The following is a 58,215-nucleotide window of genomic DNA, read 5'->3' as shown; positions in this document are numbered from 1 at the left end:
TGGCACCGGCTGGTCCTGTCTGTGGCCACACAGACCCTGTTAAAAAGAGAGGATGCAAGGTGGGGCTTGAGCCCCAGAACGAGATGCACTGGCCCTTCTCCTGGCGTAGCTGCTTCCCCCTTGCCCTCCAGGCCCTGTCCTGCCCCGCCAGGGTCAGCTCAGGTTCCCCTGGCCAGCGGATCCGTGTCCAGTAGCAGCCGTGGCGCCAGCGCAGGTTGCATTCCCTCCCTGCAGAGCACATACGAAGCTCATTAGGCCCACGCAGCACCCGCTCGGATCGCTGCAGGAGATGGAAGGCCCAAAGCACAGAACCGTTCCTGGGGCTCCCCGCCTTGCACGGCCCCTTCGTGGGTCTCTTGCTGACCATTTATTCTTCCTGGCCTCATCAGCCCTCTACTAACCCCTGACCTGGCAGCCTGGGTCTCCAGGGCGCTAACCCCCCGACTGGGAAAGGCATGGGACAGGCTCACGGCCTCTCCCTCCTCCACCCCTGGCTGCTGGTGCTGATCAGGGACCCGGGAGGGATCAGCCATGCAGAAAGCTCCTGCCTCCGCTCGGCAGCCAACCAGCCTCCTGCTCTGGGCATAGGGCGGGAGGGCAAAGCAGCTGCTGCCCTGGGGCCCATTAACCTCAGAGCCCAGCCCTAGGTGGCTTCATTTGCCAAGGCAGGTGAAGGATCAAGAGAGGCGGAGACTCTCCCCATGCTGGGGCTGGAGGGTGGGAAATTCATCCCCCAGCTGTGTGTGTGTGTCGTGCTGGGATCAGCACAAGCTCAGGGCCTGGCCAGGGGAAGTGACTCGGCCCACGGCGGCGCTTTCTGGCTATGCCCAGGTGCTCCGCTTCTCTCCTCTGCCCCGGCACAGCTGGACTCTCAGCAGTGGTAGCACTCAGGCCACACCCTGGCATCCTTCCCTGGCAGCCGCTGCCAGCCTCTGGTCCCATCCTTTCCCCCCTGGACCGGCCTCCGCTCAGCTCATCGCTCCCAGCAGGCTCTGGCGGTGCCGGCGCCGTGCAGGGTCAAGCCCTCGCAACTGAGCAAGTTCCCACCACGGGGCCACTCCACCGTCCCCAGCCCACTCCCGAGTCACACTGGGGCATGAACGTTTCATCGCCGCTTTTCCCGCGCTTTCAGAGTCTCCATTCATTTCCGTGTCAGGCTGAGTACAAGTCACTCACTGGAACTGGACAGTGCTGGGCCTGCACGTGCTGGCTCTGTGTGTCAGGACCAGTTTGCAGCACTGGCTGAGTGGCTGAGGAAGCTGCCACTGGGAAGGTAACGACTGGAAATCAACTCGCTTGTTGCTCAGTCAGACCTCATAGCTCCATCCTCCCCTCAGCCCTGGTCCCACGGACTGGAGACCTGGCTCAGGCTGGGAGACGGCAGAGGAAGGCAGCCGTGCAATGAGTCCAAGGGAAGCTGGTGCCCTTGGCAGCCGAGAGCTGCACCTGCTGACCTGAGGTGGGAGACCCCTGGATCCGAGAGGCCGAGCTCCCTCACCCCCTGCCTTCCCCCGCAGTGTGGGGGGTGAGCTTCGGTGCTGCCCAGCGGCAGAGGGGGCGGTCGTGTCACCGCTGGGGTGTTGTGCTGGTGGAGAGCGATGCTAACATCACAGCGCCAGGCCTGTACCTGGGAACACGCTGGGAGATCCTCTCCACCAAAGAGCCCAGGAAAGGCACCGCCCGTCCCCCAAACCCTCCCATCACACGTCAGCTCACGAGCGGCCCCTGGGCCCTCTTGGAAGACGACTGCCCCATAGGGGAGCATCTTTGCTAAGCAGGAGACGCCAAGACGTGAGATGGGCCGGTGGCTCTGACGTCCTTTCTGCCCTTCCACTCCAAGCAGGGAAACGCGGTAGCCCCATGGGGGCTGGGATGGGGTGTGTGTGTGTGTGTGTGTAGGGCTCTTGGGTACCATGGGGCCCATTGCCTTGGGGCCCAGGGCAAGATTTGTCCTGACAGTCTAGTGCACAAGGTTTACCCTTGCCCAGTTCTGACTGCCCCAAGTGACAGGAGCACCCAGCACTTCCTGGGGGAGGCTGTCCGTCTGTCTGCCTGTCCGTCCGTCCGTCCGTCCGTCTGCCTGTCCGTGTTTCCGTATAGCAGCTGCTGTACTCGCCGGGGCAGCCCGTTCTCTGCCTTTCCCTCGGTCTCTCCAGCACAGCCCCCCTTCGGTTTTCTTTTGCCCCATTCCAGCCCGGGGCTGCCCCGACCCTTTCCTCCCCCCGCCCGCCAGCGGAGGTGAGAGTTCGGGTCCCCTCGGGGCTGCACCATCCCCCCCGGGGAGGAAACGCTGGGGTGCAGGGCTCACCCCCCCCCGCGGCGATGCGATGGGCTGCTGCCCACACCCCCCCCTTCCTCCCTCCCTCCTCCTCCTCCTCCTCGCCCGTCTCTCTCCCAGGCTCCCTTGCTCGGTGCAACCGAGGCACGTCACGGGGCTGCCGCCACCGCTCGGCTCCGCTCCGCTCTCCCGGTGCCGGGCTGCCCGCGGCGCACCATGGCCGGCGGCTCCCCCCTGCCGCTGCCGCTGCTCCCGCTGCTCCCGCTCTGCCTGGCGCTGGCCGCCGCCGCGCGCCCCGACCCGCCGCCGCTGGGGGACATCGGCGCCTGCCGCCTGCGCTGCGGGCCGGGCGCCGCCGGGGTAAGCGCGGCTCGGCTCGGCTCGGCTCGGCTCGGCGGGGGGCGGGCTCTGGGGCCGGGGGGGGGGCTGTGTGCAAGAGCCATGCACCGGGGGGGGGGGGCTGATCCGCTTGCAATCCGCTGCCCCCGGCCCCGGAGCTTGCACCGGGGGGGCGCGGAGCCCCGTAATCGGGCGTTGATCCGCTGCGCCCGGCGGGTGCATGTCTGCGGCAGGGCCCAGGTTTGTCGTGGGGAAACGCGCCCCCCCCCCGCCTCTTTCTGCTCGTGCAGGTGTCGGGCCTTCCCGCCCCCCCCCCCTTAAACGGGGTCCGGGCCGGGCCGGGGGAGCCTGTTACTAGAAATAACAGCCGGTGAATCAAGGGAGGCGCTTCTCAGAGCGGGAGGGGGCAGGGCAGGGCAGAGGCGCTGTCCGGGGGCGGGGGCCGGGGCCGGCGGGCGAGGAAGGATGCTGCAGCTCGGCCCCGGGGCTGAGAAATTTGCTGTTCATCTATTTTATTGGGCGAGGCGCCAGGGGTCCAGTTAAAGAGCGAAAAGCCCGAGGCGGGGTCTGGCTGTGCGGTGCGGCCAGCACACCTGCGGGCTTTCCCACGGCTCCCCCTCCTCTCGCCTGGCCTGGCCTGGCTAAGCTGAAAGCTGCCTCTGCACCCCTCCCCCAGCCCCAGAGGTGCACCCCGAGCCAGAGAAAAGCCCTGCAGCCCTAGGGCACCTTCTTCTCCTTCCAGCAGGCAGCTTCCCCGGGGCGGTGGGGATGAGATGCGGACAGGGCCTTTTGGCTGAGAACTGTCAAACTTGTCTCGCTGGTGTAAGGGCAGCATTGGATGAAGCTGTCAATAGTGCTGCAGCCCATGGTGCTCTCAGGAAATGGCTTGAGTGTCAATAATCCGAGCTGCAATTATAAGAAGAACCACACAAAGCGTAAGAAAAACAACAAGGCCTGCAAATAGTAATAACAACTGAAAAAACCCCAGTTCTGGCTTCTAAGCCAATAGCTTCCAGATAAGCCCTTGGATCAGAGTCTGCCTAGCCTTTCTGTGATAAATGTCCCGTGGCCATATATTGGCATGTAGAAAAGGCCATTAAAGATCCATTGACCTATCCAAACACAGCAGGGGAAAAGCCCAAGTGATTGTTTTAAACCCAGTCACATTTTCTGCTTGTAAAAGCAGTTCAAAGGAGGGGGGGAAATGCCTGGGGTGACCAGACACTTACCATCCATAATACACCGATAATAATCCTCTAGTTAAAATATAATTGAAATAACCCCCACAAGTCATGGCATCCACTCCATCATTCATCAGGAAAGAAGAATCCGGTATTTTTCTTCCCAGAGTCGGTAACCTCTCCTTTGAAAATATATTGAACGGGATTATTTGCAGTCGGTGTCGTCCCCTTTCATCCAGAAATTGGAGCAACTTTGTTTGTGCAGCAACAAAAACTCCAAGCCCCAAGATTTTTCCATGTGCGGGTCGTGTCCATTTTAGCTTTTGTTTTCTGGTTCGTTGATTTGAATTCTCAAGAAGCAGTAAATAATGCTTCGGGGGAAGGATTTGCTCAAATGAACAGTTGCTTGGGGCGGGGGGGGGAGGATGGTGGCTGTTCTGGGTCGGTTTTTGTGCGTGCATGCGCATGTGTGAGAACACATGTTATTCTGAAATGGGAAGGTTGATTTCCAGCCGTGTAGGCTGCTTTCTGGTTAGCAGTGGTGCTCCGGAGGTGAGTGTGAGCAGCCCCTGTGAGATTCCGTCAATGAATGGGATCTGGGTGCAAACTGAAGACATTTTGCTAGGCTCCAGAACAACCTGATGTCTCGCAAAGACATGTTTAAAATGTAAAACCTGCTCGAAGTACATCTACTGCCAAAGGGAGAAGCCTAAAGCTGGACTTAGCAACTGGCCACACCCAGTTTGCACGGCGGCAGCTGCTTGCAGTCACCTTGCTGGGTTAATTCAGAGGTGCGGCTTGTAGAGACTACAGGTCCCAACATGCACAGTTCTGCGGAGATCTGAGTGTCTGTGCTGGAGCACTGCAGGCTGGGAGGGATCTGTCACCTCTGCCCACTGCACCTCCACCTTTAAAACAACCAAGGCAGCCTTGGGCTGTGCTACAAAATTCCCTGCGTTGCTTTTGCACCAGGCCTTGGCTGCCAGCGGTGTAGAGGAGAATGGAGGGGACAGGATGCTGGTGCAGTCCAGATGGATGCCAGCATCTGCTTCCTGTTGGAATAACCCCCCTGAGAGAGGACGTGCAAATAGCAGTGATTTCAGGGGGACAGCTAACGCCGTCAGCTGTAAACTGGGCCATTTGGGCTCTTCTGTTGTATCCCCTTGCGAGTGGCCGTGTGTTTGCCCAGACAAGCAGCGATAGACATTGTGTTTGCTTTAGTGACCCTGGAGAGCGCAGGGTTAAGATGCGTATCCCTCTCTTAGCAAGGATGGTCCTTCCCACCCCCACCCCCCTTCCTTCCCTAGGGCTTCCTTCAGGGTCAAGGCCAGGTGCATGGAGCCTCAAAGAGGAAGTGTAAAATGGATCTGTCTAAAGGCAGCTCACCAGCGATTTACCCAGCACCAGGTGACTGGCTGTGTCACGGCCTGCACACAGAGCTCAGCAGGGCCGGCTTTGTGCTGCCGAGCGAGGCTGGTGTCCCTCGCTGGCAGCACCTTGCAGGCAGACCTGTTAGAGGCGAATTGTGGGCTCTGCTCAGTGCCCTCCTGGCCCTGCAGCCCGTTCCACAGGCACAGGAACAGCGTTTGCAGCCTGACAAACGCCGGGCTGCTCTCCCATTGCCAGACATGGAGAAGCTCATGATTCATTCCTGGTGTTCTGTGCAATCCAGAGGTTATGAAGCTGCAGACCAAGGTAAATTGTGGGTCTTTGTCTGTCTGTCTTCAAATGCTGCCGTAGAAAAATACACACGGGGGAGAAATACACTCCCAGGCTGAGGGGTTGTTGAGCGTTTAGCGCCAAAAGACAGGCTGCTTAGAGATGGAACCTTTTGGAATAAAATCTCCCGCGGACTCTGAAAACGAAATACGCAGTTTCGTGGCTCCGTTTGCCAGCCAGCGCTCAGTTATTCCCAGGCATTTTCCTTTCTTGCCCTTGTTTTTGTTTTAGGTTTATTGTGGTTTAGTCTCATGCCGTGAGATCGTCGCACACATCGAGGAAAGTCATGGCAGCACTACTTACAGTCACTGATCCAGGGCCACCCTGACTTCCTCTAATCTTGCCTTAAACCTCACCTCTTCCACGGTGCCAACAGAATGCTCCATGGTGACCTGCAGCAGCTGCTTATCAGACTGACGGGAATCGCTCCCTCTCCCTGTGGGCTCCTGCCTGCTCTTTGTTGTGTCTAGTGTCTGTCTCTTGGCTGGAGCACTGGATAGGGACTCAGGTGACCTGGGTTCTATTCCTGGATCTGCCACGGGCCTATTAGATGACCCTGGGCAAGTCACTTCCTTGCTCTGTGCCCCGTTTTCCCCATCTGTAAAATGGGGGTAATGATACTGACTCCTTGGCAAATCTACTCATGAAAAGAGCTTGGTAGTCGTAACAGTACATGCTTTACTTTGGGGCAGAGACCTTCTTTGTGTTGTGCGTGTCCAGCCTCTACCACAATAGGCCTTGATCCCAGCCTGATCCCAGCACACATCAATAACGGTAACGCTCATAACGAGGGTGACTCAGTAATTCGCACGTGTGTAACGAGACCCGTGCCAAAGGCAGGACCTGAGCCGTGCTGCCGTGGACAGATGGGAATCCAGGTGAAATGCTATTACCTGGGAGGGCTCAGGGTCGGCCTGGCCCGGCCTTACATGGCTGCTGCTGGGTGAGGGTCTGGTCTGGAGGGGTGACTGCCGTGGGAGAATCAGGCCCTGGCAAAGGCAGCTGGCAGGGCGGAGGGAGCTCCGAGCTGCCCCGTTGTTGTGAAATGAAGAGGGTGCAGATTGCTGGGCGCAGACACAGGAGAAGGGTGCAGCAAACGGCACCTCGATTCTCTCGCTGAAGCTGCTGTGGGCTGTGTCTGTGGCCGCGCTCGCTGGCTCTGCTCCGTGGTAGGAGCCGTTGCTCTAGGGCTCTTCAGGATTCGGGGCGGGGTGTGAAGGTGGCTTCACAACTGTGCTCCCCCTGCAAAGACGTGCGTGCACAAATGCAGACCCCCGTGCTCGTGCACACCGAGTCTGTGAGTGTGAGTAACATCCTACCAAGAGCTGTCCTCGCCACGCTCCCGGTCCATAGCCCTCGTGCAGCCGGCTGTTTCCAACGTCGCTCGGAGTTTTCCAAGAGAAACGTCTGTGCTGTTGTAGGCTGCCTGCACAATGAGGGTCACACCAGTGAGAGCTGCAGGAGGCCTGCTCAGTCTCGTCTAGTTCATTCCTCTGGAGCCCTCTGCATGTTCCTTCCCTCCAGGATATGCTGCAGGGCCTCGTCCAGCTGGCTTTAAATCCTCAAGCACGGGGGTTCCACCACCTCTCCTGGGAGGCGATGGCACCACGACACGGCGCTAGGTCTTGCTGCTCATGTTCCATTGCTAGGGAGGAAGGACCCGGAGGTGGCGTCAATGATCCAACCGGCGGGGTCCTGGCCCCCTGCAGCGGATTGTTCCCCCCGCCCCTTCCCTGCGGCCCCAGTCCCAGAGCACAGCTGGGTCCCCAGGGGTCATCGGGGTATTGCCAACTGCCAGTTATTTACCGGGGGGCTGGGGTGCAGCCACTGCACTGTGTGTTGTGCCTCTTTCTCTCTCCAGGACGCTGTGCTCAACGCCTGTTACCGAGGATGCCGGCTGTTCTCCATCTGTCACTTTGTGGATGCGAGCGCTGAGCTGAACACAACCAGAGCCGAGTGTGAATCAGGTACAGCACGGCGCAGCCGATCAGCTTTCCCTCCCCTTCCCCCTGCGGCCCCCTCAATTACATTATCCAGAAGTGGCTTCTCCACTTATTCCTGTCAGGACTCAGGTTGTTTCTGCTCCTTCTGAGCTTCCAGACAAACTTCCCCGGACGTGATGCACCGGCCGTGCCCCTCGGGGCCGGCTCCGCTCGCTCCCGGGTGCGAATCGAGACGGGGCTGGTGGGAGCTGGAGCGTCACGTGGGCACAAGGCCCCAAATGAACTCATTAGGGCTGCGAGCACAGCAAATACCGAGGGGATTAATAATGGTCAGACCGTGATTTCAACCTCTTGACGGGAGGATCCTCTGCTGAGGCCAACACCCGCCCACTCCTCACTCCCGTAGCCAGGCAGCCGTGAAGCTGAATCTCTCCAACAGAAGCAGTCGCATTCCCCTGGCCAGGCTGATTGCTGTCCAGCGAGCTTCCGGTGCCATGTGAGCAAACCGGGCTTCCTCCCGGGCCCAGTGACGACTCACCAGCCCCACCCCCGGTGCCTTTTGTCACAAGGGATCCCGAAGCACTTTGCAGCTGCGCTGAGCTCTGGGGCGGGGCGGGGCAGACCGTGTTTGGCACAAGGGAGGGTGGACTTCGAGCCGAGGCTGTTTGGGCAAAGCCCCTGCGCCTGTGGAAAGCGCTCTGGGGTCTTTAATGTTAGACAAAGCCTCAGGGTCTAAGGTATCGCACGAACCTCCCCCCAACTCCACCCCACCCCATGCGGCTGGGATCTCAGTGTAGCTGCATTAGAAGAGGGCTGAGCCCCTCCTGTGGGTTTCTGGCTCTGGGGGTTTCCCAGCTGAAGTTGAGACCCCCCCCGGGAACATTGGACCAATTGCCATGATTGGCCGTTCTTCGGGTGGAAATAAACGAGGCCACGCAGCCCATCAGGACCTCTCCTGTGCGTGCCCCGCTGCTCAGCCCAGGGGCCTGGCTCTGACGGGGATGGCGCCGACGTGCTGTTGAAAGGGGCTTGGCTGACGGACTAGCCCAGGCACTGGCTGTTCGAGGCGGAGCCGAAATGGGTTTGGTGGGTCTCATGGTAGAGCACCATGTGCAGCGGCTCTCTGTGCCGGAGAGGCCCAGCCCTGGAATAGCACTGAGAGCTGCCCCTGGGAGCCCGGGGCTAGGACAGCGGGGGGGGCTGTGCGTCAGGACTGACGCTGCGCTCCGCCTGGTTCTGGGCCGTGCCGTCAGCCCCTGCTTGTCTTGAGCTCCGAAGTCGCTCGTGTCCGAGGGCTGCAGGGGGCCGGGGCCCTGACCGTTCCCTTCCCCTGCTCTCTTGCAGCTTGTATCGAAGCCTACGGCAACGCCGAGGAGCAGTTTGGCTGCACGACTGGATGCAGGAAGCAGCTGCCCGAGACGCAGAGCCGGCCAGACAAGGTGTCCGCCTCCTCTTTCACTAGTGCGAAGGGGCTCAGATGCCAGGGTGAGGGGCCTGAAAAGAACAGATGGTGGTGGGAGATCAGCACCAGCAGAAGGCCCCTCCCGTCTCCTGCTCAGGGAAGCCAAGGAGCTGAAGGAGCGTCAGTCTCCTGCCCAGGGAGCTCCCACGGCTAGGATGGCCCACGGCTCCTGGGCAGAGGATGAGAGCCAGGGTCCAATCCAGGCGGGGGCTGGAAGCCAGCTGTGGCTCATCTCCTCTCTGCCTGGGGAGCTGATTGTCTGGCCACAGATTGGGAGAGCTCGCCCCTCGGCTGGGACAGCTGGGGGGGATCTGGAATGGGGTCGGGGGTTGATTGCACCTGGACTGGAGCGGCCCCCCCTGCAGACAGAGCCCTGCCCATTCCGGGGTCATTGAGGCAGCGAGTGACAGCCAGGTTGCAGGGCAGTAACAAAACGGCTGTGTCCTACGGAGACCTGGGTCATGACTCTTGCCGGGCAGTGGCTCTCCTCCGCCCAGCTCGGGAGGATCCCCGTGGAATGGGGTGGGCAGCGAGTCACGCCGAGGCAAGGGGTGGGCGAGTTGGGTAGAGGGCTGTGACCTTCCTTGCCATGTCGGGAGGCGGGCCAAAGCCAAGAGAGCTTTGCCACTGGCACCGGGTGGCCCAGGGTGCCGTAGACGTACAGAGCTGACAGTCTGTCCTGGAGAAAGACGATCCACTGGGCAGCCAAGGGAACCAGTGCTGGGGTGGGGGGGGTCTATGGATGGAGTTACAGGAAGAGTTTGCCCTGCCCCCTCTGTCTGGACTCTGCATCCCGGAGGTGCGTGGGGCAGAGCGGAGGAAGGGCACATGGACGATGCACTGATTCCGCCTGGCAGGAATGCATGGAAGCCCCCGTCCGGCAGTACGTTCTCCTGTCTTCCTTTCCCTTCTTCCCTTGGGATTGTTAGTGCGTTTAATGCTGGTAAAAGGTGCACCAGGAAAGAACGACCGGACCCCACTGAGTTCAAAGGGCTGCGGCCTGCCCGGGTCCCCTCTAGAAATGCAGCGGGTGGATCTGGATGCAGTCCCAGGGCGCGTGATGAGAGCACTTGACCTTGTTTCCCCTTCTTTCTGGTCGTGGTTCAGGGTTGGCGCCAGTGCCCCTGTGTGCCCGTGCAGAGGTGGGGGTGTAATCAGATTAGCCGTGTCCAGAGCCGCGGAATGGGAAGTAGCACAAGTACACATTTTCTGGAAACCGGATCAGAGAGAAAACCAGCTAATCGGATTAGAGCTCCGTGTTCGGTTAGTCCCCGGAGGCGGACGCTCGTGCATGTGGGCAGAAGGCGGGGAAGGAAAGGGCTGGGAACATCCCCATGCAAGTGAGTCATGGTGCACCTGTTCCAGAGGCAGCCAGACACAGAGGTGCTGTGTCCTCAGAGCCACGGTCAGGGAGCATCATCTGGCCATTAGAGCAGAGAACAGGGAGACAGGACACCTGGGTTCTCGGCCTGTCCTTGGAGGGGATTGGTATCTAGTGGGCCGAGCAAGGGACTGGGAGATAGGACTCCTGGCTCTGGGGCTGCTGTCTAGTGAGCGGAGCAGTGGGGGCAGGGAGGCAGGACTCCGGGGTTCTATTCCTGACCCTTGGAGGATATTGTTACCCGTCTAGCACCTAGAGTGGAGGACTGGGAGACATGTGTCACAATTTCAGGGTAACGGTCCCTCGAGGGCCCCCACTGAAAGGTTTCTGGCTCTCAGCCATCACCTCTCCATGGTGGAGCCCTGGGCCTCGCTCCCCTCTGACTGGGGGTTCAGGCTGCACAGCTCCCCGATTGACACTGTGAGATCCCCAGCAGGCCAAGCTGCCTAAAAGGCCAGTGTCTGTGCTGTGCTTTGCTTTCTCTCGGAGGGCTATGGCCAGCGAATCGCCAGCAGTTACCACCCAGCTCCTGCCCGGCAAGTGCCTTTATCCTCATGGGTTAAAAGCATTACAGAGAAAGCACCTAAACCCAGTGATGGAGATTCCACAACCTCCCATGGCAATTTATTCCAGTGATTAACCACCTGACAGTTGGAAAATTTTTCCTGATGTCCAACCTAAACCGCCCTTGCTGCAGTTTAAGCCCATTGCTTCTTGTCCTGTCCTCAGAGGTTCAGGAGAACAAGTTTTCTTCCTCCTCTTTGTAACAATCTTTTATGTACTTGAAAACTCTTATCGTGTCCCGACTCAGTGTTCTCTTCTCCAGGCTAAACAAACCCCATTTTTTCAATCTTCCCCCAGAGGTCAGGTGGTCTAGACCTTTCATCGTTTCTGTTGCTCTTCTCTGGACTTTCTTGTTTGTCCACATCTTCCCTGGAATGTGGTGCCCAAACTGGACACAATCCTCCAGCTGAGGCCGTATCACACGGAGTTGAGCAGAAGAATCACAACACTCCTGCTGACACAGGCCAGACCGAGGGTTGCTTTGTTTGCAGCAGTGACGCTGTTGACTCATATTTACCTTGTGATCCACTATGACCCAGATCCATTTCCGCAGCTCTCCGTCCTCAGCAGCCATTTCCCATTTTAGAATCACAGAAGATGAGGGCTGGAAGGGACCTCAGGAGGTATTTATTCCAACCTCTGCTCAAAGCAGGACCAACCCCAACTACATCATCCCAGCCAGGGCTTTGTCAAGCCGCACCTTAAACACCTCTAAGGATGGAGATTCCACCACCTCCCTAGGTAACCCATTCCAGTGCTTCACCTCCCTCCGAGTGACAAAGTTTTGTACGTGTGCAACTGATTGTTCCTGCCTAAGTGCAGCACTTTGCATTTCTCCTGAGTGAACTTCATCCTGTTTCCTTCAACCCATTTCTTCAGTTTGTCCAGATCATTTTGCACACGCGCACACACACACAGACGCACACGCTCCAGGCAAACACCATACAATGTGGTCTCCCAAAAGCAGAGCAGGCGGTTGCCCTGTCTGTCACCCCATTCACCTCCCACTTCTGCTCCAGCCGTGGCAGAGCCCCTTGGTATCCATGGTCCGGAGCCGTTGCTCAGCGCCCAGCTCAGCCGATCTTGGGCCAGACCCTCCCCCCGCCCCGCCTGAGCTGGATGCAAGCCAGCACCTCCCTGACCCTTTGCTCCTCATTCACCTGTGCCCTTGGAGGCTCTGTTTCGCAGTCGCAGGATCTCTCCTGTTCCAGAGCGTGAGGAGGCTGCCTGGAGGGTAGGGGGCAGGGAGCAAAGCCCCTCGTTGGCCCTGTCTGTGTACAGCTCCCTGCACCTCTGCCCGGCTGCATCGTGGGGAGCTTTTGTCTCCTTCGGAAGCCTGGTGGATTCACAGGGTGGAGGTGGGCCAGAAGGGCCGATGGCCTGCTCTGGGGTGGCAGATTGTAGGGTGCTGCGTGCGTGTGCTCAGCACCTGCTCCCCGGGATGTGGAGTGTTGTGCTAGGAGCCACGTGGCCCCCCTGCTCCTCCACGCAGACACGTGAGTGTTCCCTTGGGAGCTGTGCTCAGGGCCTGGCCGCAGGAGGATCTGTGCTCGCCCTCCCCTGGCGGGGGCTCCGCAGCCATCTCACGGGGGCTGTTGATGGGACTGCCCCACGGACGAGGTCTGGGGGCCTGGACGGCCGCCCTTTGCTGCCCTGCATGCGGAAACGTGGGCAAGAGAGCTGCGGGGGCCTGGCAGCTGGGACCACTGCGGTGGATGTATCTGTGCTGACAGCTGCCACAGCCGCGCGGCGTGTTGCTGCAGACGGGCTCAGAGGAGCGAGCGGCCGTGCCTGGCAGCGGGGAGAGGGTGTCGCTCCTGGCCAGATGTGCTGGTGGTTCTGGTGTCCAGGACAGCTGCTGCCACTGTGCACAGAGCCCCACTGGACACCAGGCGGGTTTATACCCAGGAGCTGTTCCGGTGACAGAGCTGGGGCCAATAACAAGGAGGCTGTTTAGATTTTAAAGAGACTGGGAGGCAAGTTGTGTCCCAGAAACCCCAGGAGGGGGGAGCGCTGTGTGTTCTGATCCCAGCTGACCTAGCCCCTTTGCTGACAGCAGAGGCAGCGAGAGCTAGTGGGCAGAGCACAGCATGGACACCTGGGCGGACGTTTCAGCCTGCACTTCAGGAAGACAAAGTCAATTGGTCTCCCTGCAGGCCCATCATGCATTGTTCAAAGCCTTTCCACTGTAATGGACACACCTTCCACGCCACCTCCCCGCCGGCCGGCAGTCCTCTCCCACACCCACCGTTTGGGAAGTGGTGGGACAGATCTGCACAGTATGGTGCTTCCTCTCCTTTCTCACATGCTGCGATGAGCAGCGAGATTGGATCTGGGTTAGCACCCATTGAAATGGACGGGACAATGTCCATCTTGGAGCTATTGGGTCAGGCTCTCTGCAGACTCAGGCAGGTGTCGCTGCATCCTTTACGCTCACTTCACCTTTTGAAGATTTTCCTTCCATCCGTAACAGCTAGAGGCTGACTTCCTTTTTAAAATGAAAGCTAAGACTCTGGGGGAGAGAGAAGAGGTCTGTCTATGTCCCCCAGCTACTTCCTCATGCCCCCTGTCAGGGTACACCTTGCCCATTGGGCAAGACTGCTTTAGTGCTTCCCAGCCCCCCAGAGGTGCTGGCATGGTTGCAAACTGCACTGAAAAGGAAAACCGTAGCGCCCGTTTGCCATTTCTCCTTCTTGACATCTCTCCCTTTTCACTCACTGCACACTCAGCAGAGCCGCTGGCCGAAGTTGGGGGAGGCTGTGAAAACCCCTCTTAGGCTGCCCGTCCGAAGCACAGACTCCGGTCAGTTGTCCCCCTTTATTCAACTGCCCCACGTCCAGCTTGCCAGCAGATGGCAGCAGCAGTGCGCAGCACCCCCACCATGCAGTGTCAATGCAGCCTGGAGCTGCAGTCCTGTTGGGGCAAGCTGCTTTGTGCAGGGCATTTTGAATCCCTGCAACCTCCGATCTTTGCAGCCCCTCGCACCGCAGTGAAAAACACTGGAAAATATCTGACAGCAAAAAGGGTCTTTGCTTCTTTCATGGCCTTGTCGTTTCCCCCTCCGAGAATCCTGCCTGCACGGCACATCTTCAGGACACTGATGTGCACCAGGTACCTGGTGAGACAGTGGAATAGTCCAGCGGCGCGCGTGCTCGCAGTATCACTCTTCACTTCGCAGGGAGCGGAGCGGTCTGGGCCGCTGGCGACAGAACCGCCCAGTGCAGGGCTGTTGTGCTGTTCAGGGAAATCATAAAAGGCAGATTCATCACGTTCTGCTGGGCCTGCCATTGATTTGGGGTAGGCTGGGGGTTGCCTTTGGATTCCCAGGATGGGAGGTTCTGATCTGTGATTATGCCAGGCTCCCTGGGTTTTGATTGGTTATCCCTTTCTCCGCCTCGTCTCCTTCTGCAGTTCATTGATTCAGCTTTTGCCCAAGTAATTGAGTTAGGCTTTGGCCCGAGGGAGAGGTTTTCATCTTGGCAGGATGACTTTCTGCAGTAAGGAACAAGGATCAGGCATGGGGACACGGTGCCTCCTCTGTAGCTTCTCAGCCCCGGATCTCAAAGTGCTTTCTACTAATTAACGAACGAACCCCTGGGAAGCTGGTAACAAGCATTAAAGATGGGGAAACTGAGGCATGGAGAGGGCCATGACGTGCCCAAGGTTGAACACAGAATCAGTGGCAGAGGTCAGTGTTTTTCTTTGTGACAAAGAGTTTGGCTGTGTCAAAGTGGCAGCTGTCCCTGGAAAGGGAATGCGCGTCTGTCCCTGCTTCCCTGAAAGAACGGGGAGGGGGAAACTCTGTTAAAGGTCATGTCCCAAACGAGATTCCAAGTGTTCCCTTATTCCATGAATTCCACCCAAAGCGGTTTCCCTTTGGATTGCTGGGCCAGCAGGCAAAGCAGATTTACGCATAATAATCAGCTACAGAATCTGACCTATTTATTTCCTGTGTGCGCCTCTGACCGTCTGAGGCGCTCTGGCATCCCCAGCTTGGAAAACGTTGGATGTCCGTGGCAAGGAGCAGCCAAGCACATTCCAGCAGGGTTGCTTTAAAAAATAACAACCTTGAAGAGAGCCAAGAATCCAGGGCACGGATAAGCTGCCAGGAGAGAAACGCCCTCGGCACCTCGGCTCCTGCACTCCTCGTGTTTAAAACATTTTCACGTCTGTTTAGTGCTGGTGGAAGGAGCTGGGCCGGCAGCCACGGAGCCTGCAGCCCCCGTTTATCCCCAGCGCCCCCCGCCAGGGCGTATTGACTCTGGTCTGATGGGGCCCCCCCAAGCTCAGCCTCTGCGTCCCGCTCAGCCCTGGGTTTTGCAGCGAGGCCAGCAGCACTAACGGTCCTTTGAGGAGGCGCAGAGGCGTGTGCAGTGGGACCTAGACCGAGCCCCACCAGCGCATTTCATGCCAACCACTGACCCGGACTAGACTGAGGTCTGTCGTCTTCTGTCCCCCTTACGGTAATATCTGAGCGACTCCTTCCGTCGAGGGATTAACCCTGGCGGTGCAGGGCTGCGATCCACGTTGCACAACTGGGAAACTGAGGCATAGAGAGTCTCAGGGACTTACCCCAAGTCACAGAGCTGGGAATTGAGCCTAGGTCTCCCACGGTCCGGGCGAACGCTCTAACCACTAGACCATCCTTTCACTCTCAGGAGCGCTGCGGTGGGCCGTACAGCAGAATCTGGCCAATATACCCCGCTGCAGAGCTCTGAGCTGCCTCTCCCGTGCGCTGGGGAGCCGGGGTGAGGTGGGGTGGGGGAAGGCGACGGGGGGGCTCCCAGCGCAGCGAGCTGATGGTCTCCTCTGTGCTGGTTTACAGAATCTGGAGCTGCAGCCAGTGCCCTTCTCCGTCTTTGACTTGGTCTCCAGCTTCTGCAGCGACATCGTCAGCTCTGCCCAGAGCTTCATCTCCTCCACCTGGACCTTCTACCTGCAGGCAGATGACGGCAAAGTGGTGGTGTTCCAGGTAGGGCAGGCTCAGGCCCTGCATGGCTCTGGGAGCAGGGAACAGAACCCCAGGCTTCAGGGCAGAACTGATTGCTGCAGGGGGTCAGGAAGGGATTCCCACTTATCCCACCGGTGCTGAGCATTTCACCAGTGACCAGGTACATTTACCTTTCTGCGAAGCATCAGGGATTGGCCAGAGCCAGGAATGGGGCCAGTGGTCTGGTGGGCCGGGAGGCAGGATACTGGGCTACGAGATGGAGTCATGCCCTGACTGGCAAGCTAGACTGGCTTCGAACAGGCCTGCGTGCATGGGCCGCAGACAGACTAACGTGTTTTGCGCACCGTCTCTGAGTGTCGTCCCGCGCCGAGACCCTGTGCCGAGGTGACCCGCCCCTGGGAAGTACAAGGGACAGACAGAAAGGCTGACGGACAAACCAATGGGCCAAGCCGTGGTGGCGGGCCCTGTGTCCCTACAATAATAAGGATCATTGTCTGGGTCTGACAGTGCCTGGGGCAGTCACTGAGTCGGGCCCCGCTGTGCCAGGTGCTGCCCAGACGCAGCGAGCGGGTGTCTCTGTGGTAATGCAGCCCCTCAAAGACCCACGGGCCCGCAGTTGGGCCTGAGCTTCCCCTCTTAGGCCAGCCCTGCCCCCACAGGAGGTTTCGGGGTTTGGTCACTAACTGCGTTTTCGTCCTTTTCGTTCCTTTCTGAACGCCGGCCCCTCAGTCCCAGCCTGAGATCGAGTACCCAGTGCCCGAGGTCCCTGCGCCCCAGTCGGACCTGGGGGAGAAGTCCTGGCCCGTCTCCAGCCCTAACACCCTGAAGCCCCATGCAGGTGAGCCAGGGACAGTGCGTGGGGCCCGTCAGGGCGAGGGGCCGGGAGCTGCTGGAAAGGGGCTTCCAGCTCTGAGCTGGTTTCTCTAGAGCAAAACAAATAACCCACCCCAGGCTGTGACTGTACACACTTGTGTACACACACACACACCCCGGGCTGTGACTGTACACACTTGTGTACACACACACACACCCCGGGCAGTGACTGTATACACTTGTACACACTTGTGTACACACACACACCCCGGGCTGTGACTGTACACACTTGTGTACACACACACACACCCCGGGCTGTGACTGTACACACTTGTGTACACCCACAGCCCGGGCTGTGACTGTACACACTTGTACACACACACACCACAGCCCGGGCTGTCACTGTACACACTTGTACACACACACCACAGCCTGGGCTGTGACTGTACAAACTTGTACATACACACACACCACAGCCCGGGCTGTCACTGTACACACTTGTACACACACACACACACACACACACACACACTCCGGGCTGTGACTGTACACCCTTGTGCACATTTGTACACATCCACACCCTGGGCTGTGATTGTACACCCTTGTGCACATCCACACCCTGGGCTGACTCGCAGGACAGGCCCAGATCTGATAGCCTGGTGTCTGCCTCTGCCAAGGGGGGGCTTCTACTCGGGGGGCAGACCCCACCCAGTGCCCCGCCCTCTGCCACTGAGCTGGGACCAGAACCCCTGTGCTGGGAGCTTCCACACACAGTGCCGAGGTTTCACCCTGACCTGGGGGACCAGCACGAGGCTTGGGGGGTGGATCTGTGCTGTGGACACCTGGCTGTGGGAGACCAGACAGGCCCCACCAAACTCGTTGCGTATGGGCCCCTGTGCAGGCGCAGCATTCGCTCGCGGCGTTCCAGTGGCGGGCGGGGTCTGTCTGTGCCCAGCCTCGGGGAGCCCACTTTAAAGCCAGGTTGTAAATGCAATGGAGTGACCGTTATGGCTCAGTCCCTTTGGGGATGGTCTTCTTCTCGGCTATTATAAAGTAAACCAGGTCAAGGTCCCTTTGTCCCCTTTCCTACCCCCCTTCTGGGCCTTGGCATACGAGCAGCTGCCCCTGGCTTCACTGGGGACACGGATGGCTGTGCCCAGCCTGCTGCGGAAGGGGAGTCATGTGGGCTGGGCTGTCATCCTGCCAGGTCCCCAGGAAAAGCTGGAGAAACCCCCCATGAAAGAGCCGAAGAGCAAAACCAAAATCCAGCACCTGGAGATCCAGCAACCAGAGCACGACTTCCTGGGCTGCATGTCCAAGTAGGTGCAGACCTGGCCCCACGGTGAGGGGGAGCAGAGAAAGAGCCAGAACAAAAAGGCCTGGCAAACGGGGAGGGATATGGGGTGGGAGGAAAGGGGCCAGAGGGCTAGAAAGGGGTTGGGGGAGGTGGAGAGATAGTGAGGTGGGGATAAGGATTTCCATTGCAGAATAAACCACCCTAGCAAAATTGTACTAGCAGGGGGCGGGGTTATCTGGTCGGGGGCGGGGTTATTTGGTAGAGGGGCGGGGTTATCTGGTCAAGGGGCGGGGTTAGCTGACCACAGGTGAGACTGCAAAGGGCATCCTCCATGGAGGAGGCAGGTTGGTAGCGGGAGCAAAGGGCCAGACATCAGCAGCGTCACTGAGAGTTTGGCCATTGATCCCGAGGGACTGGCTCTCCGTTGCCTAGGGGTGGCCGATTCAGCCAGGGGAAATCCTCCCCTCGCTGGCCAGCTCTGAGCCCCCTTCCTGCCGTGGTGCCCGGCCATAAACTCGTCCTCTCTCTTTGGCGGGGGGCGGTGGGGTGCTACAGGCGCTCGGGCCTTCCTCGCTGGATCCTGGCTGCCTGCCTCTTCCTCTCCATCATGGTGATGCTGTGGCTGAGCTGCGCCAGTCTGGTGACCGCCCCGGACCAGCACGTCAAGACCCAGGTACGGAGCCAGCCTGGGGCAAACTCAGGTGCAGATTCCACTGAGCAGGGACCTTGCCCTGAACCCAGCCCCAGCCTCCTGGGGGATGCCCAGGTGGGCTGGGAGCATTTCGTACCCGTTGCCCAGCCCAGCCCCCTGCAGTGATACGTCCTTTTCTGCTGCCACAGCCCCTCCGCCCCAGCCTCCCTGAGACAGCACCCAAGGGGGCAAGAGGTGGGCATTCGCCCGGCCTCCGTGCTCTGTTACCGACTGCTGGCACGACTGTCTTCCAGCCGCTGAGCATTAACGGCGACAAGGAATATCTGGAGGACCTGGATGGCTCGGCCCCCTTTTCTCTGCACCCCGTGATCGCCGTCACCATCTGCCCAGCGGAGGACAGCGAGGAGGCTGGCCCGCTGCCAGTCAAGGTGGATCTGGACAAAACCATGCTCTAGAGCCCCCGCCCGCCGGCTTCTCATCTCCATGCCTTATTTCCTGTGAACATTTTCATGCCACCCTCCCCCCTTCGTTTTGATTTGCCTTCCTGCTTTCTGCTGTTTTAAAACCCATCACCGCACTGTGCTGGAAGATAACCGTCCCGGCCCGGGGGGGCCCTCTGCTCCTGGCTCCCCCTCCATCCACTGTCCTTGTGTTCTCCTCCTCCCTGTTCACAATCCCAGCCGCAGCAGGGAGCAGTGCCGGGGGGCGGGATCTGGGCAGGGGGCATTTCTTGCCTCGTGTCTCCGGCCCCTGGCTTGGAGCAGCGGGGACGGAATAGGACATGGCTGGACCGAGTCAGATGACTGGTGAGAGCAAAGATGGGGGGCACTGGTGGGACAGGGGGAGAGCGCGGCCTGCATAGGGGACGGGCAGGGGGAGCACAGGAACTGGAGTGGCAGCCCCTGTCTGGAACAGGGAGCTGTGGGTGGTGGAGAAATCCCTGGAGTTTCACAGCAGAGCCCTCGCTTGGCCGCGCAGCCTCGGGGCAGCTGGCTTGGCAGCGGTAGAAATGGGAAGGAATTGGTTGGTACCTGGTGGGGAGAGGATGTGGCCGTGGGGTGTCTCCGGCTCTCGGGTCACCTTCCCCGGAGGCTGCGCGGGTTGGATGCACCTGTGGGGTGGGTCCGAGGAGAGGTTCTGGCCCCGGGATGCTGTGAATTGAGCCAGCCTCGGTAAGTGCAGCAATGTGCTGCCGCCTGGGCAGACCCGATGAGATGCGCTGTGCCCACGTGAAGGGTTTGCGTTGCTGCAGCGCTGTCTGGCCAGCTAGGGTAAATCCAGCAGACAGGCAGGGCCCCAGGGTGACTCCTCAGAGGCAGGCAGTGTCAGTGTCTGCAGGTGTCAGGGAGCTGCCAGGACTCTCCTCCTACCATGGACGGACGGACGTGGTGTCTGTCTGGTCGTCGCCAGCCCATTCTCGGTGCAAGGAGAGCTGCTGGCTGCGGAAACCGCCACCCAGCCAGGAGCAGCCTTGCTCTGAGCTGGATGCTGAGGAAGTTCCCTCTGGCCTCCAGGTCTGGTGCTGCTGTGATAGCGGGCGGGGTGGGGACCCCGGGGGGAGATGTTTGCATCCCCCCGGCCCGCCTGGCCTGCGGCGCTTTAGCTAAGCTCAGAGGCTGTTGGGAGCTCCCCGGTGCCTGTTCCCGCCACGTCTCCGGGTTCCCCAGCGGGGACGACGCTGCTGTGGAAAGGCCGGTGGCAGGCCCCTGCGCCATGGCGTTGGAGCCGACTCAAGCCATTGCCCAGCTGGGCACCTAGCCCCACTGCCAGCCCCCTAACACCAGCTCACCCAGAGCTCCGACATTGCCGGGGGGGCGGGGGGGAGGGCGATTCTGAGCCAAACCCCCGGGGGCCCGGACCAAGTCTCTGCACCGCAATTCCCCCTTTGGCTGTAACTGCTCTGCATGGTGACTGTGCTCCCGTGGCCAGGCAGGGGGCCGGGGGGGCCAGTCTCACGGCTGATCCATATCACTGGGTTCCACCTGTCGTTTCTTTACGGTGTTTTTGTGCTGGCCTGTGGGCTGCTGTCCCCGGGGCACTTTGCATGGGCGCTCGCACTGCGACAGCGGGGAAGCTGGGCAGCAGGAAATCCGCTCATCTGTCCCTTTGCCTAACGCTGTCTGTATAGATTAACTTATTGCCTTCCACGCCCTCCCCTTGGTTTTTGAAGCTATATCGATAGTGAACCTTTCCGCTGACGCTGCCTCATGTCACTGGGTCCTGTAGATTGTTATTGCAAAGAGAGAGACTCTTTCATCCTCCCCCCTTCGGATTTCTGTATCGTTCTGTATCACTTTAACGTGTGCAACGTAGCTGGTTTTTGGCAAGTGGGAGGGCAATGGGGTGGGGCCGGGATATTTTGTGTACGTGCTGGGATCCAGCCCACGATTTTGCATTCGAGCTCTCTGGCAGATCAGCTCAGTCTCAGGCTAGGTGGAGTTTGTGGTGTCGTCCTGGCAGGCACGTCCTAGCCAGCTGGGCCTCTCTGCTGATGTTCCCGTAGCGGAAAGCCCTTCGAGGCTGTGGCTCCGAGGGGAGCTGGGTGGAAGTAGGGTGGGGGGACGGAGAATCATCTGGGTATCCGTGTCTGTCCTGAACTGCTGGAGCGAGATGGCTTGTTGTTTTTATCTACAAAATAAAAGCTGTGGAAGGCGCGTGGAGCTGGCTGGGAGGGGGTGGAGAGGACTGGAAATAAAGGTTTGTAAAGGAACCAGCCGGGCTCGTGGCTTTATTGGGGACAGGGGGGAAGGGGCAGAGGCTCCCCATGGAGGTGCACAATGGGGAGTGCAGTGAACCAGTTAAACCCTTCTCCACCCGCCCCCCAAGAGACAGGCAGCTAAAGAAAGGTCTCTGCTGAACATGAACAGATATTTTCTGGGTAGGAAAACCTCCATCCCCCCAGCCCAACGAGAAGCAATCCCTACTCGGGTGGGGAGCAGCAGAGGTTTATGGCCCAGGTCTGTCGATGCCCGGGGAGGCCAGGAGCACCGTGTTCCCCTCCCTGCCCTTCCTGAGAACAGCTGCCCCGTTTTACTCTGCCGCAGGCGGTGTTCCCGGGAACGGTGCTGGAGGTGGGAGCTCGCTGTGCCGCCTGCCCTGGCCTGACCTGGCCTGGCCTCTCGGCAGCTCCATCTGTCCAGCCCCCAAGAGTCGTTCTCCACCTGGCTCCCCAGCGAACGCTGCTCCTCTCTGAGGCTCCGCAGCCCAGTTGTGCTGCCAGCCGAGGCCAGCGCGGTGCAGCTCCCACCAACTTGGCTAGAGGGAGGCGCTTCCCATTCAAGACTCCTGCCAGGTCAGCCAAGGACAGAGCTGAGATGAGGCTCCTGGAACCGGGCCGGGCCCCACGAGGAGGCCACAAAAGCACAAAAACCGGCATGGGACAAAGGCGGTTGGAGAGGAGAGGTGAGGTGAGGTTCCTGGGCAAAGCTGCGCCCTTCCCCTCGCCGAGCGGGCGGGACCGGGCGGGTGCCGTGCGTGGGTTTCAGGAGTGGAAGGGTGCTGTCGGTGTGATCTGGGGGTTGTTATGGCGACAGAGCGGATTCCTTCCAAGTCAGCCAGCAAAGGCCAGCGTGGAGGGCTGGCTCTCACGTCCAGAACGCTCTGTGCAGGAGGGGCCGCACGTGCAGCATGGAAACCCCCCCCCGCCCCACTGGGAGAGGTGTTTGGAGAGCTCCCCCCTGCCATCACACAGCCCTGGGGCCATGGGCTGCCTGCAAACAGCAGGGCGAAGGGCTCAGATCTCCACAGCGGGGTTTGCCCTCCTCTACTCCAGAGCCAGGCGGTGGGCGGGGAGGACAGCGGGACGAGGACAGCGGGAAGAAGAGAGCCCGGGGCGGGGCGGCTTGTGCGCGCCCGCAGGAGTGCCTGGGGGGCGGGGGGCGAGGGGGGAGGCCCTTGAAGGATATGGACCTTTGTGGGCTATCTGGCAACAGCTGCTGCCCTGTCTGCAGGTCTGTCCAGAGGAAAAGGAACAGCGGGACACACACGTGCCCCCCCCCCCCCCCGGCACACTCCCCCTCGAGGGGGTGGTGCACACACTGGTGCACACACCCATAAGCTCATTGCCCCACATAGTCACCCCCTGGGAATGGGCTCCCCCTTCAGCTGCTCCAGGTATCAGCTGCTCCAGGTGTCTGCTCCAGGTGTGCATCACCCCGTGGCTACAAGGATGTGGAGCCCCTCCCTGCTCCTGGCTCAGCCTCTTCTGCTGCCCTCCCCCTTCCCAGATCCCAGCTCCGCTAGGGTCCTGCTTTTCCACTGGGGCTCAGTCTTCTCCCTGACCCGGCTCTGCCTTCCCTGGGGGGCAGCAATCCCTCTGCGCCCTGGAGTTCCCTGAATTTGACTTTCCCTGGACCATCTGTGAGGGCTTCCCCTTGTCCATCCCCAGGAGAAGCACTCCTTTGGTGGGGCCTACCCTCATCTCCAGTCAGGTGCTACACCAGGGACACCCCACAGGCTTTTGCCCCGTGTCTTTCCCGTCCCTTGCAGGGCAGGCTCTGGCGTCCTCCCCAGCAGCATCTCACAGTCTGATGGCGTCTGCACCCCCTTTGGCGGTAAGCCCTTGGGATCTCTGTCTCCTCTGGGTCCCCTAACTGGGCTATGGTGGGTTTGCCTCTGACTCCCCTTTGGGTTGTCCGTACAGGAACCCCGTGCTCCTTCGTCCCTTCTCCAGCGTCTCTTCTGCCCCACCTGTCCTACATGGGCCCCACTTTCTCGGCTTGTCATTTCTTGTCCAGGGTTTACTCCTCTCCCCGGTGTGGGCTCCAGGGACCACACTGGAACCTAGTCCTCCGTTTTTCTATCCTCCACTGAGGTTCCTTCCACTGGGCCTCCCTCACCGACTTGCAGGGAGCGGTTTCCAGTCAGCCCCTAAGGCCATTGGATGGGGCAAAGTTCCCACAACCCCGACCCTTTTCCATGGGAACCCCGCGTACCACCAGTGGGACTGCAGCCACCGGAGAAGGGTCTTTTCTCCCCATGTATGCACTCTATTCTGAGCATGTGCCCCCCAAAACCTCTGCACAAACAAGCACCCAGCCACTGAGTCAATAACCCCCACCGCTGGTCTTCAGCCCTCCCACAGCCCCCCCGTGGGAATTGCTTTTCCTCCTTCTGAGAGCTCCCCATCACCCCAGGCCAGCTACTGGATTCTCACAGTCCGCATTCCACATGCAGGCCGTCCACTTACTGGGGCCTTTCCCCTGCACCATTAGCAGGTTTTAGCCTGGCGGACTGAAGCGACCTTCCTTTGTTCCTGCCTTGCACCTTCAGATCTCGCTACTGAGGGATCTCGCCTTTTCCCCCCATTCCTGGGACAAGCCGCTTTGCTTGGGAAATCTCCTTCAACCCATTCCTCGGCCAACTTTACCACTGCCCCACTGTTTCTGGTTGATGTCGCCTCGCCCAGCCCGGCGTGGTATCTGGGAGGCACTGCATAAATTGTGCTAATATCCCGGCATCCATGACCGCGTTCACATCCTGCCCCCGGGGCCTCAGCCATCTGTTGGCCCAGTCAGTCAACTGCTGCGCAAATGCTCTGGGTCTTACCCCATAAATCCACCTGGTCACCCTAAATTTCTGTCGGTATCTTGCGGCTGACAAGCCTACCCAATCCCGCAGAGCAGCCGTTACCGGGGCCTAGTTCTTGGCCTGCTCTTGGCTCAACCCTGTGTAAGCGGCTTGAGCTTCTTCCACCAGATATGGGGCTAACCATAGAGCCCATAACCCTTTATCCTCGTCCGCACCAGGAGCAATCCCTTCAAAGGGTCAGTACCAACGCAGCGCGATCAGCCCTGGGGCCCTTTTAGGAGTCCCAGCCCCCACAATTTCCATTCCCCGAGGCAGAGCTGGGCACTTTTTGTGTTAACCGCTGCTATCCCTGGGTCTGTTCCTTCACAACCCCTGAAACGGTCGCTGTTGCTCTGCCTGCCGGCCCAGCTTGTCTGTCTGCTGGAATGCCTCCAGGGTCCACTGCATCGCCTTCTGGTGCTACCAGCCACCGCAACGGCCCCTCCAGCGTTTCCAGGTTCAGCCTGTCCCCTCACAGGCCACCTCGCAAGCATTTCCTGGCTCTGGCTTACAGGGGAGTCCTGGATGAGCCCCTCCCCCCCCCCGTGAACGGGCTCCCCCTTAGCTCCTGGAAACCACGGCTGGGAGGCTCTTGGTGAATTAAGCAGCAGGCGCAGTTCAGCAGGTACCTGCACCAAGCGTCTTTAGTGCTGTTTGTACTGCAGGTGCATCACAACATGGCAGCAGTCATGCACCTTACACACACACACACACACCCCTCCCTCTAGGAAGCACACACTCTGACACAACTGCTTGGCACATGCGCTGCTCACACAGCCATGCTACAAACATGCATGCTTCTCCCCAAGAGACATTTCTTTTCCCCCACCCCCCTAGACAGCCCTTCCTGCCCACGTACAGACTGGACAAAAGCATTGTCCACACGCAGAGCTAAGGGAAAACTCCTGTGCTGGCCACGGCTCCCTTCATTCTGAGCCTCTGTCGCTCAGGAGACTCCTCCTTGGAGCCAGCCTCACCACGTGGGCCTGCAGGAGCCTGGAGTTCGTGGTTCGTTTGCTTGCCCAGGGCATGTGGTGCTGGTGCCAGTGATGAGACTGTGCCAGTTTGAGCCCAGGGAAGTGACAGGATCCCTGCACCCAGAGCTTCAGCCTGACACCCTCCCAGCAGCGCCAAGAGATGCTTTGGGTGAGTGAAATCCGGGCCAGGGGGGGGGGGGGCCGCAGCTCCTGCAGAGCTGGGGGTGGGAGAGTCACACCCAGAGTGCCCGATGCCCATGTGTCTCAGCAGTGCGCTTCTGGCGGCTCCGCAGCACCATGCTGGCGGATGGGGGCCGGCACTGACCCAGAGGAGAGAGCACCCCCAGCGGAGCCCCTTCCCTGCTGCAGGGGTGACGAGTTAGGCTGCTGGGTGACCCAGACGTGCATTGCTCCATCCTTTGGAAAAGGCCCCCCACGGCAGGCGCTGCTGCTGCCTCTTCTTAGCTTTCAAGCGTCCTTCAGCCTGATTCCCGGGCTGGGCGGCGCGGCCCTGACCCTGTGCGCAGCACACAGCCGCCTCGCCACAGGCCGCGTGTGCTCTGCGGGCGGCACAGCAACCGTGTTTCTAAGGCAACCAGTTTGCTGTGGTCACATTGGCCCGATCCGGTTAGAAAGCCGAGCGCATGGTGCCCCGGGGTGCCGGGGGGTGGGCGTGGGAGGAGGCAGCAAGCACCGCGGAGCGAGAAGGGCCGAGCTGTTCTCGAGGCCGGGCGCGAAGGCTGATCTGCTGCCATCACTCGCACCTTCGCCTCCATGTCCCTGTTACAGGCCTGACCTCCGCAGCGGCTCCGGGGGCGAGAGCGACCCAGGAGGCCGTGGTGGAGCTTTGTCAGCTGATGGGCCGGGTCGACAGGCCACTGCCAAAAGTCCGTGTGAGTCCGAAAGGCAGCTGGCCCCATCCCCTGCACTGTTACCTGGGCGGCGAGAGCCCTGTTGCCCCGCACAGCCGGCACTGTTCCATACGCCAGCTCTGGTGCCCCGGGCCCTCCTGGCTGGCTGGCTGGGAGTTGTCATGGCTGCTGCATTTTTCATAAGTGCCCAGGGCATAAGCCCGAAGTCTTGGGCAATGTTAAGGTGGGTTCCAGCGCTCCGGGCAGGCTGTGTCTGAGCAAGCCCTGCGAGCACGCTGGCTGCTGCCCCCGTCACCGCACAATGCCGACCTCCTGGGAGCTGCTGCTGGGTGATGTTCTTGGGCTATCTGGCGTGGAGAAGGGCGGTACAGCCCTCTCTGTGGGTGACAGTCATCCTTGGGCAGAGGCCTAGGCACCTCTTCAGTCCCATGTAAGCCCAGAGGGCTCATGCACAGGGGAAAATTCACCCTGTGTGAGCAGCTGCCTTAACGTCCTGGTGAATTCTGACCCTCACCATGTATCGTCCCCGGGCCCCAGAGCAAATCCCCTGCATAGGACTGAAGCCTTGTTTCTAGCTGGGACTGAGCTGTGCCCCTTTGAGTTGGAGTCAAATTCCTCTTTGCTGGCGCTAGGTCATGAAACACCCTCCAAGAGCAGGTGAAGAAGATCCCAGCTCGAACTAACAGGAGAGGCGTGAAATTAAGCAGTTCCACTCCCCCCAGCGGGCGACCAATCCATTTTCCTTTGGATTCGCCCCCTGTTTCATTTATGACAGTGGAGACAAAAATCTTGGTGTGTGGCCCCATCTGCGAAGAAAAATCAGCAAATCACTCTGCAGTGGAATCGCCTCCCTCCCAGCCCCTAACTGCAGCTGATTATATTGGTGGGTTGTTTTTTCCCTCCTTGTAAGTGATCTCCTGCAGCAGAAAGCAGCATCTGCACTCATCTACGCCCACACAAGCCCGTACAGCCCCTGCGCATCCAGGCACAGGTTGGAAAGAAATTCCAGACCAGTAGGTGGGGTCTGTTAGCTGCAGTAGAACAGAAAACACAAGTGGTAGACTAGGAAAAGAGCAGACCCCCCCCCCCCACCTCCCAGCCCCCTTTAAATCCATGCATCTCTGTCTCTCTCTTACATTTAATACCTCTCCACTGGGGGCCAGTGTATTGGCCTCATTCCTGCTTCAGCTCAGCTGGGATAACAGATGTTCGTGGCAGTGGCTACCCCAACTAATTGCTGACCTGCCAATCCTGGCCTCTTGTTGCTGGGTGAGAAAACTGGCGGCTCAGCGGCTGGCGCAGGGGAGGGCAGTGGCACTGGCTGTGGGCAGCCGGGGGTGTGTGTGTTTGACTGACGACTGTTTCGCTCATCTGTTATTTCTGTGGCTGGGAAGGTCACACTCCAGCTGCTGTCCCTCTTGGAGCCACGGCTCCTGTAAATCAGCCCAGCGCCCTTGACTCTGATCCGCACCAACCGAGGATACGTCGCCACGTTTTATTAACTCGTTTTACTTTGTTTTCAGACTCTTTTCCCCCCAGCCTCCCCTGTGCCTTCCTGGAGCCCATTTCTTTTCAAGTGGAACAAGTGCTTTTCAGTGCCGTTCCTCAGCGACCACTCACTACAGCCCTCATTGCCAAGCATCACCGCTCATCAGGCTGCTTACATTTTTGGGTGCTCAAGCCAGGGCCTGATATTCCGCAGTGCTGAGCACCTGCAGCTCCCGTTGGCTTCAGCGGGTATCGTTCCAGTGGATTGGAGTGCGGTCGGTCTTGTCCTTGCGCCCCACGTGTTCACAGCTCCCATGGCTCACGAGGCCCTGCCCACGTTCAGCACCGTTGGGGTCTTTGCTCAGGGGAGGCTCCAGGACGGGAATGCTGCAGGTCAGGAATGCAGTGCAGTGGCAAACCAGTGTGAAGCGAGCGCGGGACTGAACTAGCAGCGGGGACTGCAAGTTGGGACGGAGGTGCGTCAGTGGAGCTGAAGGAGGGGTTGCCCTGGGTATGTGCCTGTCTCTCAGACGTGCTGTCAACCCTCATCTTAACGAGCAACAAACACTCATATGCAGATTAAGAGAGAAAACATGCAATTCATCGGAATGTAGTCCAGGAACATTGGAGGCCGTCCACAGCTATCATTGGTAGTGACTCAGCCAAACCCCACACCAATAATCAGTGTGAAAGGAAAATATAAAATCTAATTAAAAGTTAAATGAATTGCTATCTGGCTTCAGTTTATTAACAAATATGCAAATTTACACGTACACATATTAAACCAAAATGGAAAATGATCCTGAGAGCATATGGTGAGTATGTGTTATTTAATACACTGCTGTTTTTCTCACACGTCTAAATGCAAAGTCCAGCAGGCTGGCACAGAGCTGGGCAGGAACGGTTCAGCAGTAATAACGTACAGTGAGTGATTTTTATGCTGCTCAAGGCTGAGTTAGAACACAGGGCCTTAGCCGGCTGCATGCAGCCAAGGTACACGTTACATAGCACAGCGCTGAGTGATCACAGCTTGTGGTTGATGCACTGGGGGCGATGTCACCAGGATGAATTCAGCCCAGCCTGGTTCTGTGTCCTGCCTCATTCCTGCTGCTCTGAGTGCTAGGTACAGATGGATGGTTTCAGTAGCACCTAGTGCCTTATCCTCGGGTGGCAGCTCTGAGCCTGTGGGGTCACCTTCCAACTGCTCTGAGGAGCCAAGGCGCTGTCTCACCACAGGAACTGTCACACAAGAGCCTCCTCTCTATGCCAGCAATCTGAATTATCTTGCTTTAGAGAGAAGCTGCATCTTATATTGCCACTGGGAGGACCTGGTTGGGAACTGACTGTTCAGTTAGGCGCAAAATTCCATTGTTCCTGATTGGTCAGAATTCCGGACTTTGATTGGCTCTAAGCGAGCCTAGCTGATTGGTCAGCTTTTTCCACCAATCCAGGACATTCCTTTTTGATCCTGAGCTCCTCCTGCCCTAGGTTCCTAGCCCTTGTGCTGGGCCTCACCAGCAAGGAGGGCTGCATCCTGCTGCTGATGCTACTGTGAGCCAAGTAGCCAGAGGTGAGGTTTCTTCTGTTACAGAACAGACAGCTCTCTCTGAACTGGAAAAGGACATTCTCAAGCTGCTCTTCTGTTCACCTCCTAAGCTTGGTGTCACCTAGCACATGGCTGTCATCTTAGCGCGACCCAACCACACTGCCCTGTAAGCTGGATGCAAGGTCTTTACTTCTTTAGCTCTGTGAGGCAGGAGGAGAAGGATGGGTGGTGGTCAAAGCCACAGATGGGGTGTCTAGACACTGGGGTTTTATAATTGGCTCGACAGCTGGCTCACGGCAGTACCACTGGGCTAGCTACAGGTGTGATCTTCCTGCCAACCATGCTCTCCCTAGCAGACAAGTGAGGAAGCAGCTGCATGAGTGAAGCATGTTCTTATACCTCCATTTCCAGTTACCTCTTTGAACAACACTGGACCTGCTCCTGCTGCCTCTGCCTCTCAGTGACTTCTAAGTGAGTGGGTCTTTCCCAGGAAGTCAGAGAGAACAGCCTTGCAGGGAACGACCTGGGTCAATTAATTCAACTGCCTACAGCAAGCACAGGAATTATAACACCGTGAGCATGACCACCGTCTGACCCTAGACCTTTCTGCCGGTCTGTCTCTCTCCAGCTGAGCAGGGGCTGTTGGAACTAAGCTGAACACACCCAGTCAGTTACCTTTGCTTCCTTGACATGTGACAAGTGCATAGACACATTTTTAATGGCCCATGGAGTAACTGCCTTTGTCCAGCCAGTGCGCTGTGGCTGGAGCCCTCGTGCCATGCTGCTTTTTCCTCTCTCTGGTTTAAAGTGTGATGTCATATGATGAGGCCCCACAGCAATGCAGAGTGCTGGGAAACTGTTTGCCGCCCCTGGCCTGTATGCAGAAAATGTTCAGCCCATGCAAGTCCTGTGAGTGTATTTCCTCCCCCACTCCTTGTTACTAGAACTTAGCCAAGCGGCAGAGCTCTGGGTGACTCAATGAAAACAAAAACAAATGAAAACCAGTCTCCTTCTGGCAATGATGGGATTGGTTCTGTCTCCACCACACGCATTCCAGAGAGGCACGAGGGACTGAGGGAACCTTCATGAAGCCAATTATTTTCCATATTCAAATGTCAAAGTTCAGCGAGGTGCTGCTGGCTGCGTCTGGAGCAGTTGCTGCCTGGTGGCAATGCAGTGGAGAGCCCTCTCTGCGACAGGCACATCCAGCCTGCCGCCAAGTGACATGCATTTTCCATGTCCTGCTCTTCGTTCCTTTTTGGACTGCAGGCATCGTTACACTTGGACCACCAGGGCTTTGTTTCCCTTCGTGTTTATTTTCCCTGTGTTTTGCTGTTGTGTTCTTTGGCCAGACACGAAGCTTAGCAAAGCTGGTCACTGAAAATACAGGCGTAGGGCTGTGGTTTGGCTGGGAGGTGGGAATTTGACTCCCCTCAGTGCCAATCCAGCAGAGCACTTAAGCACCTGCTTAACTTTAGGCACTTGAGTAATCCTGTTGGTTTCATTGGCAGGTCAAATCAAGCACCTGCATAAATGTTTGTCTGGATCGGGCCCTGGGGTCACATTCCATTAATGGTACTTCCAGGTTTGGTGCCTGGTACTGTAAGCTCCCCCTGCCTTCTGTAGGGCCTGATCCTGTGATGAGCCAGGAGTCCACAGCTTTCATTGACCTGAATGGGAGTTGACGGAGCTGAGCATCTCACAGGAAGGTGCTAATACTTCCCATGGGTTGGACCCCCCGTGCACCCTTAGCTGCCTGCCTCCCATTCAACTCTGCACCTGTTAGCCTGCTACGGGGATTGGGCTGCTCTCGGGTTTACAAACTGAGAGCAAAATCCCAGCATTAAAGAGGAGGCGGCTGGAATAGACGAGGTCTTTATCCTAGGAGCTGACATAGCTGCCGGAGGAGGCTGATAGCACAGTCTGGGTGTATGGCACCAGTCTGAACAGCCAAGTTGCTTGCATCATGGGGAGGGAGAGGATTTCGTGTCGAAGGACCATGCTCTGCTCATGTGCTGTACTGTAGTTTCAGCAGCATTTTAGAGAAAGACAATGAAGCCTTGCTAACTTGCTAACTTGCTCTCTTCCCCTCTGCTCTTTCGATCTGTGGGTGTCAGTTTGGTGAGATTCATTCTGCCTTGTGCCTGAGCTCACGCAGCCTCTGTGGCTTGCATGCCAGCCTGACATGATACCTATGTCAGTTAGCTGACCCGAGCCAGGGCAGGATTTGCAATGGAAATTGGTAGAGCCGCTAAGAGGAAGAAAGGCTGGTGCTGATGAAAGTCCTCACATACTTTGTGGGGAAGAAAATATGTCACCTGAACCAGCTTCATGGTGGAGAACAAATAATGCTGCAGTAATCGAAAACCTATCAAGAGATCCAGTCAGCGCTACTTAGTGACCTGCCAGGACAAGATCCTGGGTGTCCAGGGATCGGGTCCTGCAGGAATTACATTGCACAGCACCCCACGCAATGCACACACACACTCTCTGTCACACATGCGCTCCCCCGCCCCCATACACACGTTTGCCAGGATTATGAGGGGATTAAGGACGGACAGTCTCAAAAATCAAGAGTGAACAAACCAGCAGAGAGAGAGAGAGAGAGAGAGAGAGAGACACACACACACACACACAGGATGGGATACGATTATTTTTTGCAGTAGGTATTGTTTCTAGATCCTGTGCCTTAGCTCCTTAAACGATGCTATAGTCAGGGTGATTCTTCCACTGTAGCTCTGAGAGCTGAGCAGGACCCTCAGTATGAAGAAAAGGAGAGATCAGCCTGCTTCACCAGCTGGGCAGCTGGGGCGTTTAATCAGCCCGACTTGCGGGAAAGTCAAGGCATAACTAGTCCAGGAGCTGACTCGCGCTACATCTCACTTTGGAAAGCTGCAGTGAACCCTCACAACACCTCTGAAGCCGATATAGGAACAATGGCTCCCAACCTGTAGCCTGGGGGCCAAAAGTGGCCCATGGGGGCTTTCAAAGTGGCCCACGGCTCCCCTCCCACTGGCTGCAGAAGGGAGCTGCTGCCTAAGGACCCAGGCGGAGTGCATTGCTGTGCGGCTACAAGACCAGTGCAGGCTCCTTGGAGATCAGCGCTCCCCTCCCCTTGGCTGTAGCAGGGAGCATGGCAAAGCGCTCCGCCTGGGTCCTTAGGTGCTGGGGTCCCTGCTGGAGCCAGAAGGAGGGGAGCACTGATCTTCAGTCCCCCGGGCTGCAGAAGGGAGCCACTACCTAGGGACCCAGGTGGAGCACATGGGGCTACAGGACGCGTGTGGTTTCCCTGCTGCAGCCAGAGAGATGGTAGATCAGCGAGGAGGCCTGCACTCCTTCCGTCTGGCTGCAGTGGGAGGAGGGAGGCCGCTGGTGGAGACCGGTGGCCCTTCAGGGTTGTAAAAATGATATCTGTGGCCCTCGAGCCAAGAAGGTTGGGAACCGCTGGTCCAGAGAGACAGTTTGTTCTCCCATTGCTTCCTGACAATAGCAAGTAAAGGAATTGCGATGATCTCTTACGCCTGGAATAATTTACCAGGAGCTGCACACTGGTGCTTAAGACCTGTTCTCTAGCCCTATCGCCTCCACCCACATATGCAAGTTCTGTGATTTGTGATAATACCGTGCGTTATGAGAGAGGCCTGTGTATAAACCGTTAATAAATAAAGTGTCAGTAGATGGCGCTCAAGAATATGCAGTGCTGCGAACTCATGGTTTTATCCCTAGTCTGACACTATTTGGTGTGTTTCTCGGAGCTCTAGCTTCTGGATTCATGTGACTATGTGAGAATCTCACCTTTTATTTAAAAAAAAAAATAGTTTGTTGCCCTTGTGGTTTCAGAGAATTGCTTGAAAATGTGAGCCGCGTGCATCCCAAAGTCTCAAAATGCAAAAGGTAAAGACAAACACCCACACAGGTATTATTATCTGTAATACCTTCTGATTTTTAAGCCAGTCTCACTTTGGGGGAGGGGACTTGACTCATGATTTTTGAATGGCTGAGGTGGGCAATACTGAATTCCTTCCTTCAACCCCTTTGCCATCCTGGTATTTGCTTCATTCATCCCTGCCTTTGTTTACACTGTCAGCCTGGATTGGGAGCCCTGTTACATATCTGCAGAGTGTCCAGTCTGGTTTGGGTGCTCTATGAGCAGGACGGTTCAGCGTTAGCCTGGTACATGGAAGACTTGGGCTCAAGTCCCTGCTCCGCCACACGCTCCCTGTGTGCGCTTGGGAAAGTCACTCTGTGCCTCAGTTCCCCATCTGTACAGTGGGGACGACAGCCTAGCCTTGCCTCCCAAGGTTGTTGGGAGGTTGAATACATTAAAGACCGGGAGGTGCTCAGATTAAAAACACCTTAGATAGATACAAACATAAAAAGGGTAAGCTCCTTGGGGCATGGTCTATGCCCTGTCTAGGGCTAAGTGCACTCAGCAGATAATGAGCAAAAGAAAAATAAATGTCCAATGGCACATACAAAGTTCCTGGCCCTGTTGTCAGAGATCAAATCCCATCAGTTATATGAAATAACCAGAAATATCCCCCTTCGGTTTCCTTGTCCGCATGACATGAGGCAGCATGCCGGGTCACCAGAGTAGTTATAGAACACACCTTCCTTCCAGCATCTTATAAATGTGTTTTCCATGCTTTGACAGACCTTGTGGGGTTTCCTTTAACTGGGGTCTGGGGAACATGTGAAAGGCATTTACAGCATGCGGCATAGTCTGGCTTTTCCTGCAGGGGAAGTGGAGGTGTAATGTTCATAGCGCCAGTCCTTTGATCTGCCTTTTGTGGGGAAAAGGCCTGTGTAGCCACGGGCAGGAAAGCCTGCAACTGGAGGGCAGCCTGGCTAGACGAGCAGTCAGCAAAGCTGTTTTATTGCTTTGCATATATTGGGCTGAGACTTAAAAAATAAAGTCAGCGTGTTTCTTTTAAATGCTGTAAAGCAGCAGGGGGGCGTGTGGGTGAACGTTTATAGTGCAAAGTGAAAGCTACAGAAAGTAACCCTTAGGGAAAAGTACAGGTTGATGAGAAATGAAGTGGAGGCCAGTTTCAGAGGAAAGTCGCATGTATGTGGAGTTGGGAACTGTAAAGTACAGGGTCGGAGACTATCAGAAACAACTGAGCTCCTTGCCGACAAACAATGGGTTCAGATAGCAACCTCTGTTTGCACGGCGTGTAAACTAGTCGTAAGAGTAGGGGACTTGGAGTCAGGACTTCTGGGGTCTATCAGTGACTCACTGTTGATCTAGGGCAAGCCATTGATCTCTCTTTGCTTCCATATGCCAAGCTGTAACACAGGGATAGTAACCAGAGGCATTGTGAGCCGGCAGGTAGGTAGGGCACTAGAATGAAACTCAGGAGACCTGGATTCTCTTCCTGGCTCTGCCGTTAACCTGCTGTTACCTTATGCAAGTCACTTCTCCTATCTATGCCTCCGTCCCTGCCCCCATTTGCTTGTCACATCTATCTAGACGGTCAGGCTGTTTGGGGCAGGGACTGTCTCTGTGTGTAGGTACAGCGTTTAACACAAAGGGGTCACATTATTGATTGGGGCCACTGTGTGCTACAAGAATACAAATAGCAAATTAATAGAGAACTCTTCCCAGGGGTGTAGTGTGCTCACTTAGTGTATGGCTGTGAAGTGCAGTTAGATCCTGGGTGAAAGGTGCTATGGAAGTGCCAAATATTCTGAAAATGCTTCACTAGATTTACAAGTATGAAAATTACACAATTTCACTCTTCAAAATGAAATGTTCTCCTTGAACTGCAGCAGCCTCAGCAAGTTCTCACCATGCTGCCTCGAAAGAGCAGTGTGAGAAATAAGGCTTTCCAACTACCTATTCTCTTGTACAGATTCCTCGTCCCCCTTTTGAAATGTGGAAGAAACTGTGGCATAGAGAATCAAAATGATTTGTCCAAGGTGATTGGCAAGGCCAGGATTACAAAATATCCTGACTTCCAAGCCCAGTTGTTTCCCTGCCTTCAGCTTTCTCTAGCTGTTCTCTGCCAGGTGCTTGCTGCCTGTGAGAACTGCACTGGTGTTTACAGATCCCACGGTACATCAGCATTGTGCTCAGCTCTGCCGATGCATTCCTCTCTCAGCACACAGTGAGTGAGGAGTGATGGTGGTGTTCTCCCTGCATTGGGAAGTGATGAGGAATGAAGTTTTGGACAGAGAAGCAGGAAACCCCAAGCTGCGAGGCTTTGACAACAGAGCTGCACCCTCTGGAGGGTACAATTCTTCTTCCACAAGTCTGGTTGTTTCGGTGAATCCTAGCACCTGTGGGCCGTGGTCTAATAATTACACGGCTCAGGATCCGTGCAGGGCTTCTGCCCCAGGCCGCAAGCAGTAACGAAGCACGGCACGCGCTGGTCCCCTACACGGCACGCGGGGCACCCAGGCCACGGGATGCCTGCACAGGGAGAGCGCCTGGGGTTTTCACTGCAAGGTGCCACCCCCTGGGAAGTAAATCACACCCCAGCACCCCGTGGAAACGCGGCCCACGCCGGCGCAGTGCCACGTCGGGCGCGGTGCAGTGGGAAATACATAACATCACATCAGAGGAGCTAGGGAGGGACCAGCCCTGCCAGGTCAGGCTGTGCGCCCCACCAGTAGCTCACAGCCTCTCCTGCCAGGGGGCCTGAGAAATGGGGGGACACCTACATCCCCAAGAGCTGGCGGGGGGTGGGGGGGGGGTCCTTGGCCAGCCCAGCTGCGTGCACACCCGGGGGCACCTCGGGCCTGCTGCTCCCTGGGCCCCCCTCAGCCCCGGCGGGTGAATCTCTCACAGGCCGCGCCCTCGGGGCTCAGCGGCCCTTTGGGGGGCAGCCCCCCGGGATCGGACCGATCTTGGGGGGGGAGGGGGCGCGCCAGAGGCTCCTCCCAAGGCCTCTCCACGGGGCAGCGCCGTGGGGCCCCGAGGACCCCGGCCCAGATGGGGGGGCACCCCGGGGCGGCGCCCGGGGGGGCCCCAGCGGGGCAGGCGGCGCTTCAGGCCCGCGGCTCGGGAGGGGAGGGCCGGGCCGGACCGGACCGGGCCGCACCAGGCCGCGCGCTGCGGGCCCCGCTCGCTCCTGCCCCTTTAACGCGGCGGCGGCCCCGGCGCTGGGCCCGGCCGGGCGGAGGCGCGGGGAAGATGGCGGAGTCCGGCGGGGCCGAGTTCGCCTCAGAGCGGCCGAGCAGGTGAGCGGGGCCGCGACGTGCCGCCAGCCCCCCCCCGCGCCCGCCATTGTCCCGGCTCCCCTCAGCTGGGCCCGGCTCACGCCCCCCCCGACACCCCCTCCCCACGCACCGGGCCGCCCCACGCCCCCCCTTTCCCCGCAGCGCAGCCACTGCCCCCCCCCCGCTCCCCGAGGAAAATAAAACGGGGGGAATCGCTTTTTTCTGTCCCCCCCCCCCCGCTGGGAGACTTGGCCTTTGTCCTTCTGCAGAACAACCCCCCGGGGGTGTCTGTGGCGGGGGGGGGGGGGCTGTTCTGTCAACTCCTTTCAGCTCCTTTCACCGCAGTCCGGCCAGCCGAAGTCAGCCCTGTCCCCCCCCCCACACACACACACCCGCTCCACTTCGCTTTGCGGCCCCCGGCTGCAGCCCCTTGTCTACACCGGGTGTGCAGACACGCGCCGTCCCGCAGCGGCCAGGACACGCCAGCTCCGGCTGCTGGAGTGGACGGGGAGGGAGGACGAAGAATACAACGATGGTGTTGCATGCTCCTCGTCTCTGCTTTCTGAGCAAAGGTCTCAGCCCGCCCGACCCCTTCCAACGTCCCCCAGGCAGAGTCTGTCTCGGTAACGCCTGGTGCTCGGGCACAAGGCCGTGGTGGCGGTGATGAATTATTGTTAATTAATGTATTGATTGGTTTTCTGCAGAGACAAGTCACTGGGAGGTAAACTTTCTTGTAAAGAGTCTCTCCAATAGAGTCAAACCTAGTCACTAGTTCCTGGCATGAGCACCGTGCATATTTATTCGTGGAGGAGGGGGAGTTTTAATTCCTAGGATTGATTTCCTCCAAGATTGTAGTGATGATTCCCAGACAAAAGCTAGTGTGGGGAGAAGTATTGCATCCTTGTTCGTTTTGTGTTGCAGGCTCTTTTTGGTGGGGGTCTGGGGGAGACATGGAGTGGGCTGCGGCTAACAGCAAGGGAGTTTGCTCCCCGCTTTAATCTCTCAAACTGGCCTCAGTTCTTGGGGCAGAGTTGCTTCCTCAGAACTGGACATTGGTGTTTGGGCCGAGACTTCTGAGCGGTTTTTCTGTGCGCTCTTTGTCACACTCCAGTAGTGCTGTGTATAGGGTGGATGAAACTGCTTACACTGAGGTCTAGTCTATGCTAGAAGTGGTTTGCTGGTATTGCTATTCCAGTAGAGCTATAGTGGCAAACCCGCCTAGGGTGATGCAGTTGTCTACCAACAGAGATGTGCTTTTGCCAGTGTGTCTCTTCCCCAAACAAAATAGGCTATGTCAGGAAAATGACTTTTTTGCAGGTGTGGCTGTGTCTACATGAGGGTTTTTGTTGGGACAGGAAGGGTGTAAAAAAAATCATACACCTAACCAACATGGTTGTACCAGCAAAAGTTCCTAGTATAATCTTGGCCATTTCTTTCTTGAGTACTAACAGTGTATTTAGACCCCCTCATTTTGTATGTATGTATATCTGGAATGATGTTTTCCAATCTGCTTTACTTTGCATTTATCAACATTCAATTTCACCTGTCATTTCGTTGCCTAGTCACCCAGTTTTGTGAGATCCCTTTGTAACTCTTCACAGTCAGTTTTGGACTTAACTATCTTGAGTAATTTTGTATCGTCTCCAAACTTTGCCACCTCACTGTTAGCCCTTTTTTCCAGACCATTTATGAATATGTTGAACCACTCTGGTCCCAGTACAGATCCTTAGAGACCCTGCTATTTACCTCTCTCCATTGTGAAAACTGAACATTTATTCCTACTCTTTGTTTTCTGTCTTTTAACCAAAAACAACAGGAGAGGACCTTCCCTCTTATCCCATGACTGCTTACTTGGCTTAAAAACCTTTGGTGACGGACCTTGTCAAAGGCTTTCTGAAATTCGATCACACTATATCCGCTGGATCACCCTTGTTCACGTTTTTTGACCCCCTCTTGGAGTCATTGTGGCTAGTTCTCTGAAAACATCTGCTCAGTGTGCAGCAACAGTCAAAAAAGCTACCAGAATGTTAGCAACCATTAGGAAAGGATAGATAATAAGACAGAAAATATCATAATACCACTATATAAATGCATGATACACCCACACCTTGAATGCTGCGAACAGTTCTGGTCGCCCCATCTCAAAAAAGATATATTAGAATTGGAAGAAGTACAGGGAAGGGCAACAAAAATGGTTGGGAGTATGGAATAGCTTCTGTATGAGGCGAGATTAAAAAGACTGGGACTTTTCAGCTTGGAAAAGAGAGAACTGAGGGCAGGGTAGGATAGAGATCTATAAACATCGTGAATGAGAGGGAGAAACAACATACAGCGTTTGGAAGATTTACAGTGCTATGTGAAGTGGTGTAACTTGTTCTGGAGACATCATAAACCATCCAGAATGGAGCTTCAGCAGTTTGTTCCCTGAACTGTTCTTGCATCATTGCGTGTTGTTTGTTTTGAAATAAAGGGCTCTCCAACTTTAAATACTGCTGTTACTTTCTTAAGGATGGGTTTGTCTGAGCATTCAGGTGCCTTCTGGAAGCTCCCAACTGCAGAGAATGGGCATAATATGCAGTCAGCCTAGTGTGAGTGAGAAGCTTTAAGGGCACTTCCTGGCAACTAGTGGGTGCATATTGCCTGTCTCTACAGACCTTTATTTTGATTTGTGGCACTCATTAAATATTTATTCTCTAAGGCTGATGAAAACAGTGCTTTATTACAGTTACACATATAAATACCATTTCAGTGGTGCAGTGTTGTTCAAACACCTGGGAATTCTATCAGTGCAGAGGAATTACTACCGTGCTGCTAATGCTATTTACTTTAAAACTATGCAGCAACTTCCGAAAAGCAAGGACATTCAGTTGTCTGCCACACACCCTATCAACTAACCCAGTAAGGCAGAGATGGTCTCAGAACTGCACATGATCTTGCTTGGGCTATGTGCTGCAATATTTAGGCACCTAGGAGGTACAAACAGAGCACTCACTAGAATCCTGAATTTGCCTGGGTTTTGCATAGCAAGAGAGTGTATGCCCACACACTGCACTTCCGTTCACATGTGTTTGCAGTGTTTTTCAGTTACATAATTCCCCTTTTTATTGCTTAAAAAGCTTCAGTAAGAATTTAGTACCTTCAAAACAAAACAAATCCAAACCTTGTCTTTTGAAGTTCGCGCTTCTTGCTTTCCGTGCAGTTAAGATTTCATGAAATGCAAGGGGTTATTACATACAGCCCTTTGCATCTTGGTGAGGGAGAGGTGCGGGATACGTAAGTAACAGTATTTCGAAGAATATGTATAGCATGAATCCTAAAGAAGGATTCCGACTCCAGAGAAGGTGGATACAGAAGAGATAGTGAGACTCATTGGGTGTCCCCTGTGAGGAGAAGCTTCCTGAATGGCACATAGCTTAGTCTCAGGGATGGGTGAACTTTACTGCAATGTTTAAGGGCAAGAGGAAGGGTCATGCTATGACATCTAGGAAAAATCCTTTCAGATGCTAGGGATGTGCAACGTTCCTGAGTGGGAACTGCTCAGGGGAGGGTCCAAGCAGGATATTGAGAAGGGCTGTGAATTTGAAATAATCTACCACAGGAAGAGAGAGAAGCAGGTTGTATACGCTTTTTTTAGAAAAACAACTCCCCCCCTCCCCCAAGAACAAAAAAAAAAAAAAAAAAAAAAAATCCCCACAATCCAAGACTTCTGTAACACCCGATGGTATTTCTGCTGAAAGCACCTTTACCTGCCAAGAGCTGCATGAATGGATGTGGGAGACAGAATTCTCTCCATCTTAAAAAATGCAGGTGTCTCATTTCACATCAAGAACAAACAGGTCTGATTTTTTTCCCCTTCCTTGTAAAGAAGGTGGGAGAAGGAGATCAAATGTATTAGAAGGGAGGGGAAAGCCAGCACAAAGAGAGATTATGGGCTGAATTGAGAGGCTTGGATTGAATTTATGTTGCTGTAACCTAATAACATTTACTGTGAAGCCTGGTCCATTAGGGGACTTTTTTTTTCTCTAGGAACCGTTCAAAAATTCAGTTTTGCATAGCTTTATATTCTGTACATTTGCAACAAGGAGCTATTAAACCAGATTTAGCTGTCAGCTCTGGTAGACATAAATATATCCTGATATAAATGTTTATGCTGTAGTTGAGTCACTGTAAAAATGATTGCTGCTTTTTCTTCTTTCAGCATCTAAAGGCTTCTGAGCTGATGGTTTCAGATTATGTAGTTTAGAAGTAAACTTCAGAAGTGCTTCTCAGGCTTCTGAGTTACTCTGTAAGTAATGCTCAACATTCCCTGCATTGTGAGGACAATCCTGCATTGGTGGGGCAATGGACTAGCGGTCCTATGAGGTCTTTTTCCATTTCTAATTTATATGAATGACTATAATTGCTGAACTTTAATAGACGGAGAATAGAACATGAAATGAACTGACCTTTCCAAAGAAAAGCCATTGCAGCAATCATGTAGGACTTCGACTGTTCTGTTCAGTGAACATGGAGCAGATGGAGTTCTCAGTATGTGTGGAGTGAAACCCAGTTTGTCCCATCCAAGAATCTTTAGAAATATTGTAGGAGAGCTTATAACGGGCACATCCTCACCCAAAAGGTAAGTGAAAAGGTCTTAGGTAATGAGGGAAATGAGCTACTAACAGGAGTGATATTAAGAAAATTGGACCATACACAATATAGAACTGGCATGCTAACACCAAGCATTCATGCAGCTGCTTGCCAGTGCTGCAAAATCTGATTCCTTTTGTTTAGATTGAAGTGGCAATCTTTAAAGTGGTCTGGCAGGCAAAATGATGGTGTGGCTTTGGTTTTTTTTAACTCTTGCTTCAGACTGGCAGTTGTTTAGCAGCACTAATCTGTGTGTGTTTGTAGGGGAAGGGGGCAAATTACCCCATGGGTCATGAAAGTTGCACCTTAAGTTCCCATCCCTTTTACTACACTTCACAATTTGTATTTGTAAGTAGCATATGTAATTGATACTCTGTCACTTAAGGTCTATCTACACTGCAAATAGACACCCGTGGCTGGCCCATGCCAGCTGAGTTGGGCGAAGGGGCTTGGCCTGTGGGACTGTTTAATTGTGGTGTAGCTGTTCCAGCTGGGGCTGCAGCCCGAGCTCTGGGAACTTCCCACCTTGCAGGGTCCTAGAGCCCTGGTTCCAGCTCAAACCTGGATGTCTACCCCGCAGGTAAACAGCCCCTTAGCCCAAGTCAGCTGGCCCGGGCCAGCCGCGGGTTTTTAATTGCAGCGTAGACAGACCCTTATAGTGCAGTAGTGCCTGGATGTCCCAGGCAAGCGCTACAAAGACATGTGGTAAAAGACACGTCCTGACCCAGAGAGTTCACAATCGAACTTGGAACTAAGGTGTGGCGAGTGTGGGAAAAGGAGGGATGAGGGTAATGAAAACTCAAGTGCAGCCAGCTACCCCACAAATCGCTGATTCCAAAACCTCGTACCTGGGGTAAATTGACAGATGTTTATGGCTAGAAGGGGAGGGCCCAGGGAGATCAAATAGTCTGACTTGCAGTGTAATGGAGCAGAGAGTGGAGGGAACTCTTTCCTACTATGTAAGGTTTGTTAGTGTTAATGAACTCTGCTCTCTCTCTGAGAGATGTACAACCTAGCCATCATTGATTGGCTGATCTGTGGAAGGCAAGGAAGCAGGGGTGAGTCCTGAGAAAGGATTTGAAGAAGGAAACAGTGACCTCATGGATTAATGCAGATAGGGTGTTCCATTGTACATTGCACGTGTGCTCTTGAACTAGAAGTATGGCAAGGGGCAATGTGGGAAAGGAAAAACGAACAAAACCCCCCAAGTCGTTAAAGCCTGTTTTGGGATTTGAATAAATGACTGCCCTTTGTGGCACACCAGTGGGCTTGATGTGGCTCTGGCCTGCTGTGCTGTTTGGCACAGCAGGCGGTGGAGATGTTGCCTGTTTTATGATAGTTGTGGTCGAGAGCCGTTGTGTTAGGCAAAGAAAACAAACAAATGGTAGAAAAAACACAAGGGATCCCATTTTGGGGCCTCTAGGTGCTCCTGCAATGCAGATACTACATCATACATTTAAAAGCTGATCTCATTGTATGTAGTTGGGATCGAATGCATTTGGTTTGTTTTAAACGAGTGTAGTTTGGCTTTAGTTTGGTTTAGAAACTGGATCTGGAGGATTAACAGACTGCAGAGATGTAAGCCAGTCATGAACGCTTTCTCTGCCATAAGAATGTGAAATAACGCTGTCTTATAAGGAGGATCATGCACACAGGGCCAGAATTCGTAAAATTTTCCCATGTAATCCTTTGTATTTAGCTTGGTCTTTCCATCTCTCGAGGTCCTGGTGTGTTTGAATCATCCTGCCATTTCAGGAATGGAAGAGAGTAGCCAGTTTTTATAGTATTGTGGTGCTGTGTAGCTGTCGGACTCATTTGTGGGAGTGATGGTTTTATATTTGTCCAATGGGGAGTCATTCTGTAGCCCAGCAGGATTAGAATTAGGCCTGCTGGTAGCACAGCTTTTGTTATTGACAGTCCCCATTTAGTATCTTCCCAGAACCAATTGCTACAAGGACCTAGCTTGAATGGTGTTAAAGTGAAGTATGTGCTTAAGTGCTTTGCTGAACTGGGGTCTTAGAGATGCAGGCCTGGTTGGTTTTGTGTTAAAGCACCAGCTTGGGTTTCAGGAGATCAGGATGGAGTTCCAGGCTCACCACAGATTCTGTATATGATATTGGGCAAGTCATTTAATCTCTGGACCTCAGTTCCCCATCTCTGAAATGGGCATGATGGTAAGACTGGCTTCTCCCATCTTTCATCTGTCTTGTCCACTTTGATTATAAGCTCTTGGAGGCAGAGCATGTTTATTTTGTAGTTACTATGCCTGGTCCCATGGGGTCCCAACCAAGGTTGGGGCGTCTAAGTGCTACCATAATATAAATAAAAATGGTTGCAGTCTTGATGTAAAGGGATTTAGTTTTTAAGAACAGTAAAAATTAAACCCTTTTCCCTCCCCAAAGGGCAGATTTTTCTTAACCTGAGAGGCTGGAAGTGTAAAAGATAGAGCGAGCTGTTCAAAGGTGACTAGTGATTTTTGGCTGCCCAATTTGAGGCACTTTAAAGGAGCCTGGTTTTTCAAAAAGTGCAGATCCCTCTGAAAATCAGGCCATTTAAAGGGTCTCGATTTGAGCACCCAGATCATTAGGCACTTTTGAAACTCTTGGACAGACATGTTAGTCTAAAGCTTTGAACTCGTCCTTATAGTTTATGATGAAAGAAAAAGATGCAAGGGGACAAAAAGAGAGAGAGAGAGAGAAATGGAACTGAAGAGGAGAAGGTGGAGGAGGGAACAAAGACATTTATTTTATTCACATATGTTGCTTCCTAAAGGGGTTGTGTTTCTCTGGAAAACAACCCCTCTGCTCTGTTAATGTTTAATTCACAGCTGATCACGAAGTGCTTACTGTGAATTTGGACAGGGAGAGGGTGGTAGATTGTTTCTGGTGGTGTGCCACTCAGATTCCTGCGTTATGCTGGATGTGTAAGTAGGTTTATGGGACAGGTATTTTTAAGAGCCACATGGCCGTGTAGCAGCTAACCTCCCTCCTCACCCAAATTCCAAGCAGTTAGTACTGACCGAGCCCTGTTAACATTGTTGGACAGCGGGAAGGAGGGCCATAGAAGTGTTGTCTGGAAGTCAAAAAATGTATTGCTGTGACTCCACAAATCAGCAAACTCTTTGGCGTCTATTTAGCCTTCTTGCCTGTAGTTAATATTTGTCAGCGTGAGTTGCTGAAAACAACGACTTTATCGTTTGGGCGTGTGATATAAAACCTAAGGATCTGAAATATTACAGTAACCATAGCTACCACTGACTTAGCCGAGGGAGTTTGACTTTTTTGTTTTGATTTTAAGTGTCTAATTGTAGTTTAGAAATTGGAATCTGAATGTGCTTTTTACATAGGCATGAAACTGAAGGCATTTCAGTGAACTACCTTAGTAAAATCTCTCTCATGCTCCCTTTCAAATACGCTGAAAGGAGGCCCTTTGTATTCAGACCATGCATGTTAAATAAAGTGAGTTTCTTCGGTTTCACTTGAGTTTTGCTGTCCTCGCCATAAAACCTTGTGTGGGCTGAGTGCTGGAGAGAGCTGCCTGATTGACTGCTCAGGAGTCTGAACTCCTTTCTTTATCCACAGAAAAGATGTGCCAGTGCAAGCGTCTGTCACGCACATAACCATGCCCATGCTGCTTCACACCCCCTGTGTCTTACCGTGACAGCCTTGCCTACCACAGGGAATCTTACAAACAAAGGCCCACCAGTGCTATCCCTCTTCATCAGTATTAGGACTGGTGGGAGCCTTAATGCAGATGAGGCTCTTGTGGTGAGACCTGTCTTTATCACCGTCAGTTGTTGCTGTTATTTGTTTGAATTACAGTTGTGCATAGAAGCCCTGTCTGGGGTCAGGGTCCCATTGTGCTAGGCACTGTACAAAGTATGAGACAGTCCCTGCCCCAAGGAACTTGCAGTCTAAACAGACAGACAAAGGGTGGGAGGGGAAATAGAAGCACAGAGAGAGGAAAGTGACCTGCTCAGGGGCACCCAACAGACTAGTGGCAGAGCCAAGAGTAGAACCCAAGTCTTCTGCGTCCCAATCCAGTGCCATAAACACTGGACCACGTTGCCACTGGAAGCTTACAGAGCCCTGTGTGATCTAGGGCAGTAGCTGTCAACCAGGGATATGCAGAGGTCTTCCGGGGGTACGTCCATTTCTCTAGTGTTTCTCAACCCACCCCCCAGCGGGGTCTTGGGCCGGGTTTAGGCAGGTCCCAAGTGCAGGGGCCGCATTAGGGGGTGGCAGGCCCGGCAGTTGCCTGGGGTCCAGCAAAGCTAAGTAGCATGCATCACCCCGAGCAGTGGGGCTTGGGCCTCGGGGGTACAGTCGTCTGGAAAGGTTGAGAACCACTACGTGTCTCAGGCTCCCAATGGCACCAACGGGGCTTCAGCTAGACCAATGTCAGCATTGGTGGTGAAATTCTCTAGCGTAGACACAGTGGAGGGATTAGAGGGGAAATGGACCAGCATAACTTTGGCGGACTAAGCTTTCTGCAACAGCTCTGCCATAATAGCTCCCCTCTGGACCCTCTGTTCTGGAATCAAAGCGACTTTTATTCTGGAATAGTGCCCACATGGAATATTCTGGAATAGCTATGCCGGTCCCTTTCCCCCTTGTAGACTAGGCTTGAGGCTGCTGTTTATACTGGGAAAATGCATGTTAGAAAAGGTGATAATGAATGTTAACTCCTAGGGCTAACCATGACCAGCTAATGTGTCTTGAAACATGACAGCCTTTGGCCACGAACAGGGAAGAAACTATCTTAAACATATCTGAGTTAAGAGTCATGTTTCCTAATACCGTGCTTGTGCCCAGTCTAGAGACCAAATGCTGCAGTTGTTTTTGTGAGACAAGGTGGGCGAGGTAATATCTTTTACTGGACCAGCTTCTGTTGGTGAGAGAGACAAGCTTTCGAGCCACACAGAGCTTTCCTCCAGGTCTGTTTTTTCTTCAGGTTGTTTTTTGTGATCTGTACCGCGGAGACCCACCATATCCCTTTCACACGGGCTGTGAAGCAGCTATCACGTAGTAATTGCTTTAAATCCTTTTTAGCCTGGGCTGGCTTCAAACAGCGGCACAGAGATGAAAGGCATTCTATCCCATTACCTGTCTCTGAGTCAGCCAGTCCTTTCACTAAATATAACTGCGCTTATGGCAAGGGAACATTGGCCCAGGCATGGGAAGTGCCCGGGAAACAATCACAAGCAATGAGCCGCTCTTACCCTACTGTGGGCATGTCTACACTAGAAAACTGTATGGCTTTAACTACACCGGTCTGTTAAAGCAGTACAGCCTCCCTAACTGGATGTGGTTATACTGGTATAAAGATGCTATATGCTGGAATGGCTGTTCCTGTAAGGGAATAATTCTATACTAACCTCACACAACTGTAAGTCTTCACTATGGCAGTGTAACTGTTAAAAGCCCATATCCTGCAAATACTCTCAAGCCCTCTTGAAGTTAGTGTATAAAGCAGAGGCAATGTACATTGAAGATAGTGTTGTTACTTTATGTGACTGTGTCTTTTTATTGATCAACGTTTACAGCAAGGTAATTCTGCCTCCTTCACACAAACAGACACTTCACCTTGCTCCCTGGACTGGGAGGATCTTGAAGTGCTCCAGTAGCAGTTATGCTTAGCCCTGGGAGAAGAACACTTTGCTTTTCTCTAGCGGTCTCTGCATGTCCTCTGAGAGGCTCTGCAACATAGGAGGGACCCCATAATGCTTAGCTTTGAGAGTGAAGAAGGAAAAATAAGGAAAATCCTGAAACACCCCTCATCCTATCTGATTTGAGAAGAGGGATCAAAGCCTTGCAGACTGAGAGAATAGCTTTTCACTGTTGTGTGAAGAAGGCTCAGTAGCTTGAAGGCATGTTCTGAAACAGAGTGCTAGATGGTGACTCTCCCTTACATTTGCCAGTGAGGCTGTTTCTCCTCTATCAAATAGTTACAGCGGTAAGTGCATGGCATATGCAGATGATCTCAAATTAGATACGAACAGCCTTGAAAAGGCACTTTCAAATATTCAAGGCTTCCTTTTGTTCCGCATAGTCTCCAGCATCCAACAGCTGCCTCTCCTCGTTTCTAGTGTAGCACAAAGCATAGAGAGCAAGGCCACACAGTGTTATGTATTGCACCATTATTTTGTGCCCCGTGGTATGACACAGACTGGTTTGAGCATAACCTGTTTTTATCACAAATCCCCTTTTACTAACTGCGGTGTTGAGACACAACGCAATGCTTGTTCCTGCCTCTCCCCCACCCCTCTTGGCTTTTCTGTGTCTCTTCTTCTCTTTCCTGTGGTTGTGATTATTTGTCTCAACTGGACTGAGGGTTTCCAGTTTCTGCATTTTATTCTGTGAAGATTTTGGGGTGGTACTTTCCAGCAAACATGGGCAACAATAATACTCCTCTTATGAGATTGGAGTTTTCAGGTGTTTTATCTAAAGAGACTTTAATTGCTGGAACCTTTGCATTTTTCACCCATGAGCGTAAACATGAAGTAGACAGAGGAATTGTTGAGCATGGTGCAAAGGGGCATAACTCAGGGTAATGAGATGAAATGAAATAAAGGAAAATGAAGGCGGAATAGTGGTACAGGGCGAACTTGCAAGCAGTGAGATCTCTTCTGAGGCTTGGCCTATGCCCACATTTTGTTCCACTTGAACTATTTTGTTTAGGGGTGTGAAATTTTTACCAAGATAGTGACACCAGCACAACCGCTAGTGGAGATCCAGTTATAGCGATGTCAAGGAGCCTTACACCAGTATAGTTCATTCCCTGTCCTGTATGGAAATAGCTATCCTAGTATAGATTCATAGCGTGTAAGGCCAGGGACCATTAGATCAGTGGTTCCCAACCTGTGGCCTCGGGGCCAAAAGTGGCCCGCAGGATCTTTCAAAGTGGTCTAAGGACTCAGGAGGAGCACGCTGCTGTGGGGTTACAAGACCGGTGCACTGCAGCCAAGGGGACGGGAGATCAGCACTCCCCGCTCCCTGGCTGTAACAGGGAGCAGGGCAAAGCGTTCTGCCTGGGTCTCTAGGTGCTGGGGTCCCGCCTGGAGCCAGAGGGAGGAGAGCACTGATCTCCCATCCCCCGGGCTGCAGAAGGGAGCCACTGCCTAGAGACCCAGGTGGAGCGCAGGGGGCTACCGGACATGTGCGGTTTCCCTGCTACAGCCGGGGGGACAGGAGATCAGCGAGGAGGCAGCCTGCCTGCTTGCTGAACTCCTTCCGTCTGGCTACACCGCCCAGGGGGGTGGCTGGCAGAAACTGGCGGCCCTTCAGGGTTGTAAAAATGATATCTGTGGTCCTTGAGCCCAAAAGGTTGGGAACCGCTGCATTAGATCATCAAGTCTGATCTGTGTATTACAGACCACGAAATTTCACCCAGTTTAACGCTGTGTTGAGCCCAACAACTTGTATTTTGACTGATGTTTGGCTAAAGCATATCTCCCAGACAGACAGACAGACATCCACACTAGGACGGCTGTGTGGCTTGAACTATGTCAGTATAGTTAAAGCAGTGCAACCTTTGTCCGTAGACAAGCCCTTATGCTGCGGAATAGTCTCCCAAGGAAAGCTGGACATTTAAAACTAAACAGACAGAATCCTGAAGAACATTTCATGGGGGAACCAGCCGTAACCTAGTCAGTCTCTTCCATCTTTACTTTCCAAGATTAACAGCTGGCCAGAGGAGATGTTTTAAACATTGTTTCATCAGAACCTTTCGGTTTAAGCTTCTCATTTAACTAGACTTGGGCTAATGGTTATTTCACAGGGCACAGTGAAATGAGTTGGAGATGGGTCAGGCTTCATATGCTCCAGCCTCATTTGTCTTTAGCCATTGAAGGGGGAAACGGCATTTTTATAAAGACTGCCTGCATTTCTGCTTACAAGGATGGGGACTGGTGACATTGTCACTAAAATACATCTGATGCCAGAACTGGATTTAGCTCTATGAACTAGGACTTCTTAACACTTTTTGACCTTCTGGTAGCTAGCTGATTTGTAGCAATGAATTACGTATACCCTAGAGGGATGCTGCCATGCTTGACAGCTCCCCAAAATATAACCTTACATTAATGCCCTGATGTGCTCTACAAACACATACTCATGGCACCACTGAAATGCAGCTGCCTCGGGGGCAGAGCATGACAGCTGACCAGAACGCTGTCCAGCCTCTCAGGATTCTGATGGATTTCCCAGGTTTTCCTTAACTTGCCACTTCCACAATGCATGGCATACAGGAAATTGCAACCTGATAACTGCGAGGCAGGTGGCAAGTTGTGTTCACTGTGTGATGCTTGTCTGGTACATGAGTGACCATTTATAATGTTATGAATGCCAGTATGACAAAATTGCAATGATTCTTGCAAGATATGCCATGCCAGGTACCATTGGAAAGGTTATAATTTGCTAAGTATGATGATGTTTGTGTGTGTATCATCCTTATGCTGTAAGTGATGGATGTGTGTGATATAGCTATATCCAAACACTTGTGCTGTGCTGCTGTGGAACGCCCCGCCCCCCCCCCCCCCGCCCCCTCCCCCCCGGGCAGATTAGTGTCAGCGTTGACGACTCACTGAGGGCCGTCAGCCATACAAGGAGCCCAGAGAGAGAACGCAGGGGCTATACCTTATGAGTCACCAGGACATGTAAGAACATGCCTGTGGATAGGGGACTCTGAGGCTTTACCATGCCATGTGCTGCTGTGTGGCTGTGTTTGGGACAAAGACTGTACAAGCCACATGGCAGAAACTATAAAATGCAGCTTCACCATCTCCATTTTGTCTTCCTTCCTACCTCTGGATCAAGTACAACTCTACATCTGAAACTGTGAAACAAAGGACTGAGACCCATCCAGGTACTGGATGTACTCCAGAGGAACTGTACAAGTCTGGAAACTCCAGTACTGCTCAGAATCTGATGTATATGGACTTTGAAGTGATTTGTGTGTATCTGATTGCTTTGACCAGTTAAACATCTCTCATCTTGTTTGTTTCTTTCCTTTCTATAATAAACTTTTAGTCTTAGATACTGAAGGACTGTCTGGCAGCATGGTATATTGGCTAAGACCCAAACCAGTATTGATCTGGTAATGTGGCTGACCCTTTGGGGATCAGGAGAACATTTTGCTAAAGTGAATAGAGTTTTTTAAATAACTGGTCTCTTTACTAGACCTAGTTGCTGACTGGGAGCCAGAGGCTGAAAAGCAGTAAAGGGGCCGTGTAACTTCTTGTTTTAGCTTCTTGATAACCAGTGTAGAATCAGGAGCACTGTTTGGTGAACCTAACTTCAATGTTAGCCACCAGTTCTGGCAGAATCTGCTCTCCTTTTGTAGCCTGCCCTGACCTTGGCATTTCAGGTGGGCTACCCTAGGCACGGACGGATCACACTCTGCTCCTTACTGGCTAATAACATCCTGCTAATTTTGCTACCTTGTCTTCCCCACCCCCGATTGGACCTGCTTGTTTGTCAGATCCACTTGTTCTGTCTCTTGTTGTAGATTGCAGGCTCTTTGAACAGGGCCTGTCATTTAATATATATTTGTACAGCCCCTAGCACAATGGGGCCCAACCTGTTTGGTCTCTAGTCACCACTGTAATATAAATGTTAATAGCAACTATCCTTTCCCCCACCCATTCAGTTAGAATACCAAATGCATGCATAACATGGCTTACACCTCCATGTACATCCATGGATTACTGTGTAAATACTATGTCAGCAACTCATCAGGTTCTACAGAACCGATCTGGAGCTCTTCTATCACTCCCTCTCCCTTCCACAAAATATGCCACTTAAAATCCGATGATCAAAATAGTCCCCCAAAAAAGAATAACTTCTGAAATTCGAAATCCTGGTTTGAAAACTGAGGTTCTTTCAAAAAGACAGAGAAGTGTGGGATGTTGAGCAAAATGATAAGAATAATTGAACAGTGGGTCAAATTTGCAAATAGGCCTCTAAAATTGTGTGAACTCCGTCTTCTAAAGTGGTGTGAGATCAAAGTTTGCAGGTCCAGCATCAGTCATGCTTCAAAATTCAGCCTAGGCAATACACATCTTAATTGTAATTGTCTTCTGAGCTGCATGGAGGATCTGGGCTCTTATGTTCAGCAATCCCTGCCTGTGTAGAAAACCACTGATGCTAGTGAAAATCCTGTGTGTAATGGGTGAGGAAGTGGAGTCAAGACCCAGCATGAAGATCTGAGGGGAGAATTTCCCCCATAGCGAAGAACGTACACACACGTTTCAAGAAAACCAAGACGATATTTACACGGGGAAGAGCCTGGCTACAGTGCAGCTGCAAATGTTGTCTTTGTACTGGCTGCCTAAATGACCTTCTCACGTTTTGCATCCCCTCTCGGGGTGAGGGTCAAGTTGGGGTGAAGGAAACACTGAATCGGGTTGGCAGGGCTGGCCTTAGGATATGCCACAGCGTGAAACGGGCTGTTACTTGTGCCCCCCTCCGGCTGCAGGTACTGGGGAGGTTGAGGGCTCAGCTGCATTCCTCCCCAGTCTCAGGGCCAGAGCTGGAGGTGCAAATGGGCTCTGTGTCACAACTGGCTCTTAGCCACAACTGTGTGGCCCTAGCTGTGTGAGTTGTTCGGCCCTGTTTGCTGATGTTTCGGCTGGCTCTGATCTGCCCATGTAAGCTGCAGACTGACAGCTTCTCACCAGTAACATGAAAGCATCATTTAGAAATTCTGAAATAGGTTTGGGGTTGCGGGAGAGAGAGCTAAGCTATGGACACCACAATGTTCGGTGCGACATTGGAGCTGCAGAGTCTGGTACGCTTGCTGTCAGACTGCATTACGTCACAGCATTTTCCCCAGCATGTACTTCCGTAGGTATAGCATGTATTTTTTAAATTTAAAACCCAGTCTCTTTCTCTTGTTCTGTTTTTAGCATGGCTGACAAGAACAGCCCCCTGAAATGCACGTTCTCTGCTCCTGGCCACAGCACCACTCTCCTGCAAGGACTGGCCTCGCTCCGAGCTCAGGCTCAGCTGCTTGATGTCATCCTCACTATAAATAACGAAGCATTTCGGGTTCATAAAGTTGTCTTGGCTGCCTGCAGCGATTACTTCAGGTGAGAATCTGACAGGAAAGCAGAACCAGGCATCTCTTCCTTTGCCTTTCCTCTTTTACGCTAGGAAAGTTTGCTGGGACACTGTTTGTGAATGTTACGGCTGGATGCTGATACCTTCACTCACGTCGCTGGCATCAGTGGGATTACTTGCAGAGTGAGTAGTTGCTCAGTATTTGATTTCAGGTCTTGGTCTCCTTTCACAGGCTGCATGGGCAGCGCTCTCTGCCTATCAGGGCGGGAAATAGGCTTTGTGCCGCACAGCAATGGCTGTTCCAGCTCACTAAGGAGGGTCACCGAGTGGCTCTCAGCTGGAAGGATGGTGGCCAAAGTACCTCAAGGGGAGATGTTAAGTAGCAATGATGCAAATGCGAAATTGTTATTTTCAACTATTAAATGTTGTTTTATTTGTCTGAGGTGTCATGGCCCTCATTAAGGACAATAGAATGGCCACTGCACTAGCCTGCAGGAAAGCACGTAACTGGAGCATATGTTTGTAGCTAAGTAGTTCTAGACCTTGTCAAGTAAAAACACTGTTGGTCCTTTAATAGGCTCGGTCCAGATGTTTCTGTGAAGCTGAAAGACTCAGCAACTGATGCCTTCCTTTGAGTTGATTCCACAGCTGGAGTGGTGGGTGTATAAGAGATGTGGCCAAAGTATGCTGGACATTAGCTTCCGGCAGGATGTCTCAGAGACTGTTCAGCAGCGTGCTCTCAGCGGTTCTCTACACAGATACCAAATGGAATTTTAAACCAAAGGAAGAAGTCAGATCCTTGCATTGACATTTGCAGCCAACTGCAAAGTTCTTCTTGTGTCCAGAATCTTAAAGCCATTAATAAGCTAACACACAATACAATGGGCCAAACTCAGATCCTTGTCTGAAAGGCCCTGCTCCATGTAAATTCACAGCATCATTGAACTTCCAAATGCCAGTGCCTGTAGAAATCTGTGCACTCTCATTGCACCTACAAAACTCCCATTTGCACTTGCAAGCCAGAAATTTAGGTGTGCAGTTACCCAATTGTTTTTGCAGGTCCTTTAGCAGGAGTGAGAGCTAATATGTTTTATAACTGGAATATTTCATTCTTACCTTCATTGTATGTTCCATGCATAAGCTCAGTATCTGTTATTTTGTGCTCCCATTTCTCTTCTGCAGTTAGGCCTTTCACGATGCTGTGCTTTGATTACCAGCCCTCACCCCACCCCCTAAAAATATCTTAAGGTAGACAGTGCATCACTTTACGCATGATTGGAAACAAAAATCTCTCTTGTGTTCTTGACCTTCAGGGCAATGTTCACAGGAGGGATGAGAGAAGCCAACCAAGATGTGATTGAACTGAAAGGTGTATCCGCAAAAGGACTGAAACACATAATAGACTTTGCGTACAGTGCTGAAGTGACTCTCGATCTTGATTGTATTCAGGATGTGCTGGGAGCTGCAGTCTTCCTCCAGATGGTGCCTGTGGTGGAACTCTGTGAAGAGTTCCTGAAGTCTGCTATGAGTGTTGAAACATGTCTTAATATCGGGCAGATGGCCACCACCTTCAGTCTCGCGTCTTTGAAGGAATCAGTGGACGCGTTCACCTTTAGGCACTTCCTTCAGATTTCCGAGGAAGAGGACTTCCTCCACCTGCCCCTGGAGCGCCTCGTCTTCTTCCTGCAGAGCAATAAACTGAAGAGCTGCAGTGAAATAGACCTCTTCCGCGCCGCCATCCGCTGGCTGCAGTATGACCAGTCCCGCCGTGCCAACGCCAGCCAGGTGCTCTGCCACATTCGCTTCCCTCTCATGAAATCATCCGAGCTGGTGGACAGCGTGCAGACCCTGGACATCATGGTGGAAGACGTCTTGTGCCGGCAGTATTTGCTGGAGGCTTTCAACTACCAGATCCTGCCCTTCCGCCAGCATGAGATGCAGTCTCCTCGAACCGCCATCCGCTCAGACGTCTTGTCCCTCATCACCTTTGGCGGCACCCCGTACACGGACAATGACCGGACTGTGAGCGGCAAAGTGTACTACTTGCCAGACACCAGTGTGCGTCAATTCAAGGAACTCACTGAGATGGAGGTTGGCAGCAGCCATGCCTGTGTGGCTGTCCTCGATAACTTTGTCTACATGGTAGGGGGTCAGCATCTACAGTACCGCAGCGGTGAGGGAGCTGTCGATATCTGCTACCGTTATGACCCACACTTGAACCAGTGGTTGCGCATCCAAGCCATGCAAGAGAGCAGGATACAATTTCAGCTGAACGTCTTGCATGGCATGGTGTATGCCACAGGTGGGAGGAACCGGTCGGGGAGCCTGGCCTCCGTAGAGAAGTATTGCCCTAAAAAGAATGAGTGGACCTATGTGTGCTCCCTCAAACGCAGGACGTGGGGGCATGCTGGGGCCACAGTGGGAGGCAAGCTGTACATATCAGGTGGGTATGGAATATCAGTGGAAGACAAAAAAGCCCTGCACTGTTATGACCCAGCAGTAGATCAATGGGAGTTTAAAACCCCAATGAATGAACCCCGAGTTCTGCATGCCATGGTCAGTGCAAATACGAGGATTTATGCCCTAGGAGGGCGCATGGACCACGTTGACCGTTGTTTTGATGTATTGGCTGTGGAATACTATGTGCCTGAAACTGACCAGTGGACAACTGTGAACCCTATGCGGGCAGGTCAGTCAGAAGCTGGTTGTTGTTTGTTAGAAAAGAAGATCTATATTGTAGGAGGGTACAACTGGCACCTGAACAATGTAACGAGCATCGTGCAGGTGTATAACACGGAAACAGATGAATGGGAAAGGGACCTACATTTCCCAGAGTCTTTTGCTGGCATAGCATGTGCTCCTGTTATACTGCCACAAATAACAACCCAGAGATAACCATGTGTGACTGTGCTATCTGTGAACTCCTCTCTCGAGTTGCATGTTCTCAGGATTGTGTGTTGTCTTTTTGTTGTTTGCAAATAACGTTGTGCGTTTCTTTTGTTTGGGGGAGGGGGAGGGAAGGAAGGAGGAAAACAGCTTGCATTCTCTTCTCCAGGAAATCCTTCCTCCTCTTATGTAGTTTTCTGGCAACATGTTTCATCAGAAGGACTTGTCAGCCAGTTACACTTAACAGCTCCTACAGCTGGAAGAGGCTTTTTGTTGTTGTTGTTGTTTTTGGGGAGATGCAGCATTTCTCTGACTGTCCATCTTTTTAACCATGTCATGCATTGCAAGCAGTGGCAGCTCAGGAGTTTTTGTTACATACTGTGCGATGTGTAAATGATTCCGAGGTGATTTCATTCATGTTTTGCGGTTCCAAAAAACGCATTGGTGTGTGTAGATTTGTGTTGTCTTGTTGTTTTTAACAAACAAAACCAAAATCTTTGGAACGCACTGACCTCCCAAAGCAATAAGGGGATGCTGGGGAGTAGAAGAGCTGAGGTGCTTGGCTTGTGAAGTCCATTTGTGGCTTTCCAATAAGAGATTTTTTCCCCCTTTCCTTTTGTCTAATAGGCTACAGTTTATCTCTGCCGTTGAGGCCAGTGTTGATTCCGTTTGCTCTTCACCAAAGAGTTGGATGAAGCTCCTCCTTCCCTCATTTCTCCAGATAACCATGTAATGTCCTAGTCAACAAAACTCCCCTTTAATTGGGGCACCAAACTTTGCAACACCAAGAGGCCATGTTGGTAACTCACCAGGAGCGTGAGTGCATTGCTGATTGAATCTAACCATGCATGGTTTTCATAAATGCCAATAGAGAGTGTGGTGTCCCTGGCAACAAGAACCGTGGTGATGTTGGCTGTCTGCACCCTGATGATGTAAGCAGAGAGCACCCAACGCTGCGTTCTAGGGCTCCACTGACTGTCTGTCACATCGCCTTCCCCTTTGAGCTCCTCTTCTTCCCTCCCCTCTGCAAAGTCACCCAAACTGTGTGTTTGTTTAATACAACCAAAGAGCCAGGTGGTGCTTGCCCTCGTGCTAAAAGGTTCCCCCACAACCTCATTTATGAATAAGAAACATCAGCTCCTAATACAACAGAAATCTGTGAAATGTAAAGTTCTGTTGCCCCCAAATGTTTTATTCTTTCATTAGAGATTCACTTTCAAAGGGCTTTGAAGCGTGTGAAATATATTTGTGTCTTCTGCACACAGACAGTCATTACTTCTCAGATACCTTCTTTTGCCAGGTCAGTTTTCTAAGGAAATCGACCTGTTGGTGCATTGGAAGTTTCTCCTTTTATAGGGAATTCTATTCCATGGGCTTCATTGTATTTCTCTTTTTACGGTGTATGCCACCTTTTTTGAGAAACCATTAGGTACTGGTGTTATATAAATGCTGAGCTGTCCCCTCTGTAGGGAGTATAAAATGTCTGGTTTTGCCTGTTTCTGCCCAGCTGATAAAGCATGAGCTTCATAATTCAAATTCATTTTGAGATCTTTCTCTACGACATACATTAAAGTATTTCAAGAAGTGGTACAATAAATATGCATACTACCTGGCTAAGCCCCAAATTTGACAGGAGTTAAGATGATCTAGTGAAAATTTAATTCTCCATCTTCATTCCCTGTTTTGCCACTGATGAATAAATAAAAATAAAGCCCCTATTTTGCTGCAAGATTTCAAACTCAATGTGTGAGCTCCACACGCTGGCTCTGCAGTCGTTATCCCACCCCATGTTGTGTCCACTTGTGCTGACATTGCTGCAGATGTACTAAAGCCACTGCAAAAAAGGTGGCTTGCCAAATAATGGACAAAATGTGAAAGGAAAAATATTAATAGAAGCATGAAGTAACAAGATAATGGAGACCCTTTTATTAAAATATTCTACCTATGTACGTTTATCAAAGGTTAGTTAATCCCAAATGTAATCTGCCTTTTTTCTTCCTGTTTGCAAAATACATGTAACTTTGCATGGGTGTCCTTGCAGAGGAACACTTCAATGCTCTTCCTTATTTTTTTTATAACTTTCATATAAATATTCTTTCTATACCAGCAATGCAGAGCCCCAGAGTAGCACTCTGATAACAAACCAAGGTACATAGTCCCAGTACTCACAAACTACCCTACAATAAACAGGCCAGAGAGCCTGCATGATGGATGAGGTTGGAGCCTGGTGCTCAGGAAAATTGATTTTTTTTTTTTTCATTTCAAGCTTCCAAGATGGTGATTAAATTGTTGCAGGGGAGGAGAAGAGAAATGTACTTCAGAAATTATGAAAAAATACATCCTTGGTGTCCTTTTTAAATTACCCTTGTAAAAATAGTTTGAATTAATTTTTGGGAGGGTGGCTTCCTTGACAGAGAAGTACAAAAAGCCATTCCACAGTGGTAATTAATGAAGCAGACCTACTGTAACCTGTCCCACACCCACTGACCTAGCCTAGTCACCATACTCCCCTTCCAATGCCCCATGAAATTGGTGCTAGGATGGGTTTCCTGATTCTCTCCTGAAGGCTGCTGGCAAAGCAGTGCTGTGCACCATTTGTGTGCTAATGGAATGTTCCTTTTATAGATATATATACAACAAAATATTTTTCATAATGTTAACTTTCAAAATTCTAGCTGTTCTTAATTTAAAAGAAACTGGATGAGCTTTTGTGAAAATGTATATCTTGCATACCAATAATAAAAATTGTTTTACTCATGTAAATGCATATTAATGGTTCTGAGGTGTTATATACATAATCTCTGTTACCCTGAAAATAACCTGGGTTCTTTGCTGGATAGAATACTGCTTTGTTTCCCGGACGTACAGTTCAACAACTTTGAGTTTTAAAGGGACTCAATAAGGGCAAATGGTTCAGCTTTCCTCTTTGCATTCTTTTATCACAAGTTTGTCATCTGGTACTGAGTTTGCTATGAAACCATCTACCTAGTTACAAGTAGCATGGACCTGTCTGGGTGCAGATTCTCACCTTTGCCCTGACCTCACTGGCCTTGTGCCTGTAACAATCTGGTATCAAACTGGTATTGGGCTCAGTATAAATATGCAGAGATTTGTCCAGAATGTATGGTGGGGTGGGGTGGGGTGGAATGAAAGGACTTGCTTCACTTTTCTTTTAAAAAAAACAAACAAAAAACAAAAAAAAAACCCAAAACAAAACCCTCCTCATTGGCCATGTCTGGCTGGTGGAGCTGCACTCTGCATGAACAGCAATTGGACAGGGATCCTCTCCCCTCTATGACTGAACAAAGCCAAATAAATGTTTGATTGCACTCTGAGTCATTTGTTAGATTCAAAGCAGCAATAAACATTAAAAGAGAAACCTGATTTGGCACATTTTTCAATACACTTGAACAGATGGGGAGCGGTAAAAGCAAAGTGTCATTAC

General features: G+C 53.3%; 2 protein-coding genes across 4 annotated transcripts; both read left to right on the top strand.

The window, feature by feature from the left end:
* The first annotated feature begins 2,378 nt into the window (after nucleotides 1-2,378).
* TMEM59L (transmembrane protein 59 like) lies at nucleotides 2,379-21,290 on the top strand. 2 transcript variants are annotated; one of them, XM_067560720.1, is made up of 8 exons: nucleotides 2,379-2,638; nucleotides 7,379-7,484; nucleotides 8,805-8,899; nucleotides 15,693-15,839; nucleotides 16,548-16,656; nucleotides 17,839-17,950; nucleotides 18,484-18,601; nucleotides 18,874-21,290. In XM_067560720.1, exons 1-8 carry the CDS (start codon nucleotides 2,495-2,497, stop codon nucleotides 19,033-19,035), a joined length of 993 nt encoding a protein of 330 aa, XP_067416821.1. In that variant the 5' UTR covers nucleotides 2,379-2,494; the 3' UTR covers nucleotides 19,036-21,290. The 2 variants fall into 2 exon arrangements, with proteins under 2 accessions (XP_067416821.1, XP_067416814.1); XM_067560713.1 differs by having other exon boundaries at nucleotides 17,839-17,951; nucleotides 18,461-18,601.
* Nucleotides 21,291-36,165: 14,875 nt separating this feature from the next.
* On the top strand, nucleotides 36,166-57,527 carry KLHL26 (kelch like family member 26). 2 transcript variants are annotated; one of them, XM_067560680.1, is made up of 3 exons: nucleotides 36,166-36,216; nucleotides 51,731-51,913; nucleotides 53,198-57,527. In XM_067560680.1, the coding sequence occupies exons 1-3, from the start codon at nucleotides 36,170-36,172 to the stop codon at nucleotides 54,777-54,779; spliced, it is 1,812 nt and encodes a 603-aa protein (XP_067416781.1). In that variant the 5' UTR covers nucleotides 36,166-36,169; the 3' UTR covers nucleotides 54,780-57,527. The 2 variants fall into 2 exon arrangements, with proteins under 2 accessions (XP_067416781.1, XP_067416786.1); XM_067560685.1 differs by lacking the exon at nucleotides 36,166-36,216 and adding an exon at nucleotides 36,723-36,818.
* The last annotated feature ends 688 nt before the right edge of the window (nucleotides 57,528-58,215 follow it).

This window comes from Emydura macquarii, unplaced genomic scaffold, assembly GCF_026122565.2.
Source record: "Emydura macquarii macquarii isolate MOO-44397 ecotype Brisbane River unplaced genomic scaffold, CSIRO-AGI_Emac_v2 contig_306, whole genome shotgun sequence".
Classification (NCBI taxonomy): Eukaryota; Metazoa; Chordata; order Testudines; family Chelidae; genus Emydura; species Emydura macquarii.
The sequence above is the reverse complement of the archived record's forward strand: the minus strand, read 5'-3'. Positions and strand labels throughout refer to the sequence as shown.

Bases quoted from the DNA above. Each gene is read 5' to 3' on its own strand.
- TMEM59L (XM_067560713.1), top strand. From the start codon at position 2,495: ATGGCCGGCGGCTCCCCCCTGCCGCTGCCGCTGCTCCCGCTGCTCCCG. The intron at 16,657-17,838 runs GTGAGCCAGGGA...TCATCCTGCCAG, and splicing joins CACCCTGAAGCCCCATGCAG to GTCCCCAGGAAAAGCTGGAG. The intron at 18,602-18,873 runs GTACGGAGCCAG...ACTGTCTTCCAG, and splicing joins ACCAGCACGTCAAGACCCAG to CCGCTGAGCATTAACGGCGA.
- KLHL26 (XM_067560680.1), top strand. From the start codon at position 36,170: ATGGCGGAGTCCGGCGGGGCCGAGTTCGCCTCAGAGCGGCCGAGCAG. The intron at 36,217-51,730 runs GTGAGCGGGGCC...TTCTGTTTTTAG, and splicing joins GCCTCAGAGCGGCCGAGCAG to CATGGCTGACAAGAACAGCC. The intron at 51,914-53,197 runs GTGAGAATCTGA...CTTGACCTTCAG, and splicing joins GCCTGCAGCGATTACTTCAG to GGCAATGTTCACAGGAGGGA.